A 72,089-nucleotide genomic window follows, 5' to 3' on the forward strand; every position below is an offset into this window, starting at 1 on the left:
TATTTAACATAGTCCTCCGATAATAATTAGCGGAGATATCAATTAAAACTATATATATATATATATATATATATATATATATATATATATATATATATATTATTTATTTAATAATTTTTTATTTTTTTATTTTTTTGGAGCTTTCATGTATTTTTAGGTGCATTTATGGTGAAAAGTTATTATTGATAAAAGCTTACCTTTGTTAGTGACGCGGCAGCATGTTTTCTTGTAGTAAAGTTTTGTAAGCTAGTTAATTTTTTCAAAATCACTGAAGTTTATGATAGAACATTAATTTTTATATCAAAAAGTTGGGTTATGTTTCCGATGAATTTCGACATGAAAATCAATTTTGATTCTTTTACTACCCTAACTGATCGAAACAACATATTAAAAAATCAAAACTACAGCGAGCTTCGCGGTTTTAGCCCTTATTTATGTACATTATGACTCGACTGATGTTTTTTAAACAAATTTCATGCAGGTAATTGGATTTATTCAATCACTTTGTGTTTTCCAAAGAATTCTTTTTAAGGTCCTTTTTTCCCCCTTAATATTTGCACAAAATGAATTATTTCAAAACTACCGACTCATGACATCATAATACAGCAAAATTTTGTTATTAACCGTCGCTATTAAATTTAATTAGCTGTATGTTTGATTAAATAAATAACTTGCTACAGATGAGCACGAACAAAAATACAAATGGTCGTCTTCCAAGAACTCGGGAGAAACAAATTAAATTAATTTATTAAGGAAGGCAAAATTCTTGCAACAATCATCGTATTGTTTTCACTTGCAAACGTATGGTTTACATTAAATTTACTTATGTTGATAAAAATTCAATTATAATGCTTCTGATTTGTTCGTTTCGTGAAAATAACATATTTCTTAATCAAATTAAACGATACTGTTAGGGTTAATTTACATTTATTAAAACTCCTTCCTGATCAATATTAAAATATTTTGCGGTTGAGTGTACTTGGAAAACAAGTGATGTCTCTAAAGGGTTCATATGCGTGTGAAATGTAATATGTTATGAAATATTTTAAACGAACTTGTGCATGGTATAGCTCTACTCAAAATAATATGAAATTTTCATCATAAGTATTTGAATAAAATGTACCCTTACGTAAAGCTATTGGTACAAAACATTGATTATAAAAGAAGTTTGAAGGGAACTGAGAGTGGCTTTGTGCTCCAAATACTCGGTTGTAAATTTCCTCATTTGTATTTTGATGCCTTTTTTAGATTTTTTGGCATGAACCGGAGGACACTCAACTCTCCTGAACTAGTGAATAGTAATTCAAAATTAAGAAATAATAATTATTCAATCCATTTAAAATTAATTACCAGCGTGATTCAAAATTTTCCTGCCATGCAGGTAGAGATGTAAAATTTCTGGAAATTTTGAAGTGGTGGAAAAAAAAAACGGTTTTTTTTTCGGTTTTTTTCTGGAAAAATTGAAAACAAATGGAAATTTTGATCTCTTTATGAATGAAAATAGGCTTTCTTAATTTTTCTTGGAACATATAAGGAGTTAAGCAATAAAAAAAATTCAATCCACGCAACTTCTTTTTTTGCTTGACAAAAATAGGGGAGACCGGGGCAAGATGACGAATGCCTTAATTTTTCCGTTTTAAACTAGGTAACTACATCAACTGCATGCTACTGACTCTCCTATCCGCTATTAGTTCAGCAATAGTATAGAGACGCTTAAATCGCCATATTTGTGTTAGTTCTGAAGCTCTGATTGTTTACCATTGCCACGATATAACTTTTATGCATGTGTAAATAAGCTCTGCTGCATCTACATATAGGATATATCGTGTCTCTTGAGTATTTATGAGTAACTTAGTTTAAATACTACCTATTACCATGAATAAATGTCAATTAATCGCCTTTTGTTATGGCAATGGAGAAGAATCCGTTCAAACAGGCAGTCTGGGGCAAGATGACGAGCAGCAACGCGGGGCAAGATGACGAGCTTGCCTATTGCCCGTGTTTCGGAATTTATCAAACTAACTATGTTGTTCACTTTATTAAATTCCTGTAAACGCTGTCTGTTTGTCCGCGCGACCTTGCGCTTCTCCTCTGGGGCTAAAGGACGCACTGAATCAAGGTAGGTATTGTTCGAAATCGGGTGACCAGGGGCTATTTATAAACTAGTTAACCAAATGACTAGTTGAATGAATTAAACCAAGCAAAGAATCTCCTGCTCTGCTGATTATTAACAATCATAAATCTCACGTAGCTTTGCATGCTATCTTATACTGCAGTGAAAAAACATTATCATGGTTGGGTTGCCATTCCACACATCGCATCGTCTCTAGCTCCTGATGCGTCATTTTTCTGCCCATTAAAAACCTACTATAGCCAGTTGCATCAAATTCAAAGAATAGTGTTCTAAGATGTCTTGCTTGGAAAGTGGAATTTTGAGACCCTCCAACAGAAGAATGGATCCAGAGCTGTAAAAGTCAAGAGTGGTGACATGAAGAACGTTCCAATCATGAAAATGATATTTTTATTTGTGTCTATTGTTAGCTGCACAACATAACACTTGAACATTACGCTACAACGCATTACGCTTAATTTGATACTTAGTAAGATGTAAAAACACAGTTATCATTTGTAAAACTAGATAACATATTCAAAACATAAAATATATTCAACCTTTTTCAACGTTGTCATCTTGCCCCTAGGTCAAAGTCATCTTGCTCCAGTACTGGGGCAAGATGACGATTTGTTAAGGTTATGAAAAAATAAAAATATCCTTCGTTATTTTTATTTGAAAAAAACAATGGCAATATATTTAATACTACAAAGGACTACTCTAACAGCTCATGTAAAATTAATTTTACTATCATTAAAAATAAATGAATAAACCATGAAAATTGTTAGCATAGTCATCTTGCCCCGGTCTCCCCTACATGTTAAGGTAAGTTTCATTTGGAAAAAGAATAGTCTTTTTGTTTTACAACCTAGAGCTTTCTTGGTCAAACACGAGAAATAAGTCAAATCGTGGTTCAACCAATAATATTGGGTAAGGTTTGTCTACTCATAACAATTAGGTTTTCTATTTTAGATTGCCTTTGAAACTTGAAATAATAATAGCAATCATTGAACTTCAAACATGATTGATATTCATTACTGAAAATACTACGCCTTGCCTTCAATCTTCGAGTTGAACCGAACCATTGCTTCGGTCACTCGTCTGGTCAGTGCTAATTCTATAATAGTCACCAGTTTGTTTGGCACTCTTTGCTTCCTTAAGAGGTTTTCCACCTCCAGCTCAGTCACTTATATGCCGGGCTGATGAGTGCTAATAAGCACGAAGCTGCAGTCCTCGGCTGGAATGACTGAGCTGGAGGTGTATTTCATGTATTTCTGCCATAGCCCTGGCTATAGTGCGGTAACTTACTGAAAATGATTGATATTATTTGAAAGAAAAATAAGTACGATTTCCCTCCCTTGGAATGTAACTTTACTGTCTGAAAAAGAAAGCTTTTAAGTTTTGATTTTTTTCCAATCCAGTCTAAGTCCAAATCAAAACTAAATTGGTTTTTCTTTATCTTTCCAATAGAAACCCCAAACCAAAATTGCGTAACGGTTTCTAAAGCTGAATCAAAACTCACGCTGGAGTTTCAGTTAACAATATGGCCGTGGTAAGTACAGTCGTAAAAATAGTCATACCTGCACTTTTGAACAAAATTTAGTTATTGAAACAAGTTGTTCTCTGTTTCGCATTTTGCTTAATAAATGAAATGTTTTAGGGTCATTTTATCGCGAAAAATTTTTTAGAAAAATTCTGAATAATAAAAAAAAGACATTTGAATCGAATTTATGGATGAGCCAAACTTTAAAACGCACTATCTCAGTTTGAGCTTAACTGCAGATTCCACTTCTGTTCTTAGCACGGCAGAAATTTTTTGAAAGTGGTGTTTAATTTACTGCTATGTGAATTTATAATGAGTAAATTCTGTATTTTTTCAAAACTTTTTACTTAAGATTAAGTTTTGTTCTATTTTATGTAAAAGTTAGTTGTTAAAAATGTAAATGTTAATAATAAAATAAATATTAGGGTGTCCATACCTCTCCCCCCCCCCCCGCCACACACAAAAAACGAACGTCGATTTTTCAAGTGGCTTACCTTCTTATATTTTTCCTTTAGGGTCAAGAAAAAAAAAGTAAAAAACGTTTCATACAATTTGAAAAATAGCAACCCGTGCCGACATGCGCCTCAAAGTGTGAACCAATACTGTGAACTAGACCGACTTGAAAAAATAATTTTTTTTTTGGAAGTTTGAAATTTCATGTTTATAAAACGGTGCCTCTAGCCACACATGTACCACAAAAATATTTATCCAAATCAAAAAATATTTAGATGCCGAGGAGGCCTAAAATTTGTAATTTTCTTCAAAAAATTGATTTAATTTCTCGATTTATTTTTTAGTATGTAAGGTAAATTTAAGAAGTTATCAAGATAAAAAATATAAGTAATAGAGTCGATAACAGCGTTTAATAGCAATTTTTGCTCTCTTGCGATGTTTAAATCTCCCACATGGTACACAGAATATGAATCTTTTCAATTTTTGGTTATTTTTTTCATTTTAAATATATTATTTTGTTTATTATTCATTTGCAAATGTTGATTTGAAAATGTGTTCGCTAATAATTTTTGGACTTGATGTTTTATTTCTTAAATGTATGTGTATTTTTTAAAAGGTAAATCGAAAAAAATTTTTTGAAGAAAATTATAAACTTAAGGCCTCCTGATTGACGCCTAAATGTTTTTTTAATTTGGATGAATATTTTTGTAGTACATGTGGGGCTATAGAGGCAACGTTTTTTTATTAACATGAAATTTCGAACTTCCAAAAAAAAATCTTATTCGGCTTATTACACAGAGCTGGTTTACACTTTCAGGTACAAGTCGGCACGGGTAGCCGTAAATTACTTGCAACATTTTTTACATTTGTTTTGATCTAAAAGGAAAATTATAAGAGGATGTGCGACTTGAAGAACCAAATTTCGTTTTTTAGGACACTCTAATAAATTAATAAATATGCAATTGATATTATTGAGATAATTTTGTGGAAAACGTTTAATTTTTCGGAGAAAAAGGATTAAATGTTTTTTGATCTATATATGCGAATTTTATTATCATAGAACAGCTTGCATTATCACAGTTAAAATATTTTAACATACAAGGGGGGAGAGAGAAGGAAATAGCATCAGAATTTAAGTATGAGGTCTATTAATTTTATCACTTTTTGATAAAAATTTCAGTTAAAAATTCCTGTAAAGTTGAAAAAAATCAATTTTTTAATTTTTCCGAATCGGAAATACATTCCTTCGGTAAAAAACGTTTTTTTCGGAAATTTTCCGGTTTTTTCCCGACTGTTTTCATCTCTACATGCAGGGTAACTTTGCCTTAAAGTTGCGCAAAGGTGAGAGGTTCTCCGAAAACTACGAACCTCTCGGTACCTGGATCTAGTTTAAGCTCGTTTTTGCTCTCGAGGAATTCCAGTGACATAGAATGATAGACAGATACATACCGTCGCATTTAATATATAATGTAATATTGCAAAGAATAAAATAATGCAGGAAATGCACTTTCAAGAACTGCGAAAATTGCTTCTAAGCAGCATTATTGAATTCTGAAATGAACTATGCACAACTGCCAGTGTACTAACTTGATTCAAAGTAATCCTGCCATGGACGTAATTTTAACTTAAAGTCGTACAAATGTGAGACTGAGCTCATGAAGTTCCTCGAATAATTACGAATCTGGATTGACTCTCAACTCGCTTTTGCTCTCGCTCACTCGAGATTCGAGTGACATAGATAGATACGTAGATACCATCGGAGTTTAATGCATTAGATAATATTGCATAGACTATTACAATGCAAGAAAAGCACTTTCAACAACTTCAAAAGTTGCTTCTTAGCAGTTTAATTGAATCCTGAAATGAACTACGTACAATATCGCCAACTTCGTTGTGGTCAAATAATGAATAGAAAACTCATTTTAAAACCCCATGAGGAGAGTTAAGTACTGGACTTTAAAGTAATTTTCAATAGTGAAAAATACTAAAAAATTTGAACTGGCTCAAAGTTAACCGGCATGAGTCAATGTTACCCTGAATAAACGTAAAAAAAAAATCTTTGCCCAATCGTATTTTTCCCAAGTGAACGTCACAAGATTAAATGCTTTATTCATGTACTGGCTTTCAATAACAATCTAAGGATTTTTGTTTTGTCCAAAAAAATGTCCAGTTTTTGGTGAAACTGCATTACGTTAAGTTTTTCTAGTTCTTGCGTAAGCAACGCACTACAGAGGAGAAACCAAAACGCAGTGATAACAGGCAGAAAAGCAGTGAAAAAGTCTTCTCCTCAACTTCTTGCTAATCTTAACCGATGTGAAATCGGATCGGGTCCCATTAGTTCATTTGCCCTCATACTCTTCAACAACAGACCAGATCAATCCACTATGTCCTTATCCGACAAGGGAACAAAACAACAGAGCGGGTGCTCCGCAGTGGCCTCGCTTTCACAGCACTTGGTACCTCTCGAGGAAACCTTAATACCATGGTAGAATCTTAGGGGCTTAAGATGACCAGAAGCCAACCGAGAAATTGTCTGGTCTTGCCTGTCATCCACAAAGCACACAACGCCACTAGGGCCAGAGGCACGATACCAAGAATAGGGTGGAGGTTGGTTCCAAACGATGTTAATTAGTGCCCAAGTTCTGGAGAAAATGACAAATGTTCAGCAAGACATTCTGGCAGGGATGATCCTTTCTTAGCTCGTCCATTGGCAACATCATTGTACTTTAAATTAGCATGAGATGGTATCCATTAAAAATGCAAGACAAATTACTTCATGGACAAAGCCTTAAGATTTTCCAAAAACGCAGATTACCCGCTTCTTTCTAATTGTCCTCCAATCTTCCAGACCATTGAATCACACTCTGACTACCCACAAGACACCAAATCTCCCCCAAAACGAAATGTTCAAAGACACAACTTAAAGCCATAAGTGAAAAGAAGGAAAACCTGCTCCATCAATTAAAAAAAAAAAAAAAACACTTACTGACGTTCCTCATTACCCTAATATATGCATTGAAATAGTATGTAAAAATTCAAAATGATCTTACATATTACATATTTTACAGATTTTTTTTTTCCTTTCGTAGCTTTTTTACTGTCTCTTCACAATTTGTTATCAACCCCTCTGAAAATAATATCTCCGTTGAATTTTCAAAACTACATTTTTAAAATTCATGCCTCCTCCGTTAATTTAATCCCCCAAGCATAAAAATGCCCGCCTCTCCTGATGCGGTTAATCTGCAAATGCCTCCTAACTGCATCGGGGAGTAAACTTGAAATTCACTGCGCAGAAGCTGTTAGAACATAAAACCTGCTACTTTATCATGAAGGCTGAATTATCATTATGGAGATTTGTCACGCAACTAGTGAGGTGATAACACGGGATTTTAAAGAGAAGGTGCGAAAATGGGGTTGTCAAAAACGCACTGATCTTGTCAGGGTAATAAATTGCATTCAGCATTCGAAATATCTGAAATGAGATTTTGATCCTTTTTGTTGTTGTTAATTGCTCATATTTATGCTAATGTTTTGCTGTAGATGTTTTATGCATTGTTAGAAATAACATGTTTTGCCACCATATATTTCTGTGCAACGCAAATTAAATATCACTGTAAATCTGTTTACTTTTTTATTATTAAATGGTTTTTTCGCTACCGTTATCATTTTAATTATTCATGCGGAAAAAGCGGCAAACAATATTTATGTGAAATATTGTCAATTTGCCATTTTATAAGCATTTCTTTATGTAAAATGAGACATTTTATTTATATTGAAATAATGGTGTATTTATTAAACTAAATACTTATGAGATAAGAGACAAGAATTAGGAACGTACTATAGTATTTTGAAGACTTTTTTCCTTTTACCAGCATTTTTATTCTCAACTAGCTGACCCGGTCACGCGTTGCTGTGGCTAAGGTTTTTGTTGTATTTCATTGTAGTGTTTTATTTAAGGGGTAACGGTAGGAAAACACCAGTCGTGGGAACCTTTTTTTTTTTTTTACATAGATGCTAGTTGTAAAAGAACATGGTCGTTGATATTCGTTGCTTTTCCCTCTGTGACCTAAGTCGCTGTAGATCCTCAGCGCCTGTTTGCGAAGCGCGTGCCTGCGAGGTTCTAGCATTTTGTTCGGCAAGTTTCAAGGATCGTTCAGCGCTAGACTCTCTTGCGCGAGCTCGTGAGGTTCTGGCATTTTTATCATCAAGACGTTGCGAACCGCTCAATGCTCGATTCTCCAGCTCTCGATTGTGAAGCATACTGCCTTTGACTTGCAAGGCGATTGACATTTCCTTCTGAGTATTCTGTAAGACGACGTATTTTGGCTCTCCTCGCCATGGACGTATGCTCCGTAAAGTGAGATCTTCCTCTTTTAGGCATTGCTACCGCATCAAAAAACGTTTGTAAGACGACGCATTTTGGCTCTCCTTGCCATAGACAAACTTTTCATAAGCTGAGACCTTCCTCTTTTACGCACAGTTACAAAATAAACAAAAATTTAAACTAGTATGTTGTGGCCATCACGAAACTTTCTTCTATATTTTTCTTTTTTTTTTTTTTCTGATCCCTCCCCATGCTTGACGAGGAAGCAATATTCCCAACAAAAACAAAATTACACATGAAAAAACTTGACGACCATCCCAATGTCTGCATTATTGCAAAAGCAAAGCAAAGAGCGAAAATTGAAAGTTATTTTAAAAGCCTTGCTTGAATGAATTACAAATATTTTATTTGTTAACAAACATAAGATGGCAACAGTTAAAAATTTTAAATCATTGAGATAATATTTCCTATCATTTCCATACAATTAAAATCACGAGAAATACGCAGACGACAATCTATTACGATTTATCTTTCTTATTGTTGCATTAATAAAAATATTTTTATTCGCAGAAAAAAAAAATCAACACCTCTTGGAGCGATCGGCGTCAAAATAGAACCAAAGCCTGTTTACATATGGATTCACATATATTCCAAATTTCAACCAGAACGTAGCATTACTTCTTGAGATAGGACACTCAAAATGGAAAAAAAGAACGGGTGATTGCGCTACCCCCCTTTTAGCTGTTGACACAAAAATAAAATCAGTTCTTATACCCACTAAGGGCTACTTGCCGATAAATTTTTCTTTCATTCCGTTCATTATTTCTTGAGATACAGCAGTCACAATTGACGACAAAAAACGTTCTACAGCTCAACCCCCGTTTGAGTTATTGACACCAAAATTGAATCAGCACCTGTTCCTGTTAATACCAACATATGGACCAAATTTTGTTTGATTCCGCCAGTAACTTTCTGAGGAATAGCAAGCACGCGTAACTCGAAAAACGTCCCATTGCTCCACCCCCCTTGGAGGAATTCGCGCCAAAAACTAATGGGCACAAGTTCACATAGGGGCACATATGTGTACTAAATTTCGTTCGATTTCATGCGGTAGTTTTTGTTGTAGAGCGGCCACAAAAAACTGGTCACACACAGACGTGACACACATACATACACACACACACACACACACACACACATACATACACACACACAGACAGACAGACATTTTCCAAAAATGGTCGAAATGGACTCAGCACACCTCAAAACGTTCGAATCCGTCAAAATTCGAAATTCGAAAATTTGCACGAATCCAATACTTTCTTCTATATATTAGATATAGAAGAAAGTAAAAATAATAGCAAAAGTTGCCAAATTGCAAAAAAAAAAAAAAAAAAAAAAGCATAAGCTAATAACTCTGGTTTAAACAAACCTTTAATGTGTTAATGTTGGCAATAATGTAATACAATTATTGCCAAACAACTATCTAAAATTAAAACAAATTACAAAATTAAACCCATAAAAAATAAAAATAAAAGTTTTTCAAAATTTCATAAAAAATACAAAAATCGCTCAATCTGAAAAAAAAAATTTTTTTTCATCACAGTTAAAATAAAATTTCCTACATTTTAGTACAAAAATTTTTTATCTGGCGCAATTGGTTCGGGGTCTGTTGGGTAAAAAGCATTAAAAATCACATAAAACATTATATAACTTTTTATTTATTTTTTTTTTTTTTGAAATAAATTATACCCTATTATAATTCCTGATAATGTAGCTTTCTAATGGTAAAAAAATGGTTAAAATCGGTCCAGTCGTTTTAGAGCCTATACGATACAAGCACACAAACAAATCTTCCCTCTAGTAGTATTAGATAGAACACTATTTATTTTTGGAGTGATTTTTTTTTAAATATTCGGAGACGTTTATGGAAAAAAAATCGATGTTTAGTGTCACATATGTTTTTATATTTCAAAAAAAAAAAAAAAAAACTCCTGACGTAAGCAGAACATTTTTCTCTTAATATAGTAATTTTTACACAACTTGAAATTCTGTATTTTGATGCTATACAAATGAATTATTTTAAAATATTAATTTAGTAATAAAAACAGGTGTGGGTGTGTGTGTATGTAGGGGTTGTAATTGCTAGATAAGGTGTTATAACAATATGCACTAACACAATTATATGACATAAAACTTATAATATAAACTTATTTTTCTTTGTTGTTATACTCTAACATTCTAAAATTAATATTCATATTGCAATCTTCTAAAAATGCTAACAAGATTTGAAATTCTGTAGAATTTTTACCCTTTCACTGTAGATTAAAGAAAATATTCACTCTCATCTAAATCCTTTCCGTTACTAAATGAATTAAAATATCCCAACAATTCGCAAACATCACTTAAAAAAAGGTAATTTACTCTAGCTTGAACAAAACCATGCATTTTGAATATTAAGTATGGTTAGCAAGTTTTCTTCCTGTTCACTGCAATTTCGAAATAAATGTAAAATGTTTTCTTTATAAAATTGAATTACATTACTTTGCAAATTAAATAAAAATATTCACAACCCTATTTTACATCATATGATGCAATTTAAGGATTTAGAAAGGAATTACAGGAAGTTTATAAAATAACATTTCTCGTTAAAAAAAATTATGCTTTTCATTATTTTTTCCGAAAAATAAAATTTTTCAAAACTTTTCTGAGACTTTCCACTATTGCGATGATTTAAATATATTTAGACATTTAATTGTGCAATGTAAATATTGCAAAGTTTCGACAGTTTTATATTCAGTCAAGGTTAACCAGCTCATGGCCAAATGGTAACGCATTTGATTTGGAACCAGAAGCACCTGAGCTTTAATCCGATGTAGGCATCGATGCGTTTTGTAACAAAGTCGTAATGTAAATGATGCGACATGTTGTTTACAATGCACCGAGTTGCTTAGTGGTAGCGTCCTATTAACCCCTTCAGCTGATCACGACGTCGAAATTAAACTATTTGGTGACAATAAACCACGTTATCTCGAAAGTAGTTGCATGCCAAATGGCACGACATGTACGGTACGCATATTTCGTATGATAACTTAATTGTGCGCTTTGCAAATATTTTTCAAACTATCGTCAAATGGGTGAAAGAGTTAAATGAGACAACATTTTTCTCTCTTTAATTCCTTTTATTAGCATAAGAGATTATGCAGTTCGGCTCTGATAAGAAAAGGACTGACCTTGAAAGAGTTCATTTCGTCATGGGAAAAACCAGGAGACACTTTTACAGAGTTGGGTTACCATCAAAGTGAGGAATTACATGGTTTTTACTTGAATCTTGTATACTACACGATTGTTTCCTCTAGTGCGCTTGTTTCTTCGTTTTATTTTGTTTATTATTTATTTATTCATTTATTTTTCAGTCAGTATGTCCAGAAAGAGATTCTTCCAAATGAACATGGTATAATTAAGAATGTTTGAAATACTTTAGAAAAGGTAGAGACTTCTATGCTCAGAACTACTTGTATTTTGTTCGCCAACTATGCAATGGTGCCAGCTATAAAAAAATTTAAAAAAACATCTGGCATTTATAAAACTAGTATATCTCTTTTCCCTTTTAGAAAACAACAATGTCTAGTTCTTCGTTCTGCATTCTTCTTATCATTCTAAACTATACAGAATACACAAGATAAACTATACACGGCCTAAACTATACATGCTTATCATCTCACAAGAATTCTAGGATTTAAACCGTAGAGCTGATGTATTGGCTCTACGTCATGATCTTTATCTCAATCCTATGATTTTAACTATTTAAGGAAAACGGGACAATGGGACATGTCAAACTCCGGCAAGAAAAGTGACACAACTCAAAATAATAATAATAATAATAATAATAATAATAATTTGAATTTTGACGCCTTTAACTCAAATTATGTTTTTCGCAATCACGTGTGTGTAAGTAGGCGTGTGTGTTTGTGTCCAGGCATGAGTCTGTGTGTGTTTGCGCGTGTATTTGTGTCTGTGTGCATGCATGAGTGTGTGCGCATGTGTGTGTGTGTGTTTGCGTGTGTATTTGTGTGTGTGTGTGTGTGTGTGTGTGTGTTTGCGTGTGTATTTGTGTCTGTGTGCATGCATGAGTGTGTGTGTGTGTGTGTATGCGTGTGTGTGTGCAGGCATGAGTGTGTATGTGTGTGTGAGTATACATGCGTGTGTGTGCAGGATATGGACGCAACCTGGAGACGGTTTTCGCTAGAGGAGCAGCATCGGGAGGGGCCGGTTGACGGTGGTGCTGCAGAGGGAGGCGGGGGGGGGGGGGGAAATAAAATCATAGGAATTCAAAACCGTGAAGTGAGAACAATAAGCAATGTGATTGCTCAAAAACAAACATCATTGGGGAAAATTAAGGTTTTACGCAATAATAGTTTTATTGATTACAATAAGTAACCAAGTATTACAATGCTTCGAAAAAATTACTATCTCACCAGTTACGCCGACACGAACCTTCCCCCCCCCCCTGTTCTTTAGTTTTAATCATAAAGTTTGATATATTAAGGGGGAGGAATTTTGAAATGTTGGTGAAACTGGGGATAAAGCAAAAAATTACTATAATGTGATGCTTACTGGTTAGTTTTCGTTGTCTGAATTCATAATGCATAGTTAAAGCTCTAAAATTATTATACTATTTGAAAATTTTGATGATGTATTACTATTTAAGATTATTATTCATAACATCGTTTTTTAGTCACCACGCACCAGTTATGTAAGCTATTTTTTTCTTGGTAAGAAAACATTAAATTTAGATTTAGATTATAGACTAAATAACTGTTTTCTTTCTTGCTCAGATTCAACCCAAATCCTGATATTATTTTGAATTCTTCTATTTTCAGTTCCCCGACTCAACAAATAAGGGGTTTATGAGTTTGAAGTGTCTGTGTATCTGTCTGTGACATCGTAGCTCTGAAAGAGATGAACCGATTTTGATCACTCTCTTTTGTTCGAAAGTTGACGTGATCGAGAGAAATTTTAGATATGTCTCGTCATTGTATGATTTTGTTTAAAGACAATAAACGAAAACCTCGAACATTATCATTTTTATCCAATTTGGAAAGTGAAAACACTCATAAATTTAAAGTATTAGTACCAATCAAAAGAACGACTTTTTCTGCGACTGGTGGTATTTGTTTGAAACTTAAAAGCTATAACAGAACTCGAACTATAACGATGTCATTGTTGGCCGACAAGGAAAGAAATCTTATTGATTTAAAATTTTTATCTGTTACCGGTTTTTATTTTTTAACAAATAAAATACTTGTTATTAATTTTATTACATAAAGATGGCTTTAGAAAGAAATTTCCATTTTCCCTCTTGATTGTGTTCTAAAGTAGCCTCTTTCACTAGTTGTGGTTATGTTTCTTTTTCTGTGTTTCTTACGTTCTCTGAAAAAAATTCCAAATATTTAAATATTACGTGTGTTCCGACCCCGAAAAGTTTGTTATAAAACATGAAATCGGCAATCAAAGTGGGATGGGTTTGTTTTTTTATTATTATTACTTTTAGTTTAATATTCGTTCTTGTATGCTAATTTGTAGAACATTTAAATTTGCTCGTATCTTTCTCTGAAAGAATTTCATTCAGAAACAATCAAAATCTACCATTCAAATTTATACACATCTTCCAAGCTTTAGATCTTCTTTCAGATCATCAGGTGGCTGTAGTCTGTAGTTAAACAACAAAGAACCACATCGGCAAGGTAAATCTTTGCCTAATCCATGACGCCGGAAGGATGACCAAGTCGGAAGTTTCAAGTATCCATCACCACTGTTTGTTGAATCTATTGGATGAGGATGGTGGCAGACGTCACTTCCGCCCCGCTGTCTGTGGTGATTGACATATCTCGCCATTGACTTCACTAGAGGATCTGGCAGTTCTGACGATATTTTAGGAAGAGCTAATGTGCCATTAGGTAGATACTGTTCAGGATGGACGACGTAGAAATCATTTACTAGAAAATGAAAAATGCTCACTTGTAAAACGAAGAAAAAACACTAAATTGTTTCTGCACTTTTTGATATTATTAACAAAAAATATGTTTCTCAATATTTTTTTTCTCAATAGAGAGTTACTATATTGGTTAATCTATCAGCTTATCAACTGGTTAATATACAAGTATATTGGTATCATTTTGATCTATTTTGGTTAATCATACGATCTGCATAAGGAGCATCAAAAAGAAAGAGGTGCAATTAAGAAGTACTTTATTCATTTGAAGATGTTTCATGGTACAATTAAGGAAAGGAGCTCTTCAGAACAATAGGAGGCATGGCATAATTTTTTTTCTTGTTCAGCTACATTGAAAAATTATTGTAAATCTTGTCTGTAAACATTTCCAGTTGACTACGACGCATTACACATCAAGCTTTAACACAGAAATATCGTCAAATTGTACGTATGTTGGCATTCAAATGTCATCATAGTCACTAGAAAAGTCTCACATTTTTGACGTCGTAAGTCATTTTCCAGTTTGGTAAGACGACATTTAGAGTACACTGTTCAAACAGTTGCTTTCCATTATCAAATTTACTATAACTGCACTACATGTTTCAGTTAGCAATTTAAAACTCTCAGAAATGGAACGCTCACTTTAAAAGATTCTTTAATCGCAGGAGTAATTTTTTTATTTACGAACTAAAAAATCGCCTGTCTGTCAAGGTATGACGGGTGAAAATTGCTTCTACATATGAAGGAAGCCATTGCCTGTTTGGTGATATTTTGATAGTTGAAATTGTAACCCTAACTCCAGTGGATTAACCCTTAACTCCAGTAGGTAGCGTTCATTGTTGACCCTTTTTTCGTTTCTTCATTCCACTGAAATGGCAGTCTTACCAGTAAAACAGTTAAGTTACCGAATCGAGTTCAGCCTTGTCGCGATAAAATATTTCCCTGCATGTTAAACATTACCAAAACATATTATCAAATTATCATGTCGTGGCGCGAGTTTCATTGTTAAAACACGTGAGTTACTCGATCATCGGCTATTATATATATAAGAGGATGAGGATATTCTTTCCTCACTGAGTTCGAAATTTATGCCCAAATCTCACAAGATTTTCTCAATTTAATAGAAAAATTACTCACAGCTTTTTCAGGAAGCAACATCATAAAATATTAGTCTCTTTCACGTTTCTGAGTGTTCGTTGTCATCACTTTTTTTTCTTTAAGCCACTTGAAAATGATTGTTAACTTAACAGTATGATTGTTAATGATTGTCACTTTCGGAGCATAAATAGTGAATAGATTTTTCTCAATCGATTGCAGGTGACTTCAATTCTCATGAAAAACAACAATGCTAACGCCAAGAAAAATGACATGAATATTTTGTGAACTAATTACACATAACTATTCATATGATATTGAACAGAAAAAATACATGATGACTGATAAATCAGTTATACTCTAGTTAGTTTTCTGAGGACTTCTCATCTCAACACTGGTTTCTATTGAAAGCGCTCAATACTTTTTTAAAATTAAAAACTGAGCTTATGTATCTAGGTATGTACCTATGTAGTCATCTATGTCCAAGTTTCTTCTCCTGAACGACAGTAAACTAACCATCGAACCAGGTATCGATGGATTCGTAATCTTCCCGTCTTTATGTTTATGTTGGACTATTTAACATAATCCTCCCATAATAATTAGCGGAGACATCAATTTAAAACTATTAATTATGACACTTAGATTTCGACATAAAATCCCTATTTTTCGAAGCCTTTACTCCATTCAAATTATTATTCAGTGCTTCATCTCAACTTTCCGCAACAATGATTTATTAAAATTTGTAGCGTGAAGAAAATCATCGAGATAAAAGATCTGTTGCCATTTTTTGTCTCGAGTATGAGCAAATAAAATTCTGGGTTTTGTTTTATAGGCTTCTCCTGTAATCGGGGGGTTTAAAATGTTAACTGTTTGGTTATTTTTCAGAAATCTGCCGCAATTTTTTTTTTTTTTTTTTTTTGTTCGAGCCTAATTGTTGAACACGCGTCACTTGACATAACTTTTACTTTCGAGGTGGACCGTGCAAAGCCGGCGACCGACGTAGCTAGTACTTCTTTAAAATTCGTTTGACATTTCTTGCTGTTAATGAATTTAGTTGGAACATGTTTAGATAAACCAGAACAATATGGAAGCAACGATAGCTGCTGTTTTCTCCAGGTTGCTGCGTCCAAGAGACCCCATAACACCTACAGCTTTTCTATTTTAGAGAAAAGTCTTAGGCTGAACTCAATTCAAGCTCGGATATAAAGAGCAAAATATGTTATAAAAGACCACGAATTCGAATGCGACTTTCCAAACATACAAAGCGTCAGTTTTGCTTCGTTCAGGAGGCCCCTCAGAAGCTATGAAATTTGGTACAAGTTAGTTTGGAACCTATAGAGGAGTGGTGCTCTTTGAAGCGCTTCTTTAAAAACAATTTTTCTATTCGTATTTTTATTAAGTCTTCGGGTCGGAGTGGGATATTAGTATTTTTCTATATTTAATGAGTGTTTTGCTCAAACTCTATTTTTTTCTTTATTTATTTATATTCCGGAAGGGGAGCATAATTTTTATTTTGTTCAAATTCTAACGCGTATCTTAACTGACTCTTCTTAATAGGCACTTTACATCTTCGCGAACCAAAAAAGATTTTGAAATAATTTTCGGGGGTTGGTGAGAGGGGGATGGAGGCCCCTAATCATTTTTTTTTTAATATATAGTTCACTAGAAGAAACGTGACACAAGGTTTTGTTGTTATTTATGCATCAGTTTTTTTATTTGCTCATTTATTTATTTTTCTAGGTGGCTACTAGGGCTGGGCGATATACCGATATACTGTAATATATCAATATATATTTAATATTCAAACATTTGATAGTTTATTGAAATTTTTCAACTTTCAATTTACAAAGTTTGAACAGAACAACGTCTGTCGGGTCCTCTAGTAATAATTCTATATTCTCAGCAACAGTTTTTTCGACCTTGCTGATGCTCCTAAAATAAAAAGTGCCAAACATTTCGCAGCTGATCTAAAATCTCAAGCATCAAAATATCCTACATTATTGAGCGTCTACTCTAACATCAAATGGATTTGATAAATAAATTTAAAAAAAAAATAAAAAAGAATCTGCAAAAAAAAAAAAATTGAATAGCATGCTACTCCATTCTTATTTCAATCTGTTGGATCATTAGATCTATTTCAGCCGTTGTTGGAAATTTTAAATGTCAAATATGAACTTTTTTCTACTTCTAGCGCTTTAGCGATTTTATTTGCAGCTGCAAACACATCCTTGAATTTTTATGGTTATAGTAGGAGTTGTACATTTTTTTAAATCCATAATACAATTACAGTGATGAAAACAATGGTTTAAAATCTATCCATACATCAGCAGAAGAATGTCATTTTAACAAACAAATTGCAAATCAGTTGTATATATCCTTGGAAGATTTCTTTCATTTGCACGTTTAAATTAATTTCAGTCATAATTTTACTAAAATATAAACGGCTTCGCTAACAACGTTTAATTTTTTACCAAATATTTGTAATTTGATCAAACTTCCATTATTTCAGTGGGAGTAAAAGATAATATCTATACATGTCTAGCAATTTTGCAGGTGATTTTGTTTTGTCTTTTAATTAAGGTTCAATGGAGCAGATTAGTGTGAGTTTTCCTGTTACTTTTTTGCTTGCTCCAGGGCAATGTTTGCTTAACAATATGTGCAACTAATTAGATTTGTAATCTCTCGACTGATATTCTTCGTAGTTTTAACACAGAAAATGTATTAAATTGTAATTAAAGCAAATTGAGAAATATAATTAAACACAGTGACAAGATACTCAAACATAGTTTTATGCAGGAAAGTTATAAAAAATAACAAGCTCTCTAAATTTTATCGAATTAACAAGCGAGGTAATGAAAATACCTTTATTTATTTTGTCCCATAATTGTGAATTCAATCAGAGAATATAATTCTCGAAAAAAGTTTATTTTAGCAAACTTCAAATCCGATTAGGCTGTTAGTCATTAGCACTGTAAATACAGAATGATCTTTCAAACCTTCGTTGTAAAAAAGACACTTTTAATGGTAGCCAATGAGGATGTAAAATGTTAAAACTCAAGATTAATTTTCAATGCGATACTCATAACTGAAGAAAATATTTTTAAGGAGTTGTGTGTAGGATATATGAACAGAACAATATTGGAAACTAAATATTGTATTTACGAGTAAGTGAACCTATTAATAATATTGACATACATCTAAATTTGTACTAAAAAGATATTATTATAGAACTGCTATGTACCCTTCGTATAATCACACAAAGGTGACTCGTACCTGCCACTATTTGTGGTTTAACCGGTTGGATGATGCTCAAAAGACATTTTATTTTTCTTTTTTTTATATCCAGACCAGAAGCTGAGCAATCTCTGGTCCAGTACTCCCAGAAGTATTTATTCAGTTGGAGGAGTGACCACGACATATTTAATACACCCCAGTCACCATTTACGAACACGGAAGATCATCGATTCGGCTGTCATCGAACCCGGGAATTTTGGGTTATTTATCAGACCCCTTACCTATTAGGTCTTCACGGCCTAATCTTAATACATAATTACTATTATGAAACAATAAATAATTCTTTAAAAACTTAGCCATGTCACGGTAAATGTTAAAATATTCCGTATAACGATGGTTAAACTTCAGAATGAACTTCTTAGTTAGCAACCCCCAGAGAAACCTATCTTTGTTGCTAAGTTTGCATTTATAAAACCCGTTTCAGTGCAGGATTGAACCCTTACCCAAGTTTCCCCTTAGTAAGGGGAATGTGAGAGGTTAATTTAAGCAAATTTAGAAATCTTTCGAAAGAACCATTACCAAAACTTTCGGTAAATCTGAAGTAGCAAACTTTATACAGCTCATTGAGGCGAATAGTGTTGAATAGGTGACATTAATAGGGACTAAAATGACTCAGATTGGTGGTAAAAATACGATGCTCTGTATGTATGACAGAAAAACACTAAAAACCTCCTCATTTATTTTCTTAAAACGAGCTGATGAGTGCCTCACATGACTTCCTTTTACTCCAATTTAATGTCATTTTCCCATTACTGGCAATTTTAATGTGATTCAATAGTTTAATCTCTAAACAGCACCAACAGTAACCAAATTGAAACCAGATTTTAAAAAAAATCACCACATTTGTCGCCAAGTTGGGACAAAACTTGGCGACCAAAAGACTGGCAAACATATCGCCAAGTGTTCGCCAAATTGTAAGACCACTTGAGTTTATATCGAAATCAGTAATGATTTCCTCCTCCCCCCCCCCAAAAAAGGGGCAAAAGACCACCTTAGAAACCCCCGAATGCAACCAAAAAGGGAGGTGCACAACTAGACCCCACTTGGAGTCTATGTACCTAATTTCAATTTTCTAGGACATACCGTTCTTGAGTTATGCGACATATATACGCATATCCGCACATATATACATACGCACATACAGACGTCACGATAAAACTCGTTGTAACTAACTCGGGAATCGTCAAAATGGCTATTTTGCGTGGCTATACGTTCTTAGGCACTTATCCAGTTGTGGTCGAGTCGGGAAAAGAAACTTATCATTAATTTGGGGGTGAGCAAAATGGAAATTAAGGTCGATTTTTGAGTGAAAATTTTTTCGCGAATAGAATACTTCCTTTTTTGTAAAAGAAGTAAAAAGATAGGTCAAGATTTTCTAAAATTTGCCTTGTAAAGTAAATCTAAACGTAGAGGAAGAGTTGAGAGTACATTGAGACCAAAAAAATTTCAATCACATTTTTTATCATTAAAAAACTTTGAAATCAATTTCTTTTAAATTCTTTAACATGTGTTACTGTAATAGGTATTATAAAAGTTTTTTTTCCCCTCCAATGGGGCTGTATAAGAGACTCACCTCAAGAGGCGTCTGGGCCATAACCAAACCTAGTGCGCTCCCCAACAATGCATCAGTCTTTCATGTGTCACCATTAAAGCGCTGATGCATGACACAGTAGTTTTTTGACGCGCAGTTTCCACCAGATGGAGGCACTTGGGCTCTCTTTCGATGCAAAATTGCACTAGGAATTAAATTTAGCCAAGGGATATTCTAAGCCAAACGAATACCCAAGGGATCTTTTACATTCCGCATAATCGTACGTCATGGGCGCTGATAATTTTCTGCATCTCGAAAATCCACCGACTGGCCACCTCGGGCTGACCAGAACCCGGGATTATAAAAGTTGGTTTAGAAAAATCTACGAATTCGCGCAAAAGAAAATAAAACCGAAACGCAATTTTTTCTCACTGTTCTCCCATTGACTGGGAACAGTAAGACACAATAAGTGGGAACAGTTGAACACACATTTATCGAACTAGCGAACATCGAAAGCATCAAGATTGACCTAAAGACATTCGGATGCTTGTTGCCGTTTGGTTTTACCCATTGAGAAGGAATACAAATGGAGGGAGCCATAGCAAATGTCTCAGTGAAATAAGCTTGGTACCCCAGGTTTCCCAGGTCAGGTGACTTGTTTGGCTGGGAAGTTGTCGCGTTTTGGCACGCAATCGCTCTTTTGGCATTAAATATTTTTCAGACGACGCGACGGCGCTTATTATGAAGTCGGGGCTACAAATCAGAGCAACTCTGGCTCCAACTCCTTTACCGCATAATAATAAATAAATAAATAAATAACGGATACAAATACAGGCCTGTCATTCAAACTCCCTCTCCCCACTTCTTTCCGGATTTTAAAATATAATGTAATTGCATTTTTCATGTATTTTGATGTTTATTCCTTGAAATGACGGGCATGTACAAATAGTTTAAAGTGTTCTGTTATTGACTGAAAATTTATGGATTCATATGTATTGTAGTCAATGTTTTGAAATGATTTCATACGCAGGCATACTAGTATTTAAATTGAAGCATAAAAATAGCAGATCTTTATTCTTGCGCATATGCTGTTCACAGGAGCTTGTCGAGAAGATACTCGCCAACAAAGCAAATGTACACAAACTGCTTAAGAGCGGTTAAAATAATTACTAGTTAAGTAAAAAGTGTTATTATGGAACTAAAATGTTATTTGCACTCAAGATATACAATGTTTTATAACTTTTATAGGTAAAATAAGTACAAAAATTTAAAAATTGTAGGCAACTGTGGAATATGTACTCGTTGAATGCATATAAAAGTTATTTTTTCTTTATTTAGAAGTAAAAAACATTCGTACATGCTAGGGAAAAGTTATTGGATCTCCTGGTGTGGCTTTTTCCTCACAGTTTGCAATGCTATAATACTGCACTATTACTATAAATCTAATTTTTCCCTTCTACAGTTAAAAGTTGTTATCATGCATGGCTTCAGCTAATGAAAACTTCTTCAGCGGTTACGGTCAACTCGAAATTGCTCCCCAAGTCACATGGTACTGTTGCCGTATCGGGATAGTAGGGTTGCACTTTCTCCATCTATTCCTTCTCAATGGTTTTACCCTGGATTACGGGCTTGACCAAGTCACATTTCAAACAAAAGAACATCAGAATCGGGTGTTCGTTTAGGGGCTACGATGCACTGGATGAAATTAGCGTGTCCCATATGACCCGAGGGTCTAGGTTGAGCAAACCTAGATAAAAACATTATCGATAAAGTGCCTTTCAAACAAAGAAAACATATCAAAACCGGTTCATCTGTTAGTTATCATTGGTTAAAACAAAATCAAATAAAATCGGGACTACAATGCAAACACACACACACACGTCGCATTTTTAATCCAATTCATTTTTGCGCCGGGGTTAAAAACTAAAGTTTTACAGATTAAATACGAAATCGAAATAATTACGCCATATAATTTATATAAAATCTACCAAATACATGTATATTATTTTGAAATAATGGCCATAACTCCATTTAACACTCTTATTGTGTTAGTGCAGGGTTTTCAAACTGATCTTGCTACTATTTCCTTCACCAGTTCAGTTGCAGTTAAATTCTACTTAACACATAATTTTTGCATTTCTTATACAAAAGTACCACGGGAACAATTAGACATGAACTCATGCTGTCTCACTCTTCCCTCATTGCTATATCTGAACTAAGTAAGCGTCATTTCCATGCAAAGAAAGTTAACAAAATCATTTTACTGCTAAAATGAACGTTAAATAATAGGCTAATAAAAGATTAATAAGACCAGGTTTTTTTACGTATATCAAATAAGACAAGAAACGATACAACAAGCAATGCAAAAAATTTACTTTCATGGGGTTAAATGAAGATGACGTAATTATTTTTCTCACCTTAGATCTGAACACAATTTTCTTTCTGAAATAATGTTCACATCATGTTGATTTGACTTTACTAAAGTGTTGCCAGTCTGGAAATAGCTGAACTGAAAATGAATTGCTGCTGTATCACTGTTCTCCCCCTCTCACTGTACCCACTCATCCCTCTACATTCCATTAGATGGAATAAGGGGCCATTCATTAAGTAAGGGTCCCGAAGGGGAGGGGTGGATGGAAAAATCTCTACATACCCTAACTTTGGGGGGGGGGGGGTCAAACCCATTCTTACGTAATATTTTTCTAGTCGATATTTTATATCAGAAGTAGCGCAGTCCAGTGGTTTGGCATGTGTAATTATTTCATTTGTGTCTGAAAGGTAAAAAACATACAGGAGCCGTTTTTAAGTTGTTTTGCAAAGAATGAATAGTGTAAAATATAATAAAAGTATCGCACTTTGTATATGGCATGTTTTTATTTTTAATAAGTATTGCCTCATTTACAAAAAAAAAAAAAAAAACCGAAAAAACTTTCAGTCTGAATTTCAACTTTTTAGTAAACATTTCTTCACACAAAAATTTTTCATAAAATAATGGTGGATTTACTAACGATTCCATTGATGTAAGATTCGTTATTTTATTATTTTGAAAAACGAAATAGAATTTTACGTTAGAATAGGGAGAGGGGTTTGAAAAATCTTACGTACCCTTACATGGGGGAAAGGGGGTCAAAAATTCCCAAAATCATCCTTACGTAATTAATGAATGGCCCCTAAGCTCAAATCTCTGACAAGTCCGTTTATTCAAACTTCCGTAAACTGTTGGTTTCGAAAAATCAAACATTGATTGAGCTACCTTGCAGTTATTCTCTCTTTTTTTATTATTTTGTTTATTTGAACTTTTATCCTTACCCTCCAAAAGTTTCCAAACAGTATAAAATTCGACAATTTTCGTCAGTTTCACTTAAAAAAGATTCCAGATAGCTTAAAACGAAATTTTAAGAAAAAGTAAAAAATACTTCTTTAGTTTGGGCTTCATTAAAACCCAACGAAACTTCACTATTATTTTCTTTATCGCAAACATCTGTAAGAAATGCAAGACTTTTTAACAAGGAACTTCGTTAAAATAAGTTAAAAGACCGTGTAAGAGATTTTTAAAAAAACAGGACCTTCCTCCGTTAGATAAGAGCGTAGCAATACGCTAATAATGAAAAAATTTTATCTCTTGCTATTAACCTTATTTAAAGTCTAACATCAAGAATTATTTTTTCTAGATAGTTTTCTTTAAAAATACAGTAGAAATTGGTTTCAATGTGCAAAATTATTTTATTTACATAATTTTTAAAAACCTTCCTAAAGACTTATAAAAATTATACTGTAGTTTTAAGCAAAATTTCTACAAAATAGGGTAGACCGGTAGGGTTCACGTGGATCTTTTTCAATGAATTTTCTAAATTTTATGCTTTAACTTGGGAAAATTTAGACATTGCGGTTTTATGAAGCATTTAATAGAGTCAAAATTGGTGCATTCAGTTGTTGCTCAGTTTGTGTTTTTAACCGTTAAAAAAATATATTTTTGATTCCAAGTCGGTTGCGTAAACTCCACCCGGACACAGAGGACGTTTACGCATATTTATTTTGACATCTAACGTGGTTCTGTTGGTGTTTTGAACATAATATCTTACCATCGTTAAAATAAAGTAAATTTATTACAGACTGAAAAAAGTATAAAGTACGTGACGTATACTGTGAACGGACATGAAGACAGTACTACATGATTGTAAGCTATAACGTAAGGATTTGTAACTCAATTAAAAATTAAATGGTAATTTTCAAAACTAATTAGCCTAAAAATACTAAAAAGGTATGAGACAGTTCGGAACAAAAAAAGAGTCAGGGCATGATTAGAAATAAAACACAGTAAGAACGTGCGTATATAAAGGTACTCAGACTTCAACGCGTAAACTTGCCCCGTCGCCAAGTTTGGATTTATTTTTAACGTGAGAAAAAATATGATTACATTTTCAGTTCATACAAATACAATTCTCAAAAAAGGATGAAATTCTGCTAATTTTTATACATTTGTTCTATCTTAACTAAGTATTATTTATTCACAAGAAGCTTCCAAACGTGAACTCAAAATTTACTAGAATTGGTAGAAAATAGATCATTTTTTCTACATGCTAGACAGCTCGACTGATTCTCAAAAACTTGTGAAGATATTTGCTAAGGAGTAGGACTCGACCGATGCATCGGCGCCGATGGTTCAACAATTTAGCCATCGGCATCGGCTGCCGATGCTGACTTGCAGGAAACATCGGACCATGGGCCTTAAAAACATCGAAAAGCCGATGGAATTGGCCGATGTTTTTGAAAAAAAAAAGGGACCTTTGTTGTTTTATTTTTTAATACAAAGTAAAGGGAGTTATTGTTTTCAATCAAAATTGTTTACTTAAATTTCAGTATGAATTTCTATTTTAGTCGCCCCTGAAAGAGTTTTTAATACTGTATTCAGGTACCAAACAAGTTAATTGTTGCGTTGTTTCTTGCTGCTGGATGTACGTATATATCTCTTATAAGTCATAACTCAAAAATGGTAAGTTGTAGAAGGCTAAATTTTTGCATGTGGGATATACGCACGTTACAGTTGTGCACTTCGCTTTTTGTTTTCGATCGGGTGTTCTAAAAAGCCTATTAACTGATTTTTTGTGGCTATTAATTACTTATTTCAATGCAAAACTAATATAGCGTCTCAGACTGACGATCATTTGGTGATATGTTGCAGAATTGGAGACTATGGAAACAAATATGAGATGGCGAAACCGGTTTTGTATCCTTTTGTTAGATTCCCGTTGAACCGACGATAATTTTTCATTTTTCGATGTTTGTAATATGAACCACAGTAATGCAGTATTTTCTGTGTCGCTTCGGCGGAGCTGCAAGTTTGGGACCCGTCGAAATACATTTTGTGGCCCTATTTTTCTATCACAGAAGTTGTAAAACATTTATCATAAGCATTTTTGTAACTCCTACGGTGCCCCTATGGTTATGGGGCCTCTCGCGCAATTGCAACATTTGCTATAATTTAAATCTGCCACTGCACGTCAAAACAAACTCGGGTCCAAGTTTTCAAAGGGTGTTTTTGCTCAATGTTTATGATTATTTTGAACTCTATTTTTTACGACTATTTTTTGTATTTCCGAGAACACTTGCGTGCCCCTCCCCCCACTCCCTCAATTTTTGAAATTAAACTCTAGTTGTAGTTCTGAGTTGTTTAAAACTAACACCATTCATAAAATTAGAGATTTTTTTTCAAGCTTTATCTATTGTTTAGGAAGAATTTAGAGCATTAATGTAAGAAACTGATTAAAGACGTTTTGAATGGTGACATAATTCGGAAAACAAAGGGACTTATGAATTTTTTCTTCGGAAATGCTGAAGTAAACTCAGAAACTCTTCCAATGCGTTCGTGGTAGTGGTTCTGTACTAAAAAAAATAAGCCGAAGTTGAGGCCGAAGTTTAACGTTGTGAGTTACTCCAAAATCAGAGGGTGACCCCTCTAACCCACCCTCGTCGTTTCAAGCATTTCTTAAATATTTAGCGATTATTTATTTTGGTCTAGAAATGTCATTTTGTGTATTTCTTATACTTGTTTCACCTATATTTTGTAATGCGCCATCTTTTTTGCATCATTAGTAGCGATCGATTTTTTTTTTCTGTTGTAAGTAACTATTCTTATGTATTTATATAAAATCAATGAATAAGTTATTTTCGTTTTCATCATATGTTTAATAATATGTTATAGAAAAGTTTCAAGGATTTTCTATTATGCAATTTTTTAAATTTCAGAAAATTATTGTTAAATTGAAGACTTTAATTTGAACTTGTTTGTAGTGCTTCATAAAAGATTAAACAATCAAATTGTTCAATATTACGTGTACAAGCATCAGATCAAGTAGTATATGTATTCAGTTATTAACTTGGTGTAAATATTGACTTTGTTTATTGTAGCTACGTTTTAAAAACCCCGCTCTTTTCATGGCTATTCCTTTTTTCCGCAAAATTTATGTCAGTTATACATTTTATGAAAAATGCAAACTTTTCTATTCATAAGTATAAAAATATTCCTATTATGATTTAATATTGTAATTTATCTGTTACCTTTTTTGTTTAATTTGATGACTAAAAAATGTCTACGTGCAACCTTTCCACTTTAATTGCGTAATTTGTTAATGGTTTCATAGTATTAGTCTTAATTTTTTGAATGATTAAACAACATAATTTCATGTTTTTTAACTATGTTTAGTTTACCTAAATCCATACATTATTACAATGTTACTGAAATCTTAGTTATTTGTTCAATTTAAAAAAAAAATCAATTGGTTATTAAACAGTCTCCTTGTTTTTCTTACTTTTTTTTTTGGCTGCTGTTCTTTGTCTTCCATCATACAGCAGTCAAAAAAGGAGAAGCATAACTACACACTAAACATATTGTACGTGGTACGATCCAAAATTTAGGGGAACCAGCTGTATAAAACCTTACCCTGAATAGTTCACATCACCGAAGCACATCCACCTTCAAAAGGTCATCTTGAGGGACTATGTACTTCTGCCAGTGTTCATATAACTTTTGGAAACACTCCTGGAAGCCATTTTTGCTACCTTCTGTGATGCAGCTTTATCTTCTCCTGACGGAAGAAAGCAGCGTCCATGCAAATGTTTTTTTGCTGGAAACAGGTAAAAGTCACACGGAGCTAAGTCCGACGAAACGTTATGTTATTTGTTTGTCATATCATAGTATTGACCAATCGAACCGTGCTTCCTCAACATGAAAGTCGCCTTCTTCCCCACGATGAAGTCAAAGCAGCAGCGCAAGAGGGTTGCGATAAATGTCTTCCAGGAGTCCTTCTAAAAGCTATACGAACGTTGGCAGAAGTGCATAGTCGTTCAAGGTGACTATTTTGTAGATAGATGTACTTCGGTAATGTGAACTATTCACGGTAAATTTTTATACAACTTGTCCTCGAACTTTTAGAGCATACTACGTACGTATGAGTTTTCAACTTACTATTTCATAACTTTTTGAGTGACGTAAGTTTACGCGCATGAAGATATCACAAGAGAATTTGCGATAATTAATTAAGGAGACGTTCAAAATGGATATTTCGGTCATCTATATGTTCTTAGGTACATATGCATGTATATATGCGCCGAAAAAACTTGTGAAGTTTAAATTGGATGATCGTAAAATAAAAATTTAGATCGAAATCTGATTTTTTTTGGGGGGGGGGGAGGATTTCAATTCCTTATTCGTAGAAAGGAAGTAAAGTGAAATGAATCAATAATCCTTTAAATCCCTGACAATCTTATCAATTTATTTCTGTTAGATTCTTTTTTTTTTTTTTGCCATCAGCCAACAGCATCGGCCATCGGCAATCGGCCATTTGGAGGAAAACAATCGGAAATCGGCCATCGGCCGTCTATGAACAATCGGCCAACAATCGGCATCGGCCCATCGGCCAAAAAATGCCATCGGTCGAGCCCTACCAAGGAGCAGCATCAATATGTTATGACTGTTCGCTCTCCAGTTATAATTTGTTTTCAAAAGGGCACTGAGTAAACGTGCCCCAGTTTGCCCTTTTTTCAGTGAGAGGCAAATATTCCAGTTTTAATTATAGTAGAACCAGCTAAATGGAATAGCTGATTTGCAATAAAAAAATATTCTAAAAAGCTGGATATTCTATTATCCGGGACACGCAAGAGCACATTACAGAGGTTTGGTACATTAAAAATTATTACATTAAGCGGGATATGCTTTTAACCGATAGTCCAACAAGTGAGAATGACTGTATGACTGATATTTTTCATTTTTAAGCCCGACACACAAGGGAAGGGGATTATTAGTTTGACGTATCTGTGTATCTGTGTGTTTGTGGCACTCTAGCGCCTAAACGGATGGATCGATATTGAAAAAAAAAAAAAAAAAACATTGTTCGAAAGGAGAGTTGTTCGAGAGTGTTCTTAGCTAGGTTGCATCTCTGAATGACATTAATTAACGAAGATATTAATTTTTGCGATTGTTGCAGTGAAAAATAGTTAAAATTTAAAAATTTAATACCAAAGTATATATATATTTTTCCGCATGTGATATAATCTGTTGTGAACTTCCATGTTACATAGAATTCGATTATAACAATTTTTTAAAACAGATTTTAATAACGGCTAAGCCCTTATTCACGTGAATGATCACCGAATTCATTGTTCGCCGACAAGGAAATTAAAATCAATGATTTAAAATTTTTATCTGTTGCCAGTTTCTATTTAATAGCAAATGAAATACTTGACATTGATTTTTAATAATACAATCTTTGAAAAGGATTGTCAATTTTCCCTCTTGATTCTACAAATACGACTCAGTCAGGGGTTTTCAAGTTTTTACTTTTTTCTATATCTAATATATAGAAGAAAGTATTGGATTCGTGCAAATTTCCGAATTTCGAATTTTGACGGATTCGAACGTTTTGAGGTGTGCTGAGTCCATTTCGACTATTTTTGGAAAATGTCTGTCTGTCTGTGTGTGTGTGTGTGTATGTATGTATGTGTGTGTGTATGTATGTGTGTGTGTGTGTATGTATGTGTGTCACGTCTGTGTGTGACCAGTTTTTTGTGGCCGCTCTACAGCAAAAACTACCGCATGAAATCGAACGAAATTTGGTACACATATGTGCCCGTATGTGAACTTGTGCCCATTGGTTTTTGGCGCGAATTCCTCCAAGGGGGGGTGGAGCAATGGGACGTTTTTTGAGTTACACGTGCTTGCTATTCCTCAGGAAGTAACTGGCGGAATCAAACAAAATTTGGTCCATATGTTGCCATTAACAGGAACAGGTGCTGATTCAATTTTGGTGTCAATAACTCAAACGGGGGTTGAGCTATAGAACGTTTTTTTGTCGTCAATTGTGACTGCTGTATCTCAAGAAATAATGAACGGAATGGAAGAAAAATTTATCGGCAAGTAGCCCTTAGTGGGTATAAGAGCTGATTTTATTTTGGTGTCAACAGCTAAAAAAGGGGTAGCGCAATCGCCCGTTCTTTTTTCCATTGTGAGTACCCTATCTCAAGAAGTAATGCTACGTTCTGGTTGAAATTTGGAATATATGTGAATCCATACGTAAACAGGCTTTGGTTCAATTTTGACGCCAATCGCTCCAAGAGGTGTTGATTTTTTTTTTTTTTTGCGAATAAAAATAGCTTTATTAATGCAACAATAAGAAAGATAAATCGTAATAGATTGTCGTCTGCGTATTTCCGTGATTTTAATTGTATGGAAATGCCACGGAAATATAAGTTCGTTGCTTGAGGCACCTGGGGCCCTGCCCCTTATCCTCTGGTGTGGTATGTTGATAGTTCCCGGTTGGGGCCATGGCTTTATTTTGGCGCAGAAGATGGTTGCGTGGATGTACGAGAGATGTGGCTTCCTCTAACGGGAGTATCATAATGGTTAGCCGAAGGCTCTTCAAAGTAAATTTCAACTAAAGTCCTTCTTTATTTAAATAAGTTTAAGTATTATTTTTTTTCGCTTCCTACATATTTTTTTTAAAGTTTTATACTTTTTTTCCCCCGTGGGGGATTTTTAGGCTATTTGAATGAATAAAAATAAAATATAATTAAGACAATGATAAAATGTTGATAAGAAATTTAAAAAGAAAATAGTGAAATGAAAATAGATAGGAGCATGCTCCCAGCCAGAGTGTAGCACAATAACTAGAGTCGATACGAGGTATGAACCCGATAAGGGATTCACTCACCCCGTTTCGAAATTGAAACTAAGCTAGCAGAGCGCGAGGCCTGCGAGAATTTGCCGGATCCAATGGATCGTAATTTGGAAGGATGTTAAGTAGTGGATTGCCAACACGGGGGATGTTGTAGTGAAATCTCTTGGCGAGCTTTTTGCAAAAGTTGTGGAGCGTCGGGATGCCAACCTCTTCCACCAGCTTGTCCGTACGGACGTACCAGGGAGGGTCGCACGCCGCTCGAACCATCACTCTCTGCAAGTTCTCAACTCTGTTAAAGTTAGAGATTGCAGAAGTCGCCCATATGGGCGCTCCATAGGTAATAATGGGTCTTAGGCAGGACTTATAAATGAGCAGTTTATTATCCGTTGATAAAACGCTTTTTTTTTGTGCAGGAGACAATTTAGTGGTTTTTTGGAAGTGAGGTACTTCTTGCGTACCTCTTCAATGTGAGGTCGCCAGGTTAAATTACGGTCGAACGTTATGCCTAAATATTTCGCCCGCTGAGACCAATCAATCGGGTCGGTATAAAGATGCAGTTTAATAGGAGGGAGCTCAGTTGTTCTTGTAAAAAAGCAGGTAGCTATACTTTTGTTGGCATTAACTTTGATTTAATTGTATGGAAATGCCACGGAAATATAAGTTCGTTGCTTGAGGCACCTGGGGCCCTGCCCCTTATCCTCTGGTGTGGTATGTTGATAGTTCCCCGGTTGGGGCCATGGCTTTATTTTGGCGCAGAAGATGGTTGCGTGGATGTACGAGAGATGTAGCTTCCTCTAACGGGAGTACCATAATGGTTAGCCGAAGGCTCTTCAAAGTAAATTTCAACTAAAGTTCTTTATTTAAATAAGTTTAAGTATTATTTTTTTTCGCTTCCTACATATTTTTTTAAAGTTTTATACTTTTTTTTCCCCGTGGGGGATTTCTAGGCTATTTGAATGAATAAAAATAAAATAAAATTAAGACAATGATAAAATGTTGATAAGAAATTTAAAAAGAAAATAGTGAAATGAAAATAGATAGGAGCATGCTCCCAGCCAGAGTGTAGCGCAATAACTAGAGTCGAAAAGAGGTATGAACCCGATAAGGGATTCACTCACCCCGTTTCGAAATTGAAACTAAGCTAGCAGAGCGCGAGGCCTGCGAGAATTTGCCGGATCCAATGGATCGTAATTTGGAAGGTTGTTAAGTAGTGGATTGCCAACACGGGGGATGTTGTAGTGAAATCTCTTGGCGAGCTTTTTGCAAAAGTTGTGGAGTGTCGGCATGCCAACCTCTTCCACCAGCTTGTCCGTTGTATGGAAATGATCGGAAATATTATCTCAATGATTTAAAATTTTTAACTGTTGCCATCTTATGTTTGTTAACAAATAAAATATTTGTAATTAATTCAAGCAAGGCTTTTAAAATAACTTTCAATTTTTGCTCTTTGCTTTGCTTTTGCAATAATTCAGACATTGGGATGGTCGTCAAGTTTTTGCATGTGTAATTTTGTTTTTGTTGGGAATTTTGCTTCCTCGTCAAGCATGGGGAGGGATCAGAAAAGAAAAAAAAGAAAAATATAGAAGAAAGTTTCGTGATGGCCACAACATACTAGTTTAGTTTTATCGTTGCTTGTTAGCTTATTTACATACTATTATCGCATTTAATCTTAATATATAAAAATCAATGTCCTGAGATAACATATATATATATATATATATATATATATATATATATATATATATATATATATATATATATATATATATATATATATCAGCGCACAGCCAATACCACTCAACCCTCAGACTTGAAATTTAGCAGGCATGTCCACATGATTACGAAAGTATCCACTAAGAAAGGATTTTTCGAAATATCAATTAGTTCGGGAGAAATTAATTAAAAACCCCTTAATATCTGTGAAATTAAAACCTGTCATTGAAATTTAAATTCCTTATTTTCGGAGACTTTCCTCCATTCAAATCATTATTCAGTACTTCATCTCAACTTTTGGTCGATAGCGAATTTTAAATTTGATATTGTTTTTGTTTCTCACGTGATTCTTCGAGGCTTTTCTCAAGTCAAATAATAATGTTTCTGACTTTTGCTTTCATTTTTTAGCCTACTTTCCCAGTAAAAATCAGAGAAAGAAGAAAAAAGCATGAAAGAAGGCTTAATACATTAAAAATCTTAAAAATATCCCGAAAAACAAAAAAAAAGTCAAAAATAAATAAAATAGTTAGATAAATATTGAAAAATTAAAAATTGGAAAGTAGGGTATTGAGATGGGGAAAAATGTCTGTCGGTCTGTCTGTCGGTCGGTCTGTCTGTTGGTCTGTCTGTCGGTCTGTCTGTCTGTCCCCCCCTAATAACTTTTGAATGAATAGTCCGATTCGAACAATTTTTTTTTGTTAGAAAGATCTCGGCGAGGACATCTCATTCCCATAATTCATTTTTTGATTTGAACAATTTTTCGTTCAATTTTGAACAGTTCAAAAAACTTAACATTAGCGCCTACGGGGAAATTCAAATCAAAAATAAATCTTGAACTTAGAAGCGAAGTGGCTTCAAACAAACTTTGTAGGAAAAAACTTTTGATAAAAAACATGTATCGAAAATATCTTTTTGATTTGAACAAGTTTTCGTTCAATTCTGAACAGTTCAAATCTTTTAACATTAGCGCCTAAGGGGAAACTGAAAGTCAATATAGATTCCGAACTTAAAGGCGGATTTACTTCAAACAAACTTTGTTGGAAATAGCTCTTGACGACCTACTCCCGACTCCGACTCCGAGAATATAGGGGCACCTGACACCGACTCTGACTCCTGTTCCCGACAATTAATCGGACTCCGACTCCCCGACTTCGACTCTGACTTCGTAGCTTTGGCAAACATTTATACACGGAGGACAAATGACTGACTCCGATTCTTGGATATTCGACTCCGACTCTTTTATCCCAAAATGAGATTGACTCCGACTCCGACTCCGCTGCTGTGGTTTTAACTGTGAAATAATTATTGTTGATATGATTTGTTTTTATTTTCACGCTAAAGTTTTAATTTAGGTATTTAGTTTTCGGTGAATAAACTCGAAAATTATGCGCAGACGATTTTTTTTTTTTTTTGACAATGAAAATTATTTCCTTAAGTTGACATTTTATTGTTTTTTTTTATTTTGGTAAGTGCATTAATTCGTTTAAAAAATTATTTTTGGCAACAGGGGAAAAAGAAACGATTTTTTTATATGATGTATTTATTTTAATAAACTTATATTATTTTTTCGTTTTGAAAGCTGTTAAAAAAATTTTTTAATGGAAAGAAGTGTATTAGCTGCTTTGTTTAAAAGGTGCTGCTATTTTATTTGTTCGTTTTTTTGAAGAAAAGTAAGGAATATTTTATTCCTAGAAATCAGCTTAAAATATTTAAAAAAATATGTTTGAAAAAATTTGCGATTTTAGCTATTTTTGAGAATATTGATCAGGTACTAGAAAGTAGTATGGGTATACGGGAAAGTAGGCTCGTCTAGTTCTAGACGGAACTTCTTGTTCAAAACTAGAAACGAAGTTTTTAAGAACATCATCACAGGCGAACTATCCTTTTGAATTTAGAAGAGTGCAGTTTCCTGTAAAAGTTTTGCAATAACCGTTAATAAGTCACAAGGAGAGGCATTAAAAGTAGCACGGATCGATTTAAGAGAAAACTTTTTTTTCACACGGCCAATTTTGTGTTGCTTGCTCCAAAGTCAGTTAGTTCATCAAGCAGCTTAATAATTTTACTTTTAGCACCAGAAAAAAAATAAATAAAAATGTTGTATACAACGAAGTTGTTGCTTAAACATAGGTATAACAATAAAATGTGGATGGCCTGTGTTTGCAAAGATAATCAATACTTTAAAAGGATCGTTAATAACAGACAAAGATCAGTTACGGACAAGGGCATACATATAAGGAGTCCAGAAGCCCCGGGATCCTCTCAAAATTAGAAAAAATTATAGGTAACTAGCAAAAATACCCGGCGTTGCCTCGGTCAGTAATAATTATGAGAAAAAATCATTAATTGCTTTTGTTTTCTGGTTTAAGTGAAAGAATTTAAAACACATCTTTTTGACGTGATTAAAAATCGAGTTTCTTCCTTATCCATAAAAGTAAAATAGCAATAAGTATAAGGAACAAAATAGTATTAATTTAGAAACGAAAGCACTATATTTAAGCATATACAAATTTCCAAAACATGAAATTATTCCTCTCATGTTTAAAAAGATTAATCTGTTGATACATTTTTTTTTTAACATGGAGTCTAAAACCTTCTCTGTATTGCTATTGAAGTTGCTCGTAATCCCCTTATACTTGCTTTAGTTATTTTGAGAAATTTCAATCACTGTGGGCTCTTGGTGCGATTTTACCGAATCGTTGCGGGAAACGTTTTGGGATAACTTTAATGATGCTCCCTCCTTCTTTCCTTACTTTGTAAAACGATATGATATTAATTTTCGTTACAAAGATATTATCGCCAGGTGCTGAGATACTTTTGGTCACCATAAAATGGCGCTAAAGAGTTTCATCCGAAATGTTTCCAAAATAAGTAGTAAAATTTGGCGATTGTTTGAAATTGTGCAAAAAGGAAAATTAATGGAAGTTTTTGTGCTGTTTATGGATTTGCCTAATTTAGTTGCTGGATTATTTAACACAGTAAAAAAAGTCTTTTAAAAATTCTTTGATTGGCGATATTTTGTTTACATGCTGAAAGCTGAGAAACATTATGACGTAGTCATCGGCTTCAAAAACAGCGACGTTGAAAAAAACTGCCAAATGCATCAGCTACGGAAATCTTTCTGCAAAAATTTTGGCGATCTGCTGGTTGATTGGATAATGAGTAAGTGTTCAATCAGCATAAATAATAATAAAAACCATTAATTACATTAATGTTCCGTTTAAATAGAATGATCAGCCAAATCATATATTATTTGCCAATCTTGTGCAAAAATCTTACTTCAAGATTTGACTTGAGAAAAGCCTTGAACAGTCACGAAAAGCAAAGATAGTCAACAATACAACAATTGTCGCTATCGACAGGGAGTTGAAATGATACACTAAATACTGTATTGAGTTCAGGAAAGCCTTCGAGCATGGAACTAAAAAGTTCATAACTCGTTTTTTATTCTACTTAGAAATTTCGAATAGGTGCTATCTTCAGCAGAAAAACCAGAGCTTTCGATGGACATATAATGTAAATATGTGCAAGTATTTTTTCATCCCTATATTAGAGAATTAACACGAAAATTGTATTTTATTGCTCTCCTAAGGGGTTTTGCCCCCCATAACGGGACGAAAACTACCCTATGTGTTATTCTGATGCACAAGCAATATTATTATAAAGTTTCATCAAAATCCGTTCAGTAGTTTTTGCGTGAAAGAGTAACAAACATCCATACATCCATCACGTAAAATAAATCACGAAAACGTTCAGGAGTTGTAAAGAAGTCAGTTTGGGTAATTCCCAAAAAATCCAATTCGAGTGAGGTCAACTATTCTTAAATAAAGTGAAACAGTTCCCTTATAATCCCGATCTCCATCAAATACATAATATCCAGCGCTACACCGGCAATCTAAATTATTATATAATGTGTAACTTCTTACCGTAGAAATCGTCCCAAAATAGGGTCAACAACGATGCTACCCGAAATGTTTCCAATAAACAATAAAAATTTGGCAATTGTTTGAAATTGTGCGCAAAGACAAAGTAATGGAAGTTTTTGCGCTGTTTATGAATTTGCGAATTAGTTGGCGAATTATTTTGCGCGTTAACAAATTTAAAGAAAGAAATATTAAAGAAATGGCGATATTTGGTTACATGGTGAAAACCGAGAAACAGTATTGCGTAGTCTTTAGCTTCAAAAACAGCGACAGTTGAAAAAAATGCCAAATGCCTTAGCTATTGAAATGATTCCACAAAAAAAGTTTGGCTAGATTCCAGCTGATCGATTAAATACCCAGTCAATACAAATAAATAAATTAAAAAACATTAATTGCCTCAAAGTTGCATTAAAATGGAAAAAAATCAGCCAAATCCATGTATTATTTGCCAATCTTGTGCAAAAATCTTACTTCAAGATTTGACTTGAGAAAAGCCTTGAAAAGTCACGAAAAGCAAAGATAGTCAACAATACAACAATAGTCGTTATCGACAGGGAGTTGAGATGATACACTAAATATTGTATTGAGTTAAGGAAAACCTTCGAACATAGAACTAAAAAGCTCATAACTCGTTTTTTATTCTGCCTAGAAATTTCGAACAGGTGCCATCTTCAGCAGAAAAATCAGAGCTTTCGATGGACATATAATGTTAATATGTGCAAGTATTTTTTCACCCCCATATTAGAGAAAATATACGAAAATTGTGTTTTATTGCCCCTCTAAGGGGGTTTTGCCCCCCCATAATGGGACGAAAACTACCCTATGTGTTATTCTGATGCATAAGCTATATTATTGTAAAGTTTCATCAAAATCCATTCAGCAGTTTTTGCGTGAAAGAGTAACAAACATCCATACATCCATACAGACAAACTTTCGCATATATAATAGTAGTAAGATAAGTAATTATTATAGGGGATTTTCGAAACTAAGAGCACCAAGCACTGTTAACCCTTGCTAATTCCATTACCCGAGCAATGCCGGGTACGGGAATGCTAGTCAGTACATACTATGCATTAGCACTCATTTTGCAGGCACTTCTAACAATGGCGATATGAAATGGTAATAACCTCAGAGCTAGACTAGCGCAAGTCCAAAAATTGCGATTTTCTGTTTGTTAGTGCATTGTATGTAGAAGCCTATTTCGCATCGAGCCATGTCAACGTAATTCTTTAAAAAAAAAATCCTTTTCATTTTTTTTTACCAGGGTAAAAAAAGCGCTCGTCCCATCCTTTGCATGGGCCAAAAAAAAAAAAGTTTTTCCTATCTGAAGTAAAATTATCATAATGTGACTTCCGTTCTTTTGGCTCCGAGGTTCAGATATTTGACATGAAAGTCGGTTAATATTAACCGACAGGTTAGTGTAGTGATTAGTCTATGATCTCACACCCCCCTTCACACGTCAAGAAGGTATGATTTCGCAAATTGTGTTGTATTAAGCTGAAAGTTGTATTTTAAGTTGAACAAGTTTCAGCAGAAAAAAAATTGTACTTTTATACGAACCTCGAAAGCTAGCCAACCTCCGTAAAAGGTGACACTTTTACATTATAGGTATTGTCCGTTTTTCACGAGAAAACACTTGACTCCTGCCTCGTCACGTGGTATGCGATTACTCTATTTTGCTGTTTTCGGCAGAAAGTATATTCGGATTATAGCATTTCGTTGTAAAATTGACATTTTTAAAATGTAAGAATAACTAAAATGACAGCAGGCAAGTGATGTAGAGGACACTAAGACTTTTTTGCACATTAAAATGCACGCCCAAGTTAAGACTGTTTGGTTGTCTCCTTTAGAACCGCTTGGATGGCTTACTGATCAGCCCCGCGTAAAATAGAACTCTGCGTTCCAAGAGGTGTGACGAAGTTCCTTCTTGTGAAAAATTGTCACGGCTCATTCTCAAAACTTTCCCCAAACTAGTTGAAACAAAAAATTATTTATCCCACCAAAAACATTCTGTAAAAAACTAGCCAAGTCTCGATGGAGCTGCTTGTTTATCTCTAAAAAGTAGTGAAATCTAGACAAAGTCATGACAAGTCTAAGGTTCCTCACTGCTTTTTTTTTTTAATTATTATAGTTAATGTTGTGTGACTTGGCCGTTAGACATTCTTTATACCTTAGTGGGTACAGGTCAATTTTGTTTACACGTTTTCCAAGTGGCAATTTTCCATCGTCAATGGGTAGCGGTTCTGGCGAAAGATTGGTGCAATGGTGTCATGGAGCACCTGGTTTTGTACCCTTGTGTACCCTTTAACGGCCAAGTCACACAACATTAACTATAATCAGTGCTCGATTTCAGGCGGAACGCGGCGGAACGGCGTTCCGGAACCTCTCTCTGTAAAAAAACTAAATTATTTGAAAACAGTTAAAATTCTTTGTCAGTGAGTAGACTCATCCGCCGCGGCGCACGTGCAGTATAGCTTCCTCCCCTCCAGGTTAGAGATAGACTCGTCCGTCTGGCGTCTATTCCCCATTTCGTTCATCACTAGATGCTCAGTTGCTCAGTCGTAGTCCCGTAGTCAGGAGTCCGTGTTGTCCTGTACTGTACTCTACTACGCGCTACCCACTTGCACACACGGTCGTCTTTTATTTATCTCTGTTACGTTACTTAGGTTAGTTGTGTTGAAGTTTATCAATGTATGCGAGTGTGATTGTTGTGAAATAAGATGAACAAAAAGTTAACCGATTTTTTTTTTACCCTCGGGTGATACTAAGAGACTTAAGCGAACCATTGATTGTGAAGACAACCTCACGCAACCATCTTCAACGACCTTACAACTGTCAACTAGCACTGAAAAGGTAACCAGTTCAGATTCTGACGAACATCACTCTAAAGAACAAGGACAAAAGGTTGAGTGTAACGACAATGCCTTGCCAGATTGTTGGACTAATTTTCAAAAAACTGATTTTTGCGAAAAATATGACTGGTTGTTAATTAAAAATGGAAAGTTAGGATGCAGTACTTGTAAAGAAGTAGGGATCTTATCTGTTAAGAAAAAAACAGGTATGAAAATTTCAAAAGAATGGGCAAATGTTGAAATAGACAGTTATGGTGACACTAAACAGAAAAAGCAAACGTCTTTAAGGAAAAAGATTTTTGACCACAAAGAGAGTGCTGGTCATAAGGCAGCTGCTGAAATCCTAATCGAAAGTAAAGACGGAAAACTGGAGAAAACTATTTTGAGACAGAACTCTCATGAAAAAGAAATAACGGGGAAAATTTTCCGAACGGCGTACAAGGTTGTTAAAGAAAATCAGTCTTTTAACAATTTTGAAACGGAAGTTGATTTGCAAGAATTAAATGGGATTAACATGGGTCGCATTTTACACTCAGACAAAGCCTGTGCTAAAATTGCTTTGCATATCAGTAAGGAAATGAAGAAAACCTTTGTAGATGAAATCATTAAGAATGATACAAAACTTGGTTTGATAATTGATGAATCCACGTCCTTAAGTAATAACTCAAGTTTAATAGTATACGTTCGGTGTTCTTTGCCTAAAACCGGTATGAGTGGCTCCACTAACGTCTTTTTGGATCTAATAGAACTAGATGGCGTTACTGCTAGAGCTGTTTTTGACTCTTTGATGAACTGTCTTCGGTCTAATGGACTATCTGACGTATTTTTAAGTAATAATTTAACAAGCTTAACTTGTGATGGTGCTGCTACTATGATCGGTAAGCACAAAGGCGTTGCAACATTATTTCGTGAGAAATTTCCTTCTGTTATTGTTTGGCACTGTGCAAACCATAGACTTGAGCTGTCAGTGTCAGACGTTATTAAATCTGTTTCAGAAGTTAATAGGTTTAAATCTTTTATTGACAAACTCTATGTTGTCTATCATGCTTCACCAAAGAACAGCAGGGAACTTCGAAGCTGTGCAACTCTTTTGGATACAGAAATGTTAAAAATTGGAAGAGTCTTGAGCACCCGTTGGGTGGCATCTAGTTTTAGATCTGTGTCAGCTGTTTGGACGTCATATGAAGCATTAGTCGAACACTTTAAAGAAGCTTCAAATGACCCATCTAGAGACAGCAAAGATAAAAGTACTTTATCCGGACTTCTTAACAAAATCACAGAAACTAATTTCATTCTAGACCTGGGATTGATGGCAGATGCTTTGCAAGAACTTTCAGAACTAAGTGAAGCTTTACAACATCGTAATGCAGATTTGAACTATGCGAACAGAAAATTGCTAATCACAGTTGGTTTATTTGAAGAAAGAAAAACAGTTCCAGGGTCCTACTCAACAATGGCTCAAGAAGCAGTAAACAACTTGTCTTTTTTCGGAGTTCCGCTCCACACAAAAGAAGGGAGATCAGACAATCAGCCGTTGAACCCCAAAATATTTTAAGAGGCCCTTAAAACTTCTATTGAAACGAGACTACTTGATGACAAAGATGTTGAGTTAGCTACAACTCTTGAAGTTATGGATACCAAAACCTGGCCGACGAAACTCCCAATAACTTTTGGGGAAAATGAAATGAGGAAACTTGCTTCCAGGTTCAAACTTAACGAAAGACAGTTAATTACAGGTTTACGCGAATATATCTACTCCAGAGAGTTACCAGAAAGCCTCAATCCTGTAAAACAATCAATTGACTCGGTTGCCATTTCATCAAGTGAATGTGAAAGAGGATTCTCTCAGATGAACTTAATAATTACACCGCTGCGATCTTCACTCAACATAAGAACGGTTTCTGGCCTGATGTTTTTGAAAATTAATGGACCTCCTCTTAGACTGTTTGATCCAGAGAAGTATGTTAACTCTTGGCTGGTTTCTGGACACCACTCGGCGCTAGCTGTCAAGAGTAAGGAAAGATCAAGAGAAGGCAAATACGAAGAAAACATGATGAAGTTTTGGAGTATATTTTAAGAACAATTTTTGAAACAGTTATGTTGTATTGTTTTACTGCTTTTCATTATGTTTATTAAAAAGTTTGAGTTCAATAAAATATTTCTTTCTTTTTAACCGAATACTCCCTTTCTTACGTGGTTGGCAGTTTGACTTGTTGATTGACTGTGTTAAAGTGTTGATGTTGCTGACTGAAATTTCTTCTTACTTGATTAGTCAAAATATTTGTTTCAAGCCTTTTTTTTTGAACACTAAACTATTGTTGATTGAGAAGTAAAAACAGCCTAAAAATGCGTAATTTTAAACTGAAATTTTGAAAATTTTCCGAGAGCCCCCGGACCCCCCTTTAGCTGGGGGGGGGGGTATGGATACCCCTCAGACCCCCCGGTGTGTCCGCCCTTAACAGAGTTCCGGTACCTCAATTTTTAGAAATCGAGCACTGACTATAATAATAAAGAAATCGCAGTAAGGAACCTTAGACTTGTCATGACTTTGTCTAGATTTCACTACTTTTTAGAGATAAACAAGCAGCTCCATCGAGACTTGGCTAGTTTTTTACAGAATGTTTTTGGTGGGATTTCACTTCTTTTTGTAGAAACATTTAATTTGTGTAATGTTCGAGTAGACTAAAGTTAGGCTAGATTAAATTAGAAGATGTGTCCCACTACGCTGGACTTTTGCAATAAGAGTCGATTTTTTATGTACCAATAGTAGAAAGGGGCATTACCATATCTCTAATACACCTGAGGGCTCTTCATTAGATATTTCAGCTTTCGATTTTTGACATCAAATGAAGCTGCCCGCCAAGTTGAATATTTTTTGTAAAGGGGGTATGTCGATCTCTAATAGTTTGGTTGGGCTCTTGTGTTTTCTAATCAGGGTTACTCCAGATCTTCAATTAGCATAGTTTTTATAGTTTTCCCTTTATGTGGCCATCAAACCCTAACTCTGTACCAAATTTCACCTCTCTGAGTTTATGGGAAGTACTAGTTCTATTTTGATGATCATGAGTGAGTGAGTGAGTGTCATAAATGCGAAACTTTGCTTTCGCTTAACTTCGGAACTAAATGACCTACAGACTTGAAATTTCGGATTTTAAGTATGTGATTATAGCTTACTGGATGACGAAAATTTCTGCGTTCTAGTCTCATCAGAAGGTTCTCAAATAGGGGCCTGAAAATGCGGCGATATGGTTCCAGTAAAGGATGGTACGGCAGTGTTTGCTTCGCGCTCACTTGGCGGGGGCACTGCCGTGCCCCCAAATTTGTTCGTTCAACGTTACCAAAATCAATATTATTGAAATTTTAATTTTAATTTTTGCACAAAGCAAGCAATTTGACGAGACTAATTCTAGTTACATTTCAACAAAAAATAAATCCACTAAAACTAAATCATGAAATATATGTAATTCGGATGTCTAAGAAGGTCTATATTACAGTACCTTCCCTGGTGAGGATTTAACCCGATGTGGTGAATGGAGAGGAAATACGGTTTCCGAATTTAAAACCATAATTTGGTTTTAAGTTTGGAATACTTAAAGCCATAAAATAAAATATAATCTTCATCTTTTTGCGCATAAATATTGCAGTAAGATAAACATTGGACAAATGATTTAAAGATATATGTGCTTGAAAGTACGTAAACATTGATCAAAATGTCGGATTATTTATTTATTCATTTTTTAAATACTTGAGAAAAATTTTCATTTTTTTTTTCAGAACTAATATCTATTCTGCCTCTGCAAAAATTCAAAGGAGAATACGAAAAAAAATGAAAGGTGTAGGAAATACATCTTCTTTTTAAAGAACTGATCGTATTTTTTTTCTTCTGAATTGGAATATAATAATGAGTTCCTTTTCGAATATCCGTGTTTCTAAATGAAAAAGAAAACGTTATCTTCTTATTTCATGCAGAATGATCCCAAAAGCTCCAGCAATATCTCGCGATTTTACGTCACGGCAAGCTATATTAAACCTAAAAGAGAAATATTTTGATGGTTTTGCAAGAAAATATCTTTGCAGTTCACTTATTTTGTTAAGAAGATTTACCAAAAAAAAAAAAAAAGGAGAACTGCGGAGCATGGTAGAGATATTTATTTCAAGCAAACATTTGCAGAAACATCAGTTTCGTTTTCATTTGGGAAACAGCGTTTTGCATTTTGAATGAAGAAAATAAGTATATGAAAAATACTTTTATTCTTGAAAAGAAAACTTTTTTCTACCTACAGCAGAAAATATACAAGGAGCGCACAATTTCATCATTTATTCATAGCTGACTTCAGATTTTTCTTATTAGCAAGGAACTCTTTGAATGCCGTTCATATAAATTATATAGATATGTTTGGAATAAAAAATAGTCATATCTATTTTATCCTTTATTATTGTAGAAAGAATAAAAAGAACTGATTCAAACTCACGTAAATTAAGATTAAAGAGTCACAATCTCAGAAATTAAATAAAGGATTTTTGGTGGAGTTTTGAAGGAGTAAAATGAGATTTTGAAGGTGTACTAATGGGCTTTCCATAAATGGTGTAGCACTTTTATTTATCGTAATTAACCTCCTTCCCCTCTGTCATTAAGTGTCACATTTCACCTTACTACTCTTCGTCACATGTCATAACATATTGTTGTAACAACTCTGTGATGTCACTTTTTATCATCCTCTCTCTCACCCTTGTCATAATTTCATGAACCCGGCTCCCCCTCAAGTTATGACATCACTCATGGATGACCCTTTTTACACTGTCAGAACTGCGATTTACTAAACAATTGTTTTCTTTAACACAATTGCTATAAACTGACTTTTGTTGCTGAGAGTGTGGTAGAGAGAAAATCAATAGTTATAAAACTTGAAAAAAAAAAAAATAGCTAAGCATCATTTAAGCATGTTTTACTTCACTAATGAAATGTCTTAGTCCTCTAATAATATTTTCACCTTCAACTTTTACGACTCCTATGCTCAATTTGTAAATCACATCTTTATGAAAAAAATAAATATATGAAATTACTACATCGAAATCGTAAATATACCTTTGCCCAAGTGACGATGTTAAGTTGTCGGTTGAAGTATTTTAAGTCACTGTCATAGAGGAAAATTATGTAGTCTTTAACCAAAAAAGAAGGAGTTTTGAAGGAATTAAAACCAAAATGAAGGAGTTTGAAAAGCCCTTTAGGAAAATTTCCTGAATGAAGGAGTATTGGAGGAGTTTTGAAGGAGCGTGCGAACCCTGAGTCACTGGCTCGAGTTTTTTTTTTTTTTTTTCGTGCCCTCTATTATGTAAAACAATATAAGTGAACAAAAAAAAAATCCAGCCTCTGGCATCAATTTGAATTTTTACCCCGAAAACAGGCAAAATTCGGTGAACCCTGAATTTTGGGACATGTTGAATTATTTGGGGTAATACGGTGAATGACGGTTCGAGGAGTCACAGTTATTTTATCGCGCATGCTTGTAGAAAAAACAAATTAACTGACTCAAAGTTACGTAAAATAAGATAAACGAGTCTCGGGAGTGAGTTCTTTCACTTTTTTATGTAAAACAATATCAGTGAAAAAAAATAGCATTCAGCCTCCGACATCAATTTGAACTTTAACCCCAAAACGGGCAAACTTTGGTGAACCTCGAAATTTCGGGCGTGACAGATAATACGGGGTAATATAGTAAATGAGGGTGCTTCAAGTTATGTTTTTTTATATTAGCATATACAGGGTGGTTATAAAATAACGTGAGGTGTTCAGAGTCTTCTAGCGAGCGAAGTAGTGGACAAAACATTACCAAATTTCATGAGCATACATAGTAGACCATGGGATTTCGATTTCTGAAATTAAAAAAAATTGTACCAAAAATCACCAGGGGAAATTTTGGCGTTGAAAAGGTGTATTACTGTGACTATTGAAGGATTAAATGCTAACTGATAAAATATACATCGATTTTATTCACAAAATATGATTTTTACCAACAAGTGATGTTCAATATAACCAACATCAAGATTTTCCTGGTACTACATACAATGCAGAATACTTTCCACATCTCTAGGGTGGGTATTAATTTCGCCTACCTGTAACATTTTTCTAGTTTTGAAAGTTGAGATATCGGGAACATGTCGCAGATACACAACGCTATTACGAAATCCCATGGTTAAAAATCACTAGGTGAAAGATTGGGCGACTACGGTCTCCATACCGTAGGAAATGCATGACTAATAAAACTGCTATCAAAGAAATGTTGCCGCCATACACTCAGTACATGGGGTGGTGCACCATCTTACATGAATATTATTCAGATGGAAATCCTTGCTGCCGCGCCGAAATTTCTCTTTTGTTACAAATTGAAATTTCTTGTTGATTTTATTGAACCTCATTTGTAAGCAACAATTATTTGCAGCAAAAACTTGATGTGTGCTTTTAATTGGCATTTTTTGGCATTTAATTTTTTAGTATTCGCAAGTAATACACTTTTTCAGCGCTAAAATTTTCCCCGGATGGTGACTTTTGGTACTATTTTTTTATTGCAGAAATCAAAATCCCATGGTCTGGTATGTACGCCCATGAAATTCGGCGAGGTTTCGTCTAATACTTCACTTGCTAGAGGGCTCTGAATACCTCACGTTATTTTATAATCACCCTGTATTTGTACAGAAATGGGAGTGTAAATACTTTAAATATTTTAAAGCAAACTTTTATGTCGATATTCCCTGTACACTTGAACTATTCGTACGAAATAATTTCGTAGCGGATTAACGCAAGTGCAGATACAAGGAAGCTGTTCAATGGCAATGGGGCGAACAGCTCTCCCTTCAGGCACTTCGTAAAAGCAATGTTTTGAAATTAAGATCTAAAACGAAATTGTAAGCCATCTTTAATGACGTTAGGGAAAGTAGTGGCGCTTGAACCTCTCTCGTGGAAAATTTTCGAAGTTGAAGTATCAAAAAGCAATTATAGATGATCTTTGATGATGTTGGGAGGAGAGGCTCTGAGGCTTCCCCCGAACGCTTCGCTAAAATGAAGTCGCAAAGACATAAAAAGAGACCATCTCAGGTAGTGCAAGACGGAAAAAATGGGGTTCAGGGACTTTTTTTCAGTATTTTTCGAAGTTGAAGTTTAAAAAGCGCAGTTGGCAGAAGTTTTGCTGAAAAAAACTAACTAACCATAAATTTTCAATCGCCGCAATGTTCTAGCAAACGTCAGATTGAAAAGTAAATTTCCGGTTTTTAGGTGGAAGCAGATGAATCCATAAGCTGTTAGAGAAGCCAACACAACTTCTCCTCACAAAACTTAACCTTCACAACCTTCACTCTTGTGTTCTCCTCACAAGACTTAATAATGTTGTAATTAAAGTGTTAAAAATTTAAAACCTATTTTATTCAGAGAAGTTTATACCATGATGTTATTTTTAGAAACTTTCTTAGAACCAATTCGCAAACTTCAGAAGGATATTGACATACCAAATAAAGCAGTGGCGAAGTGAAGTGGGTTTAAATGTCCACCTCCAAAGCTCTTGGTTCTAACATATTTGCCGAACATCATCTGTAATTCATACACACATATGATGACTGTTCTGAAAACCTCCCTCACCCCACCACAATAAAAATTCTCGCTGCGGTAGTGTAACCAACCATTAGGGTTGCGAAGTCGTGGAGTCGGAATCTAGAGTCGAAAGCTATATAACTCCAAGAATCATAGTCTGAGTAGATCATTTTCCCTCCTTGTTAGCAGCTCTGCCAGGGCTGCAGAGTCACAACCGGAGTTCGACTGATTTGGTAGTAGAGTCGGAGTCAAAGGCTGAACTATTTCCGAAGCCCGTAATTTTCTCTCCGATTCCGTAGCCCTGAAGTAAACTAAGAATATATACAGGGTGTCTAAATTAAGTAATGGGACTGGCCGCTGAGCGACGCGCAATTCGCTCCAGCGCGCTTTCGACGATTGATCATTGGAGTAAAGGATATAACTCATATAACGAACCAAACGCATCGCGCAGCAGTCGGCTACGAGCTCTGGTCCAGTGTGTATCGCTTGGGAAACAGACCCCTTATTCAGATTTTGGTCACAGTGATAAGAGACGAAAATGGAGCGTTCGCTGGAGCAACGTTATTCAATCAAATTTTTCTGTTCGCTTTGGCAAGTCGCTAACGGACGCACTTTCCCTGATCCAACAGGCCTATCAGTAGGGTATCTTTATCTGGGATTTCTATCGAAAGCCCAGATTTTCCGCTGGCACAAGGACTTCCAGAGCGGTTGGGAGAGCGCAGATGACAAGGATATTGTTGGACGCCCAGTCACAACAACCGCCGACGAGCAAAAGTGAAGTGTCTTCTCGATACAGACCGTGGTTTTAGTTTAAGAATGATATCAGAAGAACTTAACATGAACCACATGTCAGTGAAAAAAAATTGTGACCGAAGATTTGAGAATGCGAAAAGTTTGTGCAAAATTGGGGCCACGTGTTGACTGACGAACAGAAACAACGTCTGGTTGACTGTTGCTGTGAGATGTTGGACCTTGTAGAAAACGACCCAAACGCTTTGAGCCCGTTTTGAGGACATCGACGACGTCCAAGCCTAGCGGATTGGCAACTTCCCACTCGAAAGTGGTCAAACGGTATACCTTTGAATAAGATCATATGCCACCATCTGGAATCACGCTAAGAAGTATGATATCATTCCGGCAGAGCAAACACAAAAGATATTCACCATTAGTGCCAGTGATGATACCACAGTCAGTACAAATCATGAAGTTTTAACAAATCGAAACGACATTTTTAATGTCTGACTTACCAGGAGCTCTACACTGTGAGTTGAAATCGCGGCTTTCAGCAGGATGTCCGTTTCCAGTCCAACGGAGGTTTATTGGTATTTTTCCTGTATATCCGGAGATGAAGTTTGGAGTCCTGTTTTGGATATTCCATGGACCTTCCGAACATCTGTGGTTGTTCATCAACCGCAAATGACAAGCATCACAGCTAGAGACTTCCATATTTCTTCTGGTGAATGATGAAACTTCAGTCTGAAGAAAAAATCAATGAAAAAAGTTACGTACTTTTGTAATTTTTATTGTTAAGTATGTTTTACCCGCAAATTGAACATTAAATTTACACCATATCAGGAATTGTGCATGAAGGTCTTATTAACATTGTTTAGAAAATAGATTTATTTTTTACTTCCTACTGCGATTTACGTTTCTACAAACAATACAATAACTTTTTTTTTTTTTGTCATTTGTTCTGTTCAAACTTTGTAAATTGAAATGCTAAAAAATTTCAATGAACTATCAAGTGTTTGAACCGTTCTGTTAAAAAAAAATATGCAAAAAAAAATGTTTTAAGCTGCTATGGAATGCGAATATTTATTACAACTTGATTTATCTAATGCCCATTGAGAAGTTATTTTGTTAACTATTTTTTCTCCCGTACTTGATGGTTTGTTCCTTCAGCCATACTCAAAGGATAAAAATCGTCTTCAGATATTAAGTGTAAAAATCTAACTACCCATCTAGAACAAACGGGAAATCCCGCTGCAACGTCCCCCATATGAAAAAGAATAAAACAATCGTAAGGATATCGTTTAGAAAAATGATAAAGGTAAAAACAGTTCTTTGAATAAGCGAAAATCACTCATCTCCCCCCCCCCCACTCCCGATGCAAAATAAACACATTCTTCAACTAAAATGACTAAAAACTCTTTAAAAACGAAAAACAATTCTTTGCAAATTGAAATGTTTTGCCAAAAAATACAACAAATTGCATTAACACTAGCTTTAAAATGTAAGCAAATGATCACGCAACTCTACTGTTTATAGCCAAAGTCGCCAAATCACCACGTTATTGTGATCCAGCCGATCAATGAGCGAAGCGAACTCCGACCGATTAGCGGTCCGATCTTTTAAAAGAAAATTTTTAAACTTCATATATTGTCTAATTTGTTCTTTCCACTAAAGATAAAGATCTTCCACTGCACTGATCTTTTGTGTACAGAACTACCCTATTGTAATTTATCTGGACGAAAATAAAATTTGTTTCGTCTTTAAATTCCACTATCTTTTCCTTTAATAATGTACTGATTAGTTGGATAATCCTTAAAGTATTCTTGACATTGGTGCCAAAACTCAGATGGATTTCAGAAGAGAAACAAATGTTGCTAGGTCGGTACTTTCTGATCATTTGGTTAGGAAAACATAAAGCACCGATCCGGTCACATGGTTCAACTACGACGACAGAACACACATTTTGCGTGAACCTTCCAGTACTTCACTTTAAAATGAATCTCGGGACCTAAAATCGTTGCTTTCAAGAGAGAAACGAAGGCTTCACTCTTTCTCTTTACGTTTTATCAATTCTCAATTGACATATCACAGTAGAAAATTTCATTACAAAAAGCAGAGCTGGCTTTCTTATTGTCCTTTGGCAACAGGTTAAATCTTTTATTTCAGTTCTCGCTCAACAATAGGTAAAAACAGATATTAATCATTTGGGAGATATAAAAATTCAATGTTTAAATTAATTAATTCATTAACAACTATTATGTTGTGGCCATCACGAAACTTTTTTCTATATCTTTCTTATAATTCTGATCCCTCCCCATGCTTAACGAGGAAGCAATATTCTCAACGAAAACAAAATTACACATGCCAAAACTTGATGACCATCCCAATTCCTGATTTATCTCAAAAGCAAAGCAAAGAATGAAAATTGAAAATTATTTTAAAAGCCTTGCTTAAAATAATTACAAACATTTATCTGTTAACAGACACAAGATGGCAACAATTAATAATTTTAAATCATTGAGATAATATTTCGGATCATTTCCATGCAATTAAAAGCACGAGCTGAACGCAGACGACAGTCTGTTACGATTTGGGTCATTTTCCCTAAACAGCGCAATTTGAACAGGGCAAGGAATGGCATTCACTGTGCCAGGGGAATGACACTTAGAGGAAATAATGCGTTTTACTGACGATATTATAATTTATGTGGGAAAAGGAAACACTACTTTTATGAAATTGAAAAAGATCCAATGTCGTGGTGTCCAAAAAGTAGTTATTGTGATTATTTGTTTCCTTTACATTTTACAGGGGAAGGACGACAGGGGAATGACAAAAATTAAAGTTAACTTATATATTGTCATAACTGCAAACAACAAATATCAATGACACTTAAAGTAAGGGGGGGAAACTCTATACAAACAAGAGTCAATCATTCATTGAGCGATTATTACAAAATTAAATGAATTATCAAAGACAGGGTAATGACAGTCATTAAAAATACTTATCAAGATTTAACTTGATATCACCCAAATATACTCGACACCGTATATTTATTCAAAAAGAACTAATTAAGATTATTTCTATGACGAGACCAGAATTCAAAGATTAAATTATGAGTTAATACAACTATTACCAGGTGTGAGAAACATTCATTCCATTCCTCGACAGGGGAATGAAAAAAATCAAAAGACATTTTTTACTATTTTTTTTTTTAAATAATGCAAACCTTGAAGAATTTTTTTTTTCTATTTTACAACATTGCATAACACTTCTTAAGAGGTTAAACAACATTTTCTGTACAAATATGCATGGCTTCCTGAATCTTTAGAGCTGATTTTGCTTTAAGGTGGAGGTAGGGACACACAGGGGAATGACATTTATCATGTCAAAAAATTATTTAAATGTATAATAATAATAGAGTGTTTGTTTTAACTTATTTTACAAACATAAAAATATGTTGTTAAAGCATTCTAGCGTCAGTTTTATTTCTATACTACTTAGTTTGTTATTTTTGGAGCAAGGACAAGAATTTAGCAGTTTAGAGAAAATGACCCATTTATCTTTCTTATTGTTGCAATTAAAAAGCTATTTTTATTCACACAAATAAAAAAAAAATCAGCCCCCCATGGAGCGATTGGCGCCAAAATTAAACCAACGCCTGTTTACATATGGATTCATATTTATTCCGAATTTCATCCAGAACGTAGCATTACTTCTTGAGATATGGCACTCACAATGGAAAAAAAAAAGAACGTTCGATTGCGCCACCCCCTTTTTAGCTGTTGACACCAAAATAGAATCATTTCTTATACCCTCTAAGGGCTACTTGTCGATAAATTTTTGTTTGATTACGTTCATTATTTATTGAGATACATCAGTCACAATTGACGGCAAAAAACGTTCTATAGCTCAACCCCCGTTTGAGCTATTGACACCAAAATTGAATCAGGATCTGTACCTGTTAGGGACAACATATGGACCAAATTTTGTCTGATTCCGCCAATTACTTCCTGGGGAATAGCAGTCACGCAAAACAAAAAACGTCCCATTGCTCCACCCCCCTTGGAGGAATGCTCGCCAAAAACCAATGGGCACAAGTTCACATAGGGGCACATATGTGTATCAAATTTCGTTCGATTTCATGCGGTAGTTTTTGCTGTAGAGCGGCCACAAAAAACTAGTCACACACAGACGTGACACACATACACACACACACACACACACAGACAGACATTTTCCAAAAATAGTCGAAATGGACTCTGCACACCTCAAAATGTTCGAATCCGTCAAAATTCGAAATTCGAAAATTTGCACGAATCCAATACTTTCTTCTATATATTAGATATAGAAGAAAGTAAAAACGTTTCCGATTCTTTTCATCCCGGTTCGAAACCATGCTTGCCACAATTTAATTACATACAAAAAATTTGATCAAAATCGGTCCAGCCGTTTGAAAGCCTTATGGTGACAAACGTCCGCACAGAAGATTTTTATACATTAAAATTATATATATATATATATTTATATAATGATTTTTTTTTCAAATGAATAATTTTTTAAAAGTTTTTATTATTTTTCAACGGTGTAACTACCCTCGTTGTCGAAAATCTTTGGCAGTGTAGCGCACAAATTCGTGATCCCAGGTAGACAGAAACTATTTGGTTTTTGACCAAAATATTTTAGAGGTGGTATTTTGGATAACGGACATATTTTCAAGCTTTTTTGTCACGGTTTTTTTTCCGGGTAAAGGGAAATCAATTGGTGCAATGTGAGGTAAGTATGGTGGGCGAAGGAGCCCACCAGGGCTCATTAGCTTTTTAAGGGTTTGCTTTGAGCAGTTTGGTATTACTTTATCATGTTCTGGGATCACTCTTTTTTTTTTGCTGGCAATAGCGGAAATCTTTCGCCATAAATTACTCCTTCTTCACAATACTGTCAGGTTAGATTGCGCCCCCCCCCCCTAAATTATAAAGCACATACACTCCTGTTTCTGAAAATTGCAACACCATGAAGAAAGCATCATAGTTGAATGAAATTTAATACACAGTTGATGGGTAATACTACAAATAAATGATTACATTTTCAAACCAAACAAACAATAAAAAGAGATAGAAATTAGTATTTTGTGTGGCCACCACGCGCCGCAATATGACTTGCTACACGACACGGAATGGAGTGAAACAAAATTTGAATATCTGCCTGCGGGAGAGTATTCCATATTGTTTGTATGTGCAACCAAAGTTCGTCTGTCAAAGCAACAGGACAAGGATCACGAGCGAGACGCCGCACAACGAAATCCCACACCTGTTCAATCGGTGACATATCCGGGGAATATGCAGGCCAAGGAAGAAGCTGTACCTGCTGCGAATCAAGGTAGGATTTGACAGTCATGGCGACATGTGGACGGGCATTATCCTGCTGGAATACAGCCCCTGGCAATCCTTGCAGGAAAAAAATAGTTTGGGGCTGTAAAACTTTGTTTATGTATCGGGTACTGTTGAAATTGCTCACAATTCGTAGCAATTGTGATCGTCCATGATATGCTATGGCACCCCAGACCATAACTCTGGGTGTTCGTCCACTATGGCGTTCGATGATGCACTACGAAATGTGCCGTGCACCGGCATAGCGCCTGACACGAATTCGTCAACATGGTGCCACAAGTTGAAGCGGGATTTGTCAGAAAAGCCGACCTGCTGCCAATCAGCACGCTAGCTTCTATGCACATTGACCCATTGTAGCCGCAGGCGACCATGGTGGTGAGAGGAATCCTGTATAACAGAATCCTTGCGCACAGACCACGTTGCAGCATCTGCAACACCTCAGTTGCTTTTCGTTATATGACGTCACTTGGCTTGTCTACTTGTTTACGTATACGCTTGGTGAAATTTTAAAAATTACGCTTGCATCGTCGACAGGTTTGCTCCCTTTCCTTCATATTTAAAATTCAATGGGACCTTTAATCTTATTTATGACTCAATATTTTTATTAAGCTAAATGAAACTTTAAAAGTTATTTTACCGCATTATTTTAACGGAATTGTTCTTGTTTAATAACATTTTTTTTTAATTTGAAAAACTACTTTTCATAGGATTATTTTTTATTTTAATTAAACTTTCATTCAGCCTTGTTTTGTTTACAAGTCCATCAAAAGAAAAAAAAAAAAAAGATATGATAGCTCCAAAAGAGCAGTTTCTAAGACCACACATGTCTATAATAAATAAATGGGAAAATAATAGCCAAGATTAAGCATACGCCATTCAGTACATGTAACGGAAAAGTACGATATAAAATAACAAATATTGAGCCTGGTTAAATTCAAAAAAAAAAATTGCAAATCATAAAATGCTAATTTTTGGTTACAGATCAGACCTCCAAATTTAAAATTTTAGTTTTTCGAAATGTTGCAAGAAAACAAAATTTAAAAATAACACCAATTATAAGTCAACTAAATTTGAGGAACCAGAATGACATTTCAACGATTGGGAAATGAAAATATTGCTTCAAAACTACCAACGTTTCGCCAAAATTTTTGCGTCAAAGACTCTTTGATTTAGAAATATTTCGATGCATCAAATTATCGCCAAATGTTGAATAGTAATCATTTTGTTCTGCAATGTGAGGGAGATTAACACATTTGCAACCAGTCTTCAGTCCAGTTGTTTGGCAACATTTGAAAAAAAAAATGCCAATTATCTAATTTATCAAATCTTATTTAACAGAACTCAGCTAAATTCTTACCTTTAACTTTCGAAAAGTAGAGGAGTTGTTTTTAAATGTATCAAAAAATTTTAGTGCAGAAAAGTTCAAATTTACTGAAAAGGGTAACAGTACAAATTTTTTGAAAATAATATTTACATTTTAAATGGACTTCATTTGAATGTTTGTGCTACGTAGCGCGAAACCTTAAGCACGAGAATGCATAAAAGTTAAAAACAAATTTCGAACTGAAACTCGACGTTAAATCCCGGCTATCACAAATTTGCCATTTCAACCATTGAGAAGGAATACTAATCCTCTATTCCTTCTCAATGATTTCAACTGCGCTTGCGCGCGGACTTTGCTGTTTTCAAAAGTCTTGCTAAAATGAATTACAAACATTTTAAATTTGTTGATAAATATGAGATGGCAACAGAGAAAAATGAGAAATCACAAAGCTTTCTCTGATTTAGTATTTAGGCCTCGGTAAAGATTGAGTTTTGCGTCTTAATTATTAATGAATTCGGAGTCTGATTTTTCTATCAAACAAAGGCCCCTTGTTTGACGAGCCCTGCCTTTGATATGCTAATGCGGTTTTTTTTAGGAAAAAGAAAATATTTTAAATATCGAAGTTAACACCGCTCTATATATCTCTCTAGTTGATAAATTATTATTCAAAGTGTTATGCTTGTCAAAACATGACAACAGAGCACTTAATAGATTTTTAAGTTGAAATATAGAGGATATTTCCCCTTAAAATCTGAAACTAAAATCACTGAATTTAAGATCCAAAACAAATACATAGTCTCACCACAGTTTTTTTTTTTTTATTATTATTTTATTTAATGCACAAATATTTAAAGAGATAAAAGGGAGGGAGGAAAATCGAGTAATTATGGTCAACTCGTGACTTTTCGGAACTAAAATATTAACCTAAATCATTGTCTACAATGTATAAATATTACGCACTTCTAAGTACTATGCAAATGTGCATACCGTTTTTTTTTTTTTTTTTTTTTTGTTTTTTTTATGTATGATAAAATGAAGCAGTAGAACTACAACGAATTAAAAATCACAAAAAGACTATGATTGCACTAATTATAACACAAGATATTCGCCCCAAGAACCAAAATGGGGATAAGCAAATTTCTTGCTCCTCGTATTCTCAACCTTGTATTATATGGACATACCGAAATAGCATTCACGGCTCACCATTAAAAATAAAAATGCTAGTGTATGCATTAATTAAAGTCCCTTATTTTCAGTGTAAAAAATAGCGCTTTTGAATGGCATGTTTAGACACAACAAGTCAATAATTTTTCCTTTTAGATTCTCAACGAGACGGAATATTTATTTCAATGAGCAGTACAATTTCACTGCCTCCGTTGGATATAATGAAGAATTCCATTTTACTTTTTTGGTTAGAGTTTATTTTCCTTTCATTTGAAGCATTTTTGATCGGTAGAGCTTGGCGCCTTTTTGGCTCTGGCGCCGACGTGCCTTGCACGACCTTGCACATAGGGACGGCGCTGCCTTGGACCCCTTTACTTTCTTCTCTGGATCTTAGCCTGGGCGTCATTCTATTTATTACAACTGACGAATTTTATTGCCGTCACAGTCGTAGCGAAAGTTTCATTCGAATCAACTTATTATCAACTTTTCATTACATTTAACAAATGAATCAAATTCCTAGAGTTCAAGGATTTAATCATTGTCCAAATTTTTTTACATTTAACATGTGAATAAAATCGGCAGAATTCAAGAAATAAATAATTTTCAACGTTTCCTTATCTCATCATATGAATCATTACACAGAGCGAAAGGATTGAATTACTATCAAAGCAAAGGAATCAAACAGATTTCAAAGATTATCAACGTTTCTGCATAGTAAACAGATGAATAAAATCAAAAGTTTTTAAGCTATGATTAAGGTTTTCGCACAATTAACGAATGAATCAAATTGACAGACTTCACGAATGAAAATATTACCAAAATTGTTTCAAATTATAACAAACGGATCAAATAAACCGAGCTCAAATCCAATGATTTTATTTCATTTAACTTTCTCCGTTATTTTTTCTACACAATTTAGCGCTTTTGCTTTCGTTCCTCTAAGGCAATAAAAAAAATTAAAAATTTCCTTTTATGGCATTTTCATTTTTTTCCATATTATTTGATCGAGTGATTTCAGTGACTGAATTGAAGACTTAAGAGAAATCAAGCCCTAACATCAAGTCGCCAGATGTTATAAAAGTACACTTTTATGCTCAACTAAGAAGTAATTTAATGCTTCTCGTACCTTATCGAATTCCGAGTGTTAAAGAGGTTTTTTATCACAATGCATTGAAAGTACTTAAGATAAGCGACAATCTTGAAATTTTTCCACGGATTTATTCGAGTGTTGCAAGAATACATTTACGATAAAATGTTAAGAAAATGAGATTACATGGGGGTTTTCTTTCTTAAATAAATTCCAAAATTTCAAGGGGGACGCAGTTAAAGCTGTGGATCCCCATTAGACGACTCCTCAACATTAAATGTATCTTCATAAATAAATAAAGTTAGTTAACTTTGAAATGTTTTCTGTTTAAAAGGTATTGTTCTGTTGATACAAAGAGCTTGAAAATTTAAAGTTTCCAATCCTATTAATATCGCTAATATTTAGTTAAGTAAATGCTAACAGCACAATAATGCGGAAAAAAGAGCGTCGTATTAGTTATTTATGTTTTTGCTTTTGAAATACTTTAAAAGTTAAGCAGTGCTAAAGTACCCAAGACACAAAAGGAACGTGCTTTACACTTGTATTTACTGTCACTTTTGCACGTAAAATTACTCAATGTGGCGTACGTCAGAAAGCACCTAATGCAACTTTGCCCCCGAGTCTTGAGGCCCTTTTGGATCAGCGGTTAAAGCACTGGGTACAACAGGTTACAAAAGTCCGTGAGTCAAACCCTACCACGGACACGCTTCTCTCTCCTTCCACGTCTACATCTGTACGCCACATATTGGAATCACGTACGGGTCGTCAATATGTGACTTACAGATGTGAATGTCAGAGGGAACGATGTGCCCGTAGTGGGGTTTGATCCAGGGACGTTTGTGACGCTAACCCACTGCTTTATTCGTTGAGACAAAAGGCTCTTAAGTTTCGGGGGCAAAGTTAAGTTGTGTGCTCTGTGACGTACACCGTAATACTAACTATCGAACTACGAAAAATCATATGATAAAAGGATTGATTGATAGATTCTTTGCTGCATATTTTAAAATTATTTTTAACCAATTCGCTTTTTCTAATTTATCAAAAATCGGGCTCCAAAGTGTACAACGTTGTCAGAAACTGCACCTGTATGCCAAATTTCATGTTACCAGGCTTTACTTTTTCCCCAGTATGTGATCCACAAACAAACTCCTTACTTTATGGATGTGCGCGCGCGTGTGTGGGTGTGAAAAATGTACACTACAAATCCGGAGAAATTCCTAGATTATTAATTTTGATGCCACTCATATTTTGATTACCATTCAGCATGACGATACTCTTCATTATATTAAAGCAATCCAAGCATCCAAATTTACATCAATATAGTAATTTGGCGGGGTTCCTCCATCAAATTCCAAGTACACACATCAAAAGATTAACTTTTGAATCTCCAAATTAGTTATGGCCGTACATTATCGTGAGATGAATTTTAGATTTTCTGTATATTTATTAAGGTGAAATTTACATGTTGAAGATCATTATTTTGACTTGTTGGGATTTTATCTGGCTTATTTCAAAATGGGAAACTACTTAGGCGCCTAATCAAGTTTTTTTTTCTTTTAGCTACATGCAATCAATAAGATTTTTTAAAAAAGTACTTTAGAAATTATAATGATAGCATAGTCTATGAAATCTAGCATTTAAATTTTACTTGGACTCTGAGATGCACAACGATCAAAAAACGAAGAACCAGACACATCCTTTAAATAGGTCAGGAAAAGAAGAGACTTAAACTTTTACTCAAACTTAATAACCGTTCAAAAAGTACATAAATGAAAAACCCGAGTCTACCAGGGACATTAAAAGAAAACAAAACGAAGTGGAACCTTTGAACATCAGAACATAATTGCATTGAATATGCAATTGTGTTTTGAACATCACTGATCATTTCCTGATGTTTTCAACATAAGAAATCGAAGTTCAGTTGGCGGGATATATGTAATTAACGTGTGCCTTTCCGGAAACACGAACGATATCGAAGTGGTAGTATGTAATCCATCTCGCACATTTTTCACACTGTCCACTCCACAATCGTGTGCAGATGTGTCCACCTGTGGACAAATCAATGCGCAACTCTTCCTTTTGACGAATTGCGTAAGGATTTCTCCACGCCAATCGGAAAAAGGAATACTGTACATTTGATTTGTCTACTGGTAGAGATACTAGCACCAGACTACAATCGCGAAACCCCAATCCCGAATCCCGAGGGATCCCGCAGGATATTTAGCGGGATTTTGCTCTCAATCCCGCAGGATTCCAGATCCTGAAAATTTTTTTTCTATTCAAACGTTTTTCAGCTTTTGCCGCTTATAAAAAGACTGTTTTCACAAGCATCATCTAAAGTTAAAGTTCTTCCTCGCATATCTGCTAGAAGAGCAAGAAAAACTGTGTACCTCATCTGACTAATGATGGATTTACCATTTAAGAACACAGTAGAAATACAGTAGATTTTTCTGAGAATGAATTGATATTCTTATTCTAGGTTTCAGTTTTCATACGTTCAGTAATTGAAAAAATGCGTAAAACTTATAAGCGCATTTCAAAAACCATCTCTAAAATTCAAAATCCATTAAATTACGCTTTAGAAAAAATAGAGAAAGTGTATTACATATTCCAAAACCCTCTGGAGAAGCTTGAATACAATGTTGGCGCACTTCTGTAAACTTTAGTAATGCACTCAAAACTCAAAGATCACAAAAAGTGCACTGCAAAGAAGAAAGCAATGAAAAATATTATTTATATATTCGGCACGACTTTAAAAGGGGCGACAGAAACTGGTATGAAATTTAAGATGACTCGCATGACAGTGCAGTAAGTTAAGCTACTCATGTTTTTGAATTCCTCTTAAAAGTCAGAGATGAAAATTAGCGAAGTTATCCAAACACTTTTACTAAGACTGCGACTTGGTGAAATTGTTAAATCAAGCAGTATTCTCCCCTTGTTGCAATGAATCAAATTCACTCATACAATGAACAGCGTTAGGGAGCAACAAGGGTAATGCAAGTTAAATAGGATGCAGCAAAACACATATCCAACAGACAACGTCTTTATCCGAAATTTGCAGTTCTTAAACAAAAACCGGGCACAAAAAAAAAAGAAAAAAAGAAAAATGTATTTCAGAAGGTGATTAAGTTAATGTGGATCTTTTTCTAAATGTCCACAACTATTTAATTTCCGTACAATCAACCGCAGTGGAGCCACAGCACATGTTTTCATCAAGCGCATTATTTTAAAGCAAAAATTCTTTCCCTTCCCATACGAGCGGCACACTTTTGCTTACCAAACGATAATTGCCAACTAAGATCTGACTTTGTAGTGCTTTACAATTGCTGCACGGAATTCGAGACAAGACCATTAATTCAAGTAATAAAAGCACAACCTTCCTAAAAAAAAGCTCAAATTTTTTATTTGACATAAAAATTTAATTTTTAATATAATAATTTCAATCCCGCGGGATTGGCTCCTTACAATCCCGATATCCCGCGAGACTGAATTTGGCGCGGGATTGGAAACCCTACACCAGTTATACCAAGCTTTTGATGCAAAACGAAGGCTATTGATGAAGATCAAGATAGTGGGTTGCTCAACCAGACTTGAACAAGACATTGCAATTTCCTAGTATGTGAGTGGAAGTTTGGTTCTATTCTTCTATGCAGCTCTAAATTTGGTTCATTTTCTTTTTTTTTTAAATTATTACCATAATATACGATTATTAAATGTAAATAAAATTTACAAGGTGTTTGGTATAACTTTCTGAAATTCATATGAACCTCAATCAACCTGGATACTCATCTATCGACAAAGGAAGTTCTTTCTTGATTTTTTTTTCTTAGGTACATGGATAAAGGCACCAGAGTACACTTGGCACAAGAATACAATGCCAAACATTCAAGAACAATCACTTCTACCAAATGTTTCTGAGAAAAAGGAAATAATAGGAAAACAAATCATAAATAATGTGCAAAATGAAAAAGGGAAAAACACCTAAAAACTTTCTCTGCTACAGATCCTTGCAAAAGAATTTTTTTTCGAAGAAAATACAGTTTCTTGGCCACCGAAAAGACTTTTCTATTTGAAAAATGACTTCCTAAACTTCAGCTTCCAAAAATCATTTTATTCAATGTAATTATGGTTTCATTTCAAGAATATCTACTTTCTTCTCGTTGACAAGACACTTTTTGAAAAAAATGTGCTCTAATCAGACAGAAGAAATAGATTAATATTGATTAAATTGTATCTGAAAGGAAATAAAACAGGGATTCCCCAATAATGAATCATTTTTAGGTTGACAGATTCATTTCGAAAGTGGCTAAATTTTCCCCATTAACCGAAGTCCTACTCTTTTTATGATATCACATGACTCTGGTCACGCAAGATCTTTAGCAGTAAATGTTCCCTTTTTATTTTTCAGACATGTTTTTCGTTACCATTATCAGTACAACTATATCTGGAAACAACTGAAATGTATAAAAGGAGTTACAGTGAAACTTCTCATCTCGTTCGATAAAAATTATATAATTAGGTTAAAACGTTACAAAAAAAAAAAAGAATGGTGATAAAATGAATAATTTTATCCAGCACCAATATCCACGCATTTGCTACATTCTTTTATTTTGTCTGGATAAATTTCCTAATGCAGGAGTTCCCAAACGCTTAAGTTTTATAATACAAGATCCAACTGCAAATTTCAACACCCATTTATTTCGGAAATTAAGCAGCTGAGTTTTTTTTTTTTTTTTTTGAAGCTCTAAAAAATCTTATGGTGCACGAAAAATAAATAAATCAAGCTGTGCTATTAAACTATTACCGTACAACATGTGTGCGACAAAAAAAAAATTAAAGAATACCTAATATATTTTTATTATTATTATTTTCTAAACCACCAGTAACATCAAGCAGAGCGTTTCCCCATTGTTCAGCAATAAATACCTGATAATACACTTAATTTTTTCAGTATGTATTGGTTACTAAATAAAAGCAAAAAGAAATCCTAGATTATAGTGCTGTGAAGATGATAATGCTTAAACATTCATCAGTATCTGAATATCCGTCTTGGAATCCTAACCGAATTAAAAATTAAATTCTTAATTTTTTTTTTAAATTTATACATTTATTTTTTAGGGGTGTTTTCTCTAAATTTGATTTGTTCATATTCTTAATAGCGGCTAAGCGTGCTGCTGTTTTCTTTATTATGTGCTTTGCTATCACCTGGCTAAGTCTCGGTATGAGATATTTTTGCCAGGTTCTTAGTATACGTAAGGACGGTTTGACACTGATAATTCCAAGTTTTACATAAAGTAAATTGATTTGAGGTATACTGATCAGAACTTACTTGATAAGTTTGCTTAATCTAGTGTTTTCTTTTTTATACCAGCCCTTAACTATCCGCCAATGTCTAAAACAAATGATCTTGATTATCCTTGTTATTAAAAAAAAGAAAGAAGTTCATAACATTTATAAAACAGACAAAGCTTACTCCAGTAATACAAAAGTCAGAAAAACCGTAAAATAAAACATCGTTGGACTAAGTTCAATTTTAGTAATAGTGGTATCTCGTAATGAAAAACTGCAGTATTTGAATAGTCACAAAAAAATCGAATTTCAACTGGGGCAGCCGCCTTCCCCCCCTAAAATTTTAAACAGTACGCTAAAAAATGTGATTTGCGAAGTTTTAGCTGAGTCGGATTACATGAATCCGTTCCTCAAAGAGTAGTTTTTGATAAAATTATTTTTAGCAAGAAATCATTGTTTTTCTGCCATAATATCAAAACCTTTCGTCCTAAAAAGCTGGTTCTAGCCAACATTTCATAGGAAATGTTATTCTCTTGTCGCCACACCCCATCAATTGTTCTGTAAAAATTGACAGTACACATTTGAAATTTCAATACCGTATATGAAATTTCTCAGGTCAGATTGCAGTGGATATCATCAAAAAAGAGTTTTCCCGCAAAAATCTAAAAGCTTTATAATATTCCGCTACGTTTGCTAACTTTTTGTCCTTTTAACTTTTTATATTAAAAGGTATTTTCTTAAAGCAAATGCTACAATTTCCTGATTTAAAATGAAGGAATAAGGATTTAAAAGGAAGAAGCAAAGAGTTAAAATGAGAAAAGTTCAAATGCATTTCGTTCATTTTACTGCTAAATTATACATTATTACTCGATAAAATTACAAATTAAGGTGGTAATGACTTAGACGTGATGGCTTTTGAAGAATCCGGGAAAATGTGCCTACATTTGGATATTGCCTTTGTTCTTCGCCATTAATCAAGGAGGAATTGAAGTCTTGGATTAATTTTACTCCTGTGTCAGCTGTGTCACTAACAACCAGTAAGATATGTTTTAGCTCTTAAATGACATTGATTTTCAAACAACCCATTGGAAGTAGTACTTAAAAAATCCGTTCTGATTTTTAAATCTCTTAAAAAAATTTAAAGTTCGGAGAAAAATATAATAATCAACTTCTTTCTTCAGTAAATGGTTAACTATTTCAGATTGAGGTTTGCTTTTACAACCCCGTTGCATCACAATCCCGTTCATCACATACTACTTTGAATCTTAATTTTCAACCATGTTTTTTTAACCCATTTTTCTTATGCATCACCAAAAAATGAAAATTTAAACTGTTTTGAAATTGGAATTGTTTCCACGGAGAGTTTATTATTTCAACCAGTGCAACCTCTTTATCAATATTCCTACATTGTAATATAGATTTTACTTCCTGTAGACATTGGTTGGGTTCCAAAGTTTAATAAAGGACCTAAAACCACATTATCGAAACTGGATTGAGATTCTATTTCCAAGACAACACCATTTCCTATGAAATAAGAGGAAAACAAAGTTCCTAAGACATATAGTTTCGGTGTTAAAGAGGGAAAACTACGTTTTTTTTTTTTTTTTTTGTTAAAAACCGCTGTCTTTTTTTTTACAATCCCTTTCAATTTACCCTCTTTGAAGCACGGATTAATTTTACCCGATTGAACTGAAACTATGCAAATCGCATTTTATAGCCTGTGACACATTTAAAGGGGGGGGGGGCGAAAGATAAGATGAAAAAAAATCCTCATATAACGACCACTTTCGACCACCCTACTGAGGCATATATACCAAAACGCGGTGCGGCACGTATCCCATATTCTACGGTTCAAAAGCCGCACTCCATAGTTGTCAACCTTTGGAAAGAAGAATGGCATCACATTACTCTATACAAACCTTATACATAATTTTAACTTCAAAATTATGCATGGCTACAATATTTAGAAGATAAAAACTATTTTAGCATAAAATGTTTAAAAATTTCGGTAGGAGCATTAAGCACTTTATTTAAAATAACCATTCTGCAAATTACGCATCTGACTGCGTTCTAATAATAACTTCAAAAAAAATTTTACGCAATTCACACTAAAATTTATTTACGCAATACACAGTTTTATTTCAACACCAGCTATCGTGAATAAAAATGGATTTTAATTAAGAAGGACTAAATACAATGCCGTTTTGTATTTCTTGCACTAAACAGAAAAAATTAGGTACATTGAATGTACCAAAATCAACATAGTTGAAGTTTCAATGTCTTCCTGAAGAGCTTCAATATGAAGCAAAAAATATTCTCGAAGTTGAAGTTTATTAACAGAAAAAAGTAAATTCTAAAGAGATAGGGGAAGGGGAGATAATTTCGCTAAATACTCATACATAAACAGTTTATCCTGAAGTAAAAATAAACTCAATGCAAGGAAAAGGTAAAAGAAAGCGTCATTTCGATTTGCTTTTATTAAATACAATAAATTATGTATACAGCACCCCAGAGACAGAAAATCATTCAATTTTCCTAGTCTTTTCCGTTCAGTATTAAAACATTTTCAAGCTTACGTTTGCATTTCCGAAACACACATCTCCTCGAAATTCCACCTAAAGCAGAAAAAAAAATGTCAAAAGTTGAAGAAAGTTTTGAAATCGAAGAAAGTTGTGCTCTTTTCCCAACCATACACCGGCCAGCTCCTTTTGAGTAGGGTAATATTACCATGGAAACCAAAGGAATAAATCCCAGGTTTAGTACCCAGGCATCGATTGGACGAAAAGGGAGCAACAGGGTGTAGGAAGTAGCGAACTTTATCTGTGAAGTTCCTCGTGCAAGACAACATACTCAATTGCGACTAGCTCGGTCCGGGCATTCAAGTATCTAGTGCAGTTTTAACAATCATTTACAGCTATCGGAAAGTTTTCCGATTGCAGTTATGCTTTAAATAATGTTCCACAGACATGGCGTGGTCATTACGGTTTGAAATGAAACTAGCGTAGATATGAAACGATAAATTTTATTATCGAAAAAATATTTATCTCAAGAAAAGGGTTTGGATATTAGATTGAATAATAATTTTCTTAAAGAGAAAATTTTTGTGAAAGCTCATTGCTGAAAAAGTATGTTTGGGAACCTTTGCAAATATATTTTAAGTCAACTTAATAATATTTTTATTGAGAACTGAAAAAAAGGCGACTTTAAAAAACATACATATACGTATTTCGAACAAATAAGTAATTTCGCTTTTGCGTAAATGTATAAAAGCGCATTGCTGAAAAATTATGTTTGGGAACTTTTGCAAATATTTTAAGTCAGCTTAACTAATATTTTTATTGAGAACTGAAAAAAGAGCTACTTTAAAAAACATACATATACGTATTTTGAACAAATAAGTAATTTCCCTTTTGCGTAAATGTGTAAAAGCGCATTGTTGAAAAAGTAAGTTTGGGAACCTTTGAAAATATTTTAAATCAATGTAGCTAATATTTTTCTTTAGAATAGAGAAAAATATGATTTAAAAACAAAAATAAATAAATATATACTTACAACATTTTGCATTATGTGAGAGTGAAATATAATTACGTAAACTATTTAATTATTAAGTAGTAAACTTAACGCCTGTAAAAGTTTTATACACTTGTTACTGTTTTACTAATGAAGACTATGTACAAAATGTTAGAAGAAGCTTTGCGATATAATATTCACAAAAGATTTCACGCTAAGCAGTAAGGAGTTTTTATTTTTCTGCAAAAGCATCAAATGTTTTGGTTTCAACATACTGCTTCAAAATGGGGTCGTTTCCAAAATTTTAAAAGTATTTTCTTCTGAAAGAGCATGCTTAAAAACATAGAAGATGACCATTTTTAAATAATTTCTTTAAGTTTAATATTTTTTATAAAAATTACTTAAATCGGTGCTCTTTCATCGTTTAACGCTTCTGCCGGTAACATCACAAATGATGAAATTCCATTTAGTGTTGCCATTTTCACGGGCCAAAATATTTAATTCGCATCTTTACTCACGTACGATTACGACTTACACTTGCAACGATATGGTAGATAGCAAGCGTAGAGCGCAATTTTAATTCGTTTCTTGATTATCATAACGTGGAAATGCGGTAGAAAGAGCGCCATAGTGCATTATTTGTGACGTCATAAAGACCACGCCTTGTTTGAAAAATCGGACATTTTAAAAAATTAATTAAAACATAACTGTTTGGAAAATGAAAATATTTTCCGAGTTTATTTATTTATTTATTTATTTATTTATTTGCTTATTCTATCAATTTCAGTGACAAAAAGTACAACTTTCGACTGAAGGAAACAACCCCATTGTTGGTAGACAATTTCAGCGTAGATTAACGGGCTACATTTATGTCTCATGCAAGCTCTATGTCCTGATTTCATCAATTGCGGATTTGTAAAAGAGAGGGAAAAAGTAAATCATGGATGATCACATCATTAATGAAGTATATAGAATTGAAAATATTTAATAGATAGTGAGTATGTTGCAAAATAATTTTACATAAAAAAAAGTCTAACCTTATTGTAATTCTTTACAGTAGAAAAACGAAACCATGAATCACAGAAATATTCGTGGTGGACATAAAACAAGCCCGAACAATTCTAAAATAAATACCCACTTATATTTTTCAATCAATTAAAATAAATTTCAGGGCAATAAAAACCTCAAAATCCCGAACTTATGTGCCATGCATGACTGATAACAAAAACAAAAAATATTTAGCAGAACAGAACATTTTTTCACTGGACATAATACAAATATATGAAATTTTTGTTTGTTGGCAGATAATTTTCACTCAATATTTTCCCCCTTGAATATTTCTACCAACAAATAACGAGTAAACTCTTTAAAAAAAGAAAAGAAAAAAAAAGAAATATTATTCGCGGAAGAGAGGACAAATAACTTGAAAAGGCAGTTAATTTCGAGAAGAGCGTTTTCTTCTTTAAGTCGATTAAAGTCGTTCAGTGGAAGATTTTAATTAAGAGGCTGACACCTTCGAATATATTCTGTTTTTCTGGTGTTATTCTAACTCAGGCGATCGTTGAAGGGCTCTTTGAATGCCCTCGCTGTTTATTACTCTTTTGAATGCAATTACTTACGCTACAGGGAGATTAAAAATGGCGTGTTCGAGTGGTTTCAGGGCTGAAAAAAAAATCGAAGTTTAACTAATTTTTGAAAGCTGAAACGCGTATCAATGAGTTGCATTTTAGAAAAATGAAACTTTGGAAAATTAAATACCATTTATTAAAGAAATTTTTTTGGATGTCTGTAAAGTAATTTTACGCTCATTTTTAGTCTTTATCATAATGATTTCATTAAAATAAGTATTATATTTCAGATTTGTTTCATTCATAAAGAACGCTGCGATTATGCAGGGGGGAGGGGGTTCCGTCACCATCTCAAAAATCTTGGTAATCATACCTTTCAATTTCTGATATTAAAATGAGAGTCTCAGGTTTGTGCTTGTCGACAGAAAACAGTGGTGATCCAGTTGGTAAGGCTCGTAAACTGAGGATCGCAGGTTCGATGTCAGCCACTCGAAGACCCTCTGTGTAAGGTAATGGTCACTGTTGAGCGTTACATCTGTCTTTAAACCACGTATAGTGGTAAGTACGGGAGTGCGAGATACCAGAAGTGTACTGTTGCACTTGCCAACAGACAAACCTTTTCTATTAACAAAAGTGTTGTTGTTTGTTGTGGCTTAAACTGCTAGGAAATTCGAGCTCCAGTAGTGTATCTCACTACCTGATTTATGACAAGAATTTCGCTTCTGTTTTAACAACCACCGCTAAGTAAAACTTTGAAAGTAAAATATGCAGAGGAAAGTACCAGCTGTTGGCATTTTGATATTCATGATCCAAATTAAAAACAGAGAAACCTCTGAACCCACTCAAGCTTTGATTTGCCGTAAGCACTTGGACGACTTTATGACAATAGCAGATACTGCTTGCATCACATGTTTTTATAAATTTCTAAGTAAAATCTCAGGCTCAACTTTTAAGAGAACTTGACTCTAAATCTCATCATTTCAGACCACCCCGTTGTTCTCTAGTGATTTATTTTTCTTGGTGTTTTCCAATATCACATAATGATAAAAACTCATAATTAACAAAGGAAATTGTGTCATAAAGACAAGGAATGTGGAGATAGAGGGTCAGGTTCGCTGGTACTGCAGTGATAACATGGTAGTCAGTCTTAATGGCACCCCATTTTTGGGGTATACGCTACCTGAATTGAATCATTATCTGTGTTTATAATTTGAATGCAAATATCAAGAATTCATAGATTTTACTCTGAGGAACATGATTTAGTATACTGAAATAGTATTGACTCTGTAATAGATATGTTTGTATTTTAATATCAAACAGATGAGACTTGGTATTAACTCTTTCGAAACTAGTTCAAAAGTTATACTATTGCATGATTGAAACACGTTGCTTTGGGTATCAGTAGCATATTTATTCGAAATGAATGAAACATATGGAGATTTGTAAGTCATTTTTAGATAAAATTTAGCACAACACATATCATGGGACACTTATTTCTTGCCTAAAAGTAAATTAAACAAATTTTATTAACTGCTAAATTTTATTAATACAATGCTGTTTTCTCCTATGCAAATGGGATAGCAATGGCAAGAAGAATTTTAAAGAAAAGACTGAACCTGTTATTCTACTGGCCTTTCATATTAAATTAGGTCTTTAAAAAAACTTTGTTAAGACTTCGTAACATTAGTGATGAATTTGAACATATATACTTAAAACTAGAATTCCTAAATTCCTGCGTATTATTAAAGTAAAGTTAAAAAATCGCATCTTTGGAGACCCACATTTTCAAAGTGAATAAATTCTTTCTGATTAACTATAGACACTTAAGAGGGATGTTCCTGATGCCAAATATAGAAAGAAAAGAACAATAGCTAAGTTTTGGGTCATTATTTTAGTGTTAGTCATGCATGTGAATTTGCGCATTTCTTTCAAACTTCTGTCTAGTGTTACAAAAAATCTGTGGGTGGTGGAGAAAAACTGTTTGCATGCTTGAATTCAGCGCATCATTTCACATTAAGATCAGGTATTTTTCTCCGTGTAACAGAAAAAATGTTTTCTTTTTTTTTTCTTTGTGTAGACTAGTGTAATTATACCTTTTTGATCCTAGCATTTGGTAGCTCTACAGACATGGGCCCAATTTAATCATGGATTCGATTTTTAAAAGATTACATTTTCGAAACTATTGCACATATTGTAATAAGTGATACAGTGCACTATCGTTTCTCCGGAGTGACTGGAACCAAAAGTAATCCAGAAAAGTGAAAATCCGGATAGTGTGGGTAATGAGCAAAACACATTCGCAAATATGCAGACTTATCTTTCACTACAGCAAACAACAACTTTGTAACAAAATTACATACAATTTTTACTTTCAAATTAACATTTATAGTGGACTATCAAAAATACCCGTCGTTGCCTGGCCTGGGTCAGTAATAATTATGAGAAACAATCGTTACTTGCCCTTGTTTTCTGTTTTAAGCGAAATAATTTTAAACAAACCTTTTTGACGTGATTAAAAATCGAGCTTCTTCCTTACTCATTAAATTAAAATAGCAATAAGTATAAAGAACAAAATAGTATTCAATTAGAAACGAAAGCACGACATTTAAGCATATACAAATTTGAAGAATTTCCGAAATATGAAATTAAACTTTACATGTTTAAAGAGATTTATCTGTTAGTACTTTTTTTTTTTAAATCTAAAACCTTCTCTGTATGGCTAGTGATGTACGAACTGTTTTAAAAAATGTAGCCGCCCGTGTTCCCCTTACACTTGCTTTAGTTATTTTGGGAAATTTCAATTTTTGTGGGCACTTGGTGTGGTTTAAAATCTTACCAAATTTGCGAGAATCATTTTGGGACACTTTCGATAATTGTTGAAAGGTTGTGTAAAGCAGAGATTCAGACAGCTGAACATAAACAAATACGCTTAATACGAAACATGGGGACACATATACAGCAAGACATAGAGAAAAGTAGTGAAGACCTCTAAACAAGACTGTGGCTCTTTAAATAGAATAGAGGGCAGATTTTCAGTATCCAATGATGTTTCTCAAATAGCAATAAGCTTTCTCCAAAGTCCGATGGTGGATTAAAGAAGAGATTTCGCGAGCTCCGTGGAAAGCTGCAAATGTCTCTTCCAATAAGAAATAAGCACAGTTCTTTCTTTTAAACCAATAGAGAAAGCGATTACATTCAACACCCGCCCTTAATCGCTTATTACTAATCAACACAATGACATAAGTTCATGCAATTTAAATTTAGGAAGAGCCTTAGTAAACATATCAGCAATTTGCTTATCAGTAGAAACATATTCAATATATATATTTTCAACATTTAAAATATTTCTAATAAACTTTAACTTAACATCAATATGTTTCAATCTACCAGAACTATTTTCATTAGTTATACATTTGATTGCAGACTGATTATCTTCATATATGACAATGTTATTTACAGTAAGAAATTGACATGCAATATTTTTATAATACACTAGATCTATTAAAGACTTACCAACTGCGAGTACCTCAGCTTCAGTAGAAGAAACAGCTATTGAACTTTGTTTCTTCACGCTCCATAAAATTGGACACTTTTTATAAAAAATAACGTAACCTGAAACTGATTTGCGATCACGCGGATCTGATGCCCAATCTGAATCAACATACATAGATTAATCAACATTAGAGTCACAACACTTACTATACACAATTTTATAATCCGATGTACCTTTTAAATATCGTAAAATTCTTTTAAGTCCGTTCCAAGCCGATTCTGTTGGATTCTCCTGCAATTGGCTGAGACAGTTCACAGCGAACAGTATATCTGGTCGCGTTGTCATCGCGAGATACAATAAAGATCCAACTAGTTCACGGTAAGGTCCTTTGAAGATAGTTCCTTCCTCAAAGTCAGCTGGAGTTGACTTTGCTTCTAAAGGTGTTGCACTCGGCTTGCACTCACTCATGTTAAATCTCTTCAATAGTTTAAGAATATACTCCTTTTGATCTAGCACTAATATAGTAGACGTAAATTCCAAACGAATTCCTAAAAATTCAGAAGCTGGTTCGAGTTTGGACATCTGAAATTCATTTTGAAGAAGTTTAATCACAATCATTATTTCCGAATCATCTGATCCAGCGATAAGAATGTCATCAACGTATAAACAAATTATTATTTTTCTTCCGTTCACAATTCTGATGAAAATACACGGTTCCGAGTTTAACTGCTTAAAATTAATTTTAAACATAAATTGCGAAAATCTGAAGAACCATTGTCTATGAGCTTGTTTTAATCCGTATAAACTTTTATTTAATTTGCACACTCTGCCAGTTGAATCCTTGAATCCTTGCGGTTGTTCCATAAAAACAATATCTTGCAACTCACCATTCAGAAAAGCTGTTTTCACATCCATCACATAAGCCTTTAAATCCTCTTGAAGAATTGAAACAAGAACTAATCGTAAACAAGGCATTCCAATGACTGGCGAATAAGTTTTTACGTATTCCTTCTGCTGGTCTCCCCTTGCGCAATGTCTGGCTTTGAGAGTTCCGTCTCTTTTCTTCCTAAACACCCACTTACACTTTATGGGGGTCGCGTTATCAGGGAGATCTACCAGTTCCCAAGTTTTGTTTATCTGGATGGAGCGCAATTCTTCCCCCATCGCAACTTCCCACTGGGCTTGTTGTTCTTCCCGTAGTTTTGAGATGTCATAAAAGGTCAACGTCTCTTCTGACGTGTACATTCCTTCATATCGTTCTGGCTTCTTACTTTCTCTTTCTGATCGTCGGGGTGCAGATGTGGGTTCTTTGGTTTCGTTTTCTCCTATCTCTTTATTTACTTCTGTGTCGTGTTTTTCCTCGTCTTTTTCTTCTCCTTTCGGGAGCTCGTCTGGTGAATTACTTCTATCTTGCACATATACTTTATTTTCATTGAAGCGAACATTATGTAACACAATAACTCTGTGTCTGTGCGTATCAGGATCCATTAATCGATATCCCATGCTAGAATGTTCAATGAAGATCATTCGTTTAGATTTCGGATCTAATTTTTGTCTGCGAGTATCAGGAATTTTGTCATAAGCATCACAACCAAATAATTTAATTTGATTTAAATCCGGTTTCTGGGAATATTTTAGTTCAAAGGGTGACATATCATTTATGCTTGAACTAGGGATTCTGTTATGAATATATGCTGCAACTTGAATGGCATATCCCCAACAGTTCTTAGGTGAATTTGCATCATATAAAAGTGCACGGGCTTTATCAAAAAGTGATCTGTTCATCCGCTCTGAAATTCCGTTCAATTCGTGAGTCTAGGGGAGGCAGGGATCTATCGTAACTCCAAGTTTATTTGCTATAGCTTTAAGTTCACCTGAAACATATTCCTGGGCATTTTCACAACGAATTTTTCGAACGCTTTCATTCAATTTGAGAAACTTTTTGATTTCCACG

Source organism: Uloborus diversus, chromosome 7 (assembly GCF_026930045.1).
Source record: "Uloborus diversus isolate 005 chromosome 7, Udiv.v.3.1, whole genome shotgun sequence".
NCBI lineage: Eukaryota > Metazoa > Arthropoda > Arachnida > Araneae > Uloboridae > Uloborus > Uloborus diversus.